Source organism: Nomascus leucogenys, chromosome 2, assembly GCF_006542625.1.
Source record: "Nomascus leucogenys isolate Asia chromosome 2, Asia_NLE_v1, whole genome shotgun sequence".
Taxonomy (NCBI): Eukaryota; Metazoa; Chordata; class Mammalia; order Primates; family Hylobatidae; genus Nomascus; species Nomascus leucogenys.
Genome location: NC_044382.1, coordinates 72,418,927 through 72,491,015, shown reverse-complemented (window position 1 = coordinate 72,491,015; position 72,089 = coordinate 72,418,927). Strand labels below are relative to the sequence as shown.

General features: G+C 42.7%; 1 long non-coding RNA gene across 1 annotated transcript; it reads right to left on the bottom strand.

The window, feature by feature from the left end:
* Positions 1-22,731: 22,731 nt before the first annotated feature.
* On the bottom strand, positions 22,732-62,527 carry LOC101178383. Its single transcript, XR_177887.2, has 2 exons — positions 61,837-62,527; positions 22,732-23,369 (listed from the first exon to the last, which is right to left on the bottom strand). It is a non-coding gene; the product is annotated as an uncharacterized LOC101178383 (long non-coding RNA).
* Positions 62,528-72,089: the final 9,562 nt, after the last annotated feature.

Below are 72,089 nucleotides of genomic sequence, written 5' to 3'. Positions count from 1 at the left end.
AAAGCAGAGAACCTCTCCTCCTCCAAAGGAACGCAGTTTGTCACCAGCAACAGAACAAAGCTGGATGGAGAATGACTTTGACGAGTTGAGAGAAGAAGGCTTCAGATGATCAAACTACCCCGAGCTACAGGAGGAAATTCAAACCAATGGCAAAGAAGTTGAAAACTTTGAAAAAAAATTAGATGAATGGATAACTAGAATAACCAATGCAGAGAAGTCCTTAAAGGAGCTGATGGAGTTGAAAGCCAAGGCTCGAGAACTACATGAAGAATGCAGAAGCCTCAGGAGCTGATGTGAGCAACTGGAAGAAAGGGTATCAGTGATGGAAGATGAAATGAATGAAATGAAGTGAGAAGGGAAGTTTAGAGAAAAAAGAATAAAAAGAAATGAACAAAGCCTCCAAGAAATATGGGACTATGTGAAAAGACAAAATCTATGTCTGGGGAGAATGGAACCAAGTTGGAAAACACTCTGCAGGATATTATCCAGGAGAACTTCCCCAATCTAGCAAAGCAGGCCAACATTCAGATTCAGGAAATACAGCGAATGCCACAAAGATACTCCTCGAGAAGAGCAACTCCAAGACACATAATTGTCAGATTCACCAAAGTTGAAATGAAGGAAAAAAATGTTAAGGGCAGCCAGAGAGAAAGGTGGGGTTACTCACAAAAGGAAGCCTGTCAGACTAACAGTGGATCTCTTGGCAGAAACTCTACAAGCCAGAAGAGAGTGGGGGCCAATATTCAACATTCTTAAAAAAAAGAATTTTCAACCCAGAATTTCATATCCATCCAAACTAAGCTTCATAAGTGAAGGAGAAATAAGATACTTTACAGACAAGCAAATGCTGAGAGATTTTGTCACCACCAGGCCTGCCCTACAAGAGCTCCTGAAGGAAGCACTAAACATGGAAAGGAAAAACCAGTACCAGCCACTGCAAAAACATGCCAAAATGTAAACACCATCAATGCTAGGAAGAAACTGCATCAACTAATGAGCAAAATAACCAGCTAACATCATAATGACAGGATCAAATTCACACATAACAATACTAACTTTAAATGTAAATGGGCTAAATGCTCCAATTAAAAGACACAGACTGGCAAATTGGATAAAGAGTCAATATCTATCAGTGTGCTGTATTCAGGAAACCCATCTCACATGCAGAGACACACATAGGCTCAAAATAAAGGGATGGAGGAAGATCTACCAAGCAAATGGAAAACAAAAAAGGCAGAGATTGCAATCCTAGTCTAGGATAAAACAGACTTTAAACCAACAAAGATCAAAAGAGACAAAGAAGGCCATTACATAATGGTAAAGGGATCAATTCAACAAGAAGAGCTAACTAACCTAAATATATATGCACCCAATACAGGAGCACCCAGATTCATAAAACAAGTCCTTAGGGACCTACAGAGACTTAGACTCCCACACAATAATAATGGGAGACTTTAACACCTCACTGTCAACATTAGACAGATCAACGAGACAGAAAATTAAAAAGGATACCCAGGAATTGAACTCAGCTCTGCACCAAGTGGACCTAATGGACATCTACAGAACTCTCCACTCCAAATCAACAGAATATACATTTTTTTCAGCACCACACCACACCTCTTCAAAACTTGACCACATAGTTGGAAGTAAAGCACTCCTCAGCAAATGTAAAAGGACAGAAATATAGCAAACTGTCTCTCAGACCACAGTGCAATCAAACTAGAACTCAGGATTAAGAAACTCACTCAAAACTGCTCAACTACATGGAAACTGAACAACCTGCTCCTGAGTGACTACTGGGCACATAACAAAATGAAGGCAGAAATAAAGATGTTCTTTGAAACCAACGAGAACAAAGACACAACATACCAGAATCGCTGGGACAAATTCAAAGCAGTGTGTAGAGGGAAATTTATAGCACTAAATGCCCACAAGGGAAAACAGGAAAGATCCAAAATTGACACTCTAACATCACAATTAAAATAACTAGAAAAGCAAAAGCAAACACATTCAAAAGCTAGCAGAAGGCAAGAAATAACTCAAATCAGAGAAGAACTGAAGGAAATAGAGACACAAAAAACCCTTCAAAAATTAATGAATCCAGGAGCTGGTTTTTTGAAAAGATCAACAAAATTGATAGAACACTAGCAAGACTAATAAGGAAGAAAAGAGAGAAGAATCAAATAGATGCAACAAAAAATGATAAAGGGGATATCACCACCGATCCCACAGAAATAAAAACTACCATCAGAGAATACTGCAAACACCTCTACACAAATGAACTAGAAAATCTAGAAGAAACAGATAAATTCCTTGACACATACACCCTCCTAAGACTAAACCAGGAAGAAGTTGAATCTCTGAATAAGACAATAACAGGCTCTGAAATTCTGGCAATAATCAATAGTTTACCAACCATAAAAAGTCCAGGACCAGATGGATTCAGAGCCGAATTCTACCAGAGGTACAAGGAGGAGCTGGTGCCATTCATTCTGAAAGTATTCCAGTCGATAGAAAAAGAGGGAATCCTCCCTAACTCATTTTATGAGGCCAGCATCATCCTGATGCCAAAGCCTGGCAGAGACAAAACAAAAAAAGAGAATTTTAAACCAATAACCTTGATGAACATTGATGCAAAAATCCTCAATAAAATACTGGCAAACTGAATCCAGCAGCACATCAGAAAGCTTATACACCATGATCAAGTGGGCTTCATCCCTGGGATGCAAGGCTGGTTCAACATATGCAAATCAGTAAACGCAATCCAGCATATAAACACAACCAAAGACAGAAACCACATGATTATCTCAATAGATACAGAAAAGGCCTTTGACAAAATTCAGCAACCATTTATGTTAAAAACTCTCAATAAATTAGGTATTGATGGGACGTATCTCAAAATAATAAGAGCTATCTGTGACAAACCCACAGCCAATATCATACTGAATGGGCAAAAACTGGAAGCATTCCCTTTGAAAACTGGCACAAGGCATGGATGCCATCTCTCACCACTTCTATTCAACATAGTGTTGGAAGTTCTGGCCAGGGCAATCAGGCAGGAGAAAGAAATAAAGGGCATTCAATTAGGAAAAGAGGAAGTCAAATTATCCCTGTTTGCAGATGACATGATTGTATATCTAGAAAACATTGTCTCAGCCCAAAATATCCTTAAGCTGATAAGCAACTTCAGCAAAGTCTCAGGATACAAAATCAATGTACAAAAATCACAAGCATTCTTATACACCAATGACAGACAAACAGAGAGCCAAATCATGAGTGAACTCCCATTCACAATTGCTTCGAGGAGAATAAAATACCTAGGAATCCAACTTACAAGGGATGTGAAGGACCTCTTCAAGGAGAACTACAAATCACTGCTCAACAAAATAAAAGAGGATACAAACAAACAGAAGAATATTCCATGCTCATGGATAGGAAGAATCAATATTGTGAAAATGGCCATAGTGCCCAAGGTAATTTATAGATTCAATGCCATCCCCATCAAGTTACCAACGACTTTCTTCACAAATTGGAAAAAACTACTTTAAAGTTCATACGGAACCAAAAAAGAGCCCACATCGCCAAGTCAATCCTAAGCCAAAAGGACAAAGCCGAAGGCATCATGCTACCTGACTTCGAACTATACTACAGTGCTACAGTAACCAAAACAAACCTGATTAAAACAAGCAATGGGGAAAGGATTCCCTATTTAATAAATGGTGCTGGGAAAACTGGCTAGCCATATGTAGAAAGCTGAAACTGGATCTCTCCCTTACACCTTATACAAAAATTAATTCAAGATGGATTAAAGACTTAAATGTTAGACCTAAAACCATAAAAACCCTAGAAGAAAACCTAGGCAATACCATTCAGGACATAGGCATGGGCGAGTACTTCATGTCTAAAACACCAAAAGCAATGGCAACAAAAGCCAAAATGGACAAATGGGATCTAATTAAACTAAAGAGCTTCTGCACAGCAAAAGAAACTACCATCAGAGTGAACAGGCAACCTACAAATGGGAGAAAATTTTCGTAACCTACTCATCTGACAAAGGGCTAATATCCAGAATCTACAATGAACTCAAACAAATTTACAAGAAAAAAACAAACAACCCCATCAAAAAGTGGGTGAAGGATATGAACAGACACTTCTCAAAAGAAGACATTTGTGCAGCCATAGAACACATGAAAAAATGCTCATCATCACTGGCCATCAGACAAATGCAAATCAAAACCACAATTAGGGAGGGTGGAGCCAAGATGGCCAAATAGGAACAGCTCCAGTCTACAGCTCCCAGCCTGAGCGTCACAGAAGACGGGTGATTTCTGCATTTTCGTTTGAGGTACCGGGTTAATCTCACTAGGGAGTGCCAAACAGTGGGTGCAGGACAGTTGGTGCAGCACACTGTGTGCGAGCCGAAGCAGGGCGAGGCATTGCCTCACTCAGGAAGCGCAAGGGGTCAGGGAGTTCCCTTTCCTAGTCAAAGAAAGGGGTAACAGATGGCACCTGGAAAATCGGGTCAGTCCCTCCCTAATACTGCACTTTTCCAACGGGCCTGGAAAATGGCACACCAGGAGATTGTGTCCCGCACCTGGCTCGGAGGGTCCTATGCCCACAGAGTCTCCTTGATTGCTAGCACAGCAGTCTGAGATCAATCTGCAAGGTGGCAGCCTGGCTGGGGGAGGGGTGCCTGCCATTGCCCAGGCTTGCTTAGGTAAACAAAGCAGCCAGGAACTCGAACTGGGTGGAGCCCACCACAGCTCAAGGAGGCCTGCCTGCCTCTGTAGGCTCCAACTCTGAGGGCAGGGCACAGACAAACAAAAATTCAGCAGGAACCTCTGCAGACTTAAATGTCCCTGTCTGACTGACAGCTTTGAAGAGAGTAGTGGTTCTCCCAGCACGCAGCTGGAGATCTGAGAACGGACAGACTGCCTCCTAAAGTGGGTCCCTGACCCCTGAGCAGCCTAACTGGGTGGGACCCCCCAGTAGGGACAGACTGACACCTCACTCGGCCGGGTATGCCTCTGAGACAAAACTTCCAGAAGAACTATCAGATAGCTGAATTTGTGGTCTCATGAAAATCTGCTGTTCTGCAGCCACCGCTGCTGACACCCAGCCAAACAGGGTCTGGAGTGGACCTCTAGCAAACTCCAACAGACCTGCAGCTGAGGGTCCTGTCTGGTAGAAGAAAAACTAACGAACAGAAAGGACATCCACACCAAAAACCCATCTGTACATCACCATCATCAAAGACCAAAAGTAGATAAAACCACAAAGATGGGGAAAAAACAGAGCAGAAAAACTGGAAACTATAAAAATCAGAGCACCTGTCCTCCTCCAAAGGAAGGCAGTTCCTCACCAGCAACAGAACAAAGCTGGATGGAGAATGACCTTGACGAGTTGAGAGAAGAAGGCTTCAGACGGTCAAACTACTCCGAGCTACGGGAGGAAATTCAAAACAATAGCGAAGTTAAAAACTTTGAAAAAATATTAGATGAATGGATAACTAGAATAACCAATGGAGAGAAGGCCTTAAAGGAACTGATGGAGCTGGAAGCCAAGTATCGAGAACTATGCGAAGATTGCAGAAGCCTCAGGAGCTGACGCGATCAACTGGAAGAAAGGGTATCAGTGATGGAAGATGAAATGAATGAAATGAAGCTAGAAGGGAAGTTTAGGGAAAAAAGAATAAAAAGAAATGAACAAAGCCTCCAAGAAATTTGGGACTATGTGAAAAGACCAAACCTACATCTGATTGGTGTACCTGAAAATGACGGGGAGAATGGAACCAAGTTGGAAAACACTCTGCAAGATAATATCCAGAAGAACTTCCCCAATCTAGCAAGGCAGGCCAACATTCAAATTCAGGAAATACAGTGAATGCCACAAAGATACTCCTCGAGAAGAGCAACTCCAAGACACATAATTGTCAGATTCACCAAAGTTGAAATGAAGGAAAAAATGTTAAGGGCAGCCAGAGAGAAAGGTCAGGTTACCCACAAAGGGAAGCCCATCAGACTAACAGCTGATCTCTCAGCAGAAACTCTACAAGCCAGAAGAGAGTGGGGACCGATATTCAACATTCTTAAAGAAAAGAATTTTCAACCCAGAATTTCATATCCTGCCAAACTAAGCTTCATAAGTGAAGGAGAAATAAGATACTTTACAGAGAGGCAAATGCTGAGAGATTTTGTCACCACCAGGCCAGCCCTAAAAGAGTTCCTGAAGGAAACACTAAACATGGAAAGGAACAACCGGTACCAGCCCCTGCAAAAACATGCCAAATTGTAAAGACCATCAATGCTAGGAAGAAACTGCATCAACTAATGAGCAAAATAACCAGCTAACATCATAATGACAGGATCACATTCACACATAACAATATTAACTTTAAATGTAAATGGGCTAAATGCTCCAATTAAAAGACACAGACTGGCAAACTGGATAAGGAGTCAAGACCCATCAGTGTGCTGTATTCAGGAAACCCATCTCACATGCAGAGACACAAATAGACTCAAAATAAAGGGATGGAGGATGATCTATCAAGCAAATGGAAAACAAAAAAAGGCAGGGCTTGCAATCCTAGTCTCTGATAAAATAGACTTTAAACCAACAAAGATTAAAAGAGACAAAGAAGGCCATTACATAATGGTAAAGGGATCAATTCAACGAGAAGAGCTAACAATCCTATATATATATGCACCCAACATGGGAGCACCCAGATTCATAAAGCAAGTCCTGAGTGACCTACAAAGGGACTTAAACTCCCACACAATAATAATGGGAGACTTTAACACCCCACTCTCAACATGAGACAGATCAACGAGACAGAAAGTTAACAAGGATATCCAGGAATTGAACTCAGCTCTGCACAAAGTGGACTTAATAGACATCTACAGAACTCTTCACTGCAAATCAAGAGAATATACATTTTTTACAGCACAACACCACACCTATTCCAAAATTGACCACATAGTTGGAAGTAAAGCTCTCCTCAGCAAATGTAAAAGAACAGAAATTATAACAAACTGTCTCTCAGACCACAGTGCAATCAAACTAGAACTCAGGATTAAGAAACTCACTCAAAAGAGCTCCACTACATGGAAACTGAACAACCTGCTCCTGAACGACTATTGGGTAAATAATGAAATGAAGGCAGAAATAAAGACGTTCTTTGAGACCAATGGGAAAAAAACACAACATACCAGAATCTCTGGGACACATTCAAAGCAGTGTGTGGAGGGAAATTTATAGCACTAAATGCCCACAAGAGAAAGCAGGAAAGATCCAAAATTGACACCCTAACATCACAATGAAAAGAACTAGAAAAGCAAGAGCAAACACATTCAAAAGCTAGCAGAAGGCTAGAAGTAACTAAAATCAGAGCAGAACTGAAGGAAATAGAGACACAAAAAACCCTTCAAAAAATTAATGAATCCAGGAGCTGGTTTTTTTAAAAGATCAACAAAATTGACTGCTAGCAAGACTAATAAGGAAGAAAAGAGAGAAGAATCAAATAGATGCAATAAAAAATGAAAAAGGGGATATCACCACCAATCCCACAGAAATCCAATCTACCATCAGAGAATACTACAAACACCTCTGTGCAAATAAACTAGAAAATCTAGAAGAAATGGATAAATTCCTCGACACATACACCCTCCCAAGACTAAACCAGGAAGAAGTTGAATCTCTGAATAGACCAACAACAGGCTCTGAAATTGTGGCAATAATCAATAGCTTACCAACCAAAAAGAGTCCAGGACCTGACGGATTCACAGCCGAATTCTACTAGAGGTACAAGGAGGAACTGGTACCATTCCTTCTGAAACTATTCCAATCGATAGAAAAAGAGGAAATCCTCCCTAACTCATTTTATGAGGCCAGCATCGTCCTGATACCAAAGCCTGGCAGAGACATAACCAAAAAAGAGAATTTCAGACCAATATCCTTGATGAACATTGATACAAAAATCCTCAATAAAATACTGGCAAACCGAATCCAGCAGCACATCAGAAAGCTTATCCACCATGATCAAGTGGGCTTCATCCCTGGGATGCAAGGCTGGTTCAACATATGCAAATCAATAAATGTAATCAAGCCTATAAACAGAACCAAAGACAAAAACCACATGATTATCTCTATAGATGCAGAGAAGGCCTTTGAAAAATTCAACAACCATTCATGCTAAAAACTCTCATTAAATTAGGTATTGATGGGACATATCTCAAAATAATAAGAGCTATCTATGACAAACCCACAGCCAATATCATACTGAATGGGCAAAAACTGGAAGCATTCCCTTTGAAAAGTGGCACAAGACAGGGATGCCCTCTCTCACCACTCCTATTCAACATAGTGTTGGAAATTCTGGCCAGGGCAATCAGGCAGGAGAAGGAAATAAAGGGTATACAATTAGGAAAAGAGGAAGTCAAATTGTCCCTGTTTGCAGATGACATGATTGTATACCTAGAAAAGCCCATTGTCTGAGCCCAAAATCTCCTTAAGCTGATTAGCAACTTCAGCAAAGTCTCAGGATACAAAATCAATGTACAAAAATCACAAGCATTCTTGTACACCAATCACAGACAAACAGAGAGCCAAATCATGAGTGAACTCCCATTCACAATTGCTTCAAAGAGAATAAAATATCTAGGAATCCAACTCACAAGGGATGTGAAGGACCTCTTCAAGGAGAACTACAAACCACTGCTCAATGAAATAAAAGAGGATACAAACAAATGGAAGAACATTCCATGCTCATGGATAGGAAGAATCAATATCGTGAAAATGGCCATACTGCCCAAGGTAATTTATAGATTCAATACCATCCCCATCAAGCTACCAATGACTTTTTTCACAGAAGTGGAAAAAACTACTGTAAAATTCATATGGAACCAAAAAAGAGCCCGCATCGCCAAGTCAATCCTAAGCCAAAAGAACAAAGCTGGAGGCATCACGCTACCTGACTTCAAACTATACTACAAGGCTACAGTAACCAAAACAGCATGATACTGGTACCACAAGAGAGACATAGATCAATGTAACAGAACAGAGCCCTCAGAAATAATGCCACATATCTACAACTATCTGATCTTTGACAAACCTGACAAAAACAAGAAATGGGGAATGGATTCCCTATTTAATAAATGGTGCTGGGAAAACTGGCTAGCCATATGTAGAAAGCTGAAACTGGATCCCTTCCTTACACCTTATACAAAAATTAATTCAAGATGTATTAAAGACTTAAATGTTAGACCTAAAACCATTAAAATCCTACAAGAAAACCTAGGCAATACCATGCAGGGCATAGGTATGGGCAAGGACTTCATGTCTAAAACACCAAAAGCAATGGCAACAAAAGCCAAAATGGACAAATGGGATCTAATTAAACTAAAGAGCTTCTGCACAGCAAAAGAAACTACCATTAGAGTGAACAGGCAACCTACAGAATGGGAGAAAATTTTTGCAACCTACTCATCTGACAAAGGGCTAATATCCAGAATCCACAATGAACTCAAGCAAATTCACAAGAAAAAAACAAACAATCCCATCAAAAAGTGGGCAAAGGATATGAACAGTCACTTCTCAAAAGAAGACATTTATGCAGCCAAAAAACACATGAAAAAATGCTCATCATCACTGGCCATCAGAGAAATGCAAATCAAAACCACAGTGAGATACCATCTCACACCAGTTAGAATGGCCATCAATAAAAAGTCAGGAAACAACAGGTGCTGGAGAGGATGTGGAGAAATAGGAACACTTTTACGCTGTTGATGGGACTGTAAACTAGTTCAACCATTGTGGAAGTCAGTGTGGTGATTCCTCAGGGATCTAGAACTAGAAATACCATTCGACCCAGCCATCCCATTACTGGGTATATACCCAAAGGAGTATAAATCATGCTGCTATAAAGACACATGCACACGTATGTTTATTGCGGCACTATTCACAATAGCAAAGAGTTGGAACCAACCCAAATGTCCAACAACAATAGACTGGATTAAGAAAATGTGGCATATATACACCATGGAATACTATGCAGCCATAAAAAATGATGAGTTCATGTCCTTTGGAGGGACATGGATGAAACTGGAAAACATCATTCTCAGTAAACTATTACAAGGACAAAAAACCAAACACCGCATGTTCTCACTCATAGGTGGGAATTGAACGATGAGAACTCATGGACACATGAAGGGGAACGTGACACTCCAGGAAGTGTTGTGGGGTGGGGGAAGGGGAGAGGGACAGCATTAGGAGATATACCTAATGCTAAATGACGAGTTAATGGGTGCAGCAAAACAACATGGCACATGGATACATATGTAACAAACCTGCACATTGTGCACATGTACCCTAAAACCTAACGTATAATAATAATAAAAAAAAAGCCACAATGACATACGATCTCACACCAGTTAGAATGGCGATCATTAAAAAGTCAGGAAACAACAGGTGCTGGAGAGGATGCAGAGAAATAGGAAAAATTTACACTGTTAGTGGGACCGTAAACTAGTTCAACCATTGTGGTAGTCAGTGTGGCGATTCCTCAGGGATCTAGAACTAGAAATACCATTTGACCCAGCCATCCCATTACTGGGTATATACCCAAGGGATTATAAATCATGCTGCTATAAAGACACATGCACACGTATGTTTATTGTGGCACTATTCACAAGAGCAAAGACTGGGAACCAACCCAAATGTCCAACAATGATAGACTGGATTAAGAAAATGTGGCACATATACATCATGGAATACTATGCAGCCATAAAAACGGATGAGTTCATGTCCTTTGTAGGGAGTTGGATGAAACTGGAAACCATCATTCTCAGCAAACTATCGCAAAGACAAAAAACCAAACATCACATGTTCTCACTCATAGGTGGGAAATGAACAATGAGAACACTTGGACACAGGAAGGGGAACATCACACTCCGGGGACTGTTGTGGGGTGGGGGGAGGGGGGAGGGATAGCAATAGAGATATACCTAATGCCAAATGACAAGTTAATGGGTGCAGCACACCAACATGGCACATGTATACATATGTTAATAACCCACACATTGTGCACATGAACCCTAAAACTTAAAGTATAATAATAATAAAATTAAATTTAAAAAATGGTTAAAAGAAATGGAAGAAGACATAAATAAAGGGAAATATATCATATGCTCAAGGATTGGAAGACAATATTTTTAAGATGTTACTCTACTCCAGATAATCTACAGATTCAATGAAATCCCTATCAAAATCTCAATGACTTTTTTTCAGAAATAGAAAGGTATATTCTAAAATTTTCATGAAATTTCAAGGGATTCTGGACAGCCATAACAATCCTAAGAAAAAGAATACATCTAGAGGATTCATATTTCCTAGCTTCAAAACTTACTAAAAAATTATAGTAATTGGCCAGATGTGGTGCCTCATGCCTATAATCCCAGCAGGGAGGCTGAGGTGTGAAGATCACTTGAGCTCAAGAGTTCCAGATTAGCCTGGGCAACATGGCAAAACCCTGTCTCTACAAAAAAAAAGAAAAAAGAAAAAAATACAAGAATTAGCTGGGCATGGTGGTGTGTCCCTGTGTCCCTGCTACTCAGGAGGCTGAGGTAGGAGTATCACCTGAGCCCAGGGATGTAGAGGATGCAGTGAGCCATGATTGTACCACCTCACTCTAGCCTAGGTGATGAAGTTAGACTGTTTTAGAAAAACAATAATGATCAAAACAGTGTGGTACTGGCATAATGACAGACATATAAAGCAATATAATAAAACAGAAAGCCCAGAAATAAACTGGCCAGATGATGATCAGGGTGCTAAGACAATTCAATGGGGAATAATCTTTTCAACAAATTGTGCTGAGAAAACTGGATATCTACACACAAAAGAATTGAGTTGGACCTTTACCTAACACCATACACAAACATTAACTCAAAATTGATGAAAGATCTAAATATAAGACCTAGAACTATAAGACTCTTAGAAGAAAACATAGGGCAAAATCTTTACTACATTTGATCTGGTCATGATTTCTTGGAAATGACTGCAAAGGCACAGGTAATGAAAGAAAAAAATAGACAAATTAGGCTTCATGAAAGTTTTTAAAAATTGTGCATCAAAATACAATATAAACTGAGTAAAAAATCAACCAATAGAATGGGAGAAAATATTTGCAAATCATACACCTGATTGTCAGGCCTCTGAGCCCAAGCTAAGCCATCATATCCCCTGTGAGCTGCATGTACACATCCAGATGGCTGGTTCCTGCCTTAACTGATGACATTCCACCACAAAAGAAGTGAAAGTAGCCCATCCCTGCCTTAACTGATGACATTATCTTGTGAAATTCCTTCTCCTGGCTCATCCTAGCTCAAAAGCTCCCCTACTGAACACCTGGTGACCCCCACTCCTGCCAGGCAGAAAACAACCCCCTTTGACTGTAATTTTCCTTTACCTACCCAAATCTTATAAAATGGCCCCACCCCTATCTGCCTTCACTGACTCTCTTTTCAGACTCAGCCTGCCTGCATCCAGGTGAAATAAACAGCCTTGTTGCTCACACAAAGCCTGTTTGGTGGTCTTTTCACATGGATGCAAGTGAAATCAGGTGAGATTTGGGCCATGACTCAGATTGGGGGACCTCCTTTGGGAGATCAATCCCCTGTCCTCCTACTCTTTACTCCATGAGAAAGATTCACCTACATCCTCAGGTCCTCAGTCCAACCAGCCCAATGAACATCTCACCAATTTTAAATCCGGTAAGTGGCCTCTCTTTACTCTCTTCTCCAACCTCTCTCACTATCCCTCAACCACTTTCTCCTTTCAATCTTGGCACCACACTTCAATCTCTCCCTTCTCTTAATTTCAGTTCCTTTCCTTTTCTGGTAGAGACAAAGGAGATGCATTTTAATGGTGGACCCAAAACTCTGGTGCCAGTCATGGACTCAGGAAGACAGTTTTCCTTTGGTGTTTAATTGCACGGGGATGCCTGCCTGATTATTCACCCAAGTTTCAGAGGTGTCTGACCATGTGTGGATGCCTGCCTTGGTTCTTCACACTTAGTGGCAAGTACTGCTTTTCTGGGGGGCAAGAACCCCCGATCCCTTCTCTCCATGTCTCTACCCCTTCTCCACTTTCCTGGGGGGCAAGCACTCCCTGACCCCTTCTCTCCATATCTCCACTCTCTCTTTTCTCTGGGCTTGCCTCCTTCACTATGGGCAACCTTCCACCCTCCATTCCTCCTTCTTCTCCCTTAGCTTGTGTTCTCAAGAACTTAAAACCTCTTCAACTCTTGCCTGACCTAAAATCTAAGCATCTTATTTTCTTCTGCAACGCTGCTTGACCCCAGTACAAACTTGACAGTGGTTCCAAATAGCCAGAAAATGGCACTTTGGATTTTTCCATCCTACAAGATCTAAATAATTCTTGTTTTAAAATGGGCAAATGGTGTGAGGGGCCTGATGTCCAGGCATTCTTTTACACATTGGTCCCTCCCTAGTCTCTGTTCCCAATGCAACTCATCCCAAATCTTCCTTCTTTCTCTCCTGCCTGCCCCCTCAGTCCCAACCCCAAGCATCACTGAGTCTTTCCTCTTTTGAATCTTCCTTTTCTATGGAACCATCCGACCTCTCCCCTCCTCCCCAGGCTGCTTATAGCCAGGCCAAGGTAGCTCCCAATTTTTCCTCAGCCTCTGCTCCCCCACCCTATAATCCTTTTATCACCCCATCTCCTCACACCCAGTCTGGGCACAGTTTCGTTCCGTGACTAACCCTCCCCCACCTGCCCAGCAATTTCCTCTTAAAAAGGTGGCTGGAGCTAAAGGCAGAGTCAAGGTTAACACTCCTTTTTCTTTATCCGACCTCTCCCAAATCAGTTAGTGTTTAGGCTCTTTTTCATCAAATATAAAATCCCAGCCCAGTTCCTGGCTCATTGGGCAGCAACCCTGAGATGCTTTAGAGCCCTAGACCCTAAAAGGTCAAAAGGCCGTCTTATTCTCAATATACATTTTATTACCCAATCTGCTCCTGACATTAAATGAAACTCCAAAAATTAAATTCCAGCCCTCAACCCCCACAACAGGACTTAAGTAACCTCACCTTCAAGGTGTATAATAATAGAGTAAAGGCAGCCAAGTAGCAACGTATTTCTGAGTTGCAATTCCTTGCCTCCACTGTGAGACAAACCCCAGCCACATCTCCAGCACACAAGAACTTCCAAACGCCTGAACCACAGTGGCCAGGTGTTCCTCCAGGAGCTTGCCACAAGTGCTGGAAATCTGGCCACTGGGCCAAGGAATGCCCACAGCCTGGGATTCCTCCTAAGCTGTGTCCCATCTGTGTGGGACCCCACTGGAAATTGGACTGTCCAACTCACCCAGCAGCGACTCCTAGAGCCCTTGGAACTCTGGCCCAAGGCTCTCTGACTGACTCCTTTCCAGATCTTCTTGGCTTAGCGGCTGAAGACTGACACTGCCTGATCACCTCAGAAGCCTACAGGACCATCACGGACACGAGCTTCGGGTAACTCTCACAGTGGAGGGTAAGTCCATCCCCTTCTTAATCAATATGGAGGCTACCCACTCCACAGTACCTTCTTTTCAAGGGCCTGTTTCCCTTGCCTCCATAACTGTTGTGGGTATTGATGGCCAGACTTCTAAACCCCTTAAAACTCCCCAAATCTGGTGCCAACTTGGACAATATTCTTTTATGCAGTCCTTTTTAGTTATCCCCACCTGTCCAGTTCCCTTATTAGGTCTAGGCATTTTAACTAAATTATCTGCTTCCCTGACTATTCCAAGGCTACATCCACACCTCATTACCACCCTTTTCCCCAGTTCAAAGCCTCCTTCACATCCTCCCCTTGTATCTCCCCACCTTAATCCACAAGTATAGTACAACTCTACTCTCTCCTTGGTGACTGATCATACACCCCTTACCATCCCATTAAAACCAAATCACCCTTACCCTGCTCAATGCCAATATTCCATCCCATAGCATGCTTTAAAAGGATTAAAGCCTGTTATCCCTCGCCTGTTACAGCATGGCCTTTTAAAGCCTATAAACTCTCCTTACAATTCCCCTATTTTACCTGTTCTAAAACCAGACAAGCCTTACAGGTTAGTTCGGGATCTGTGCCTTATCAACCAAATTGTTTTGCCTATCCACCCTGTATTGCCAAACTCATACACTCTCCTATTCTCAATACCTCCCTCCACAACCCATGATTCTGTTCTGGATCTCAAACATGCTTTCTTTACTATTCCTTTGCACCCTTCATCCCAGCCTCTCTTCACTTTCACTTGGACTGACCCTGACACCCATCAGGCTCAGCAAATTACCTGGGCTGTACTGCCTCAAGGCTTCACAGACAGCCCCCATTACTTCAGTCAAGTCCAAATTTCTTCCTCATCTGTTACCTATCTTGGCATAATTCTCATGAAAACACAAGTGCTCTCCCTGCTGATCATGTCCAGCTAATCTCCCAAACCCCAATCCCTTCTACAAAACAACTCCTTTCCTCCCTAGGCATGGTTAGGTACTTCTGCCTTTGGATACCTAGTTTTACCATCCTGACTAAACCATTATATAAACTCACAAAAGCAAACCTAGCTGACCCCACAGATCCTAAATCCTTTCTCCACTCTTCTTTCTGTTCCTTAAAAACAGCCCTAAAAGCTGCTCCCACACTAGATCTCCCTAGCTCATCCCAACCTTTTTCATTACACAGAGCTGAAGTGCAGGGCTGTGTGGTTGCAATTCTTACACAAGGACCAGGACCACCCTCTATAGCCTTTCTGTCCAAAAAACTTGACTTTACTCTTTTAGCATAGCCCTCATGTCTGTGTGCAGCAGCTGCCACTATTTTAATACTTTTAGAGGCCCTCAAAATCACAAACTATGCTCAACTCACTCTGTACAGTCCTCATAACTTCCAAAATCTATTTTCTTCCTCCCACCTGATGCATATACTTTCTGCTCCCTGGCTCCTTCAGCTATACTCACTCTTTGTTAAATCTCCCACAATTACCATTGTTCCTGGCCTGGACTTCAATCCAGCCTCCCATATTATTCCTGATATCACACCTGACCCCCATGACTGTATCTTTCTGATCCACCTGATATTCACTCCATTTCCCCATATTTCCTTCTTTCCTGTTCCTCACCCTGAACACACTTGGTTTACTGATGGCAGTTCCACTAGGCCTAATCACCACTCACCAGCAAAGGCAGGCTATGCTATAATATCTTCCACACCTATCATTGAGGCTACCACTCTGCCCCCTCCACTACCTCTCAGCAAGCTGAACTCATTGCCTTAACTCAGGCCCTCACTCTTGCAAAGGGACTACACGTCAATATTTATACTGACTCTAAATGTGCCTTCCATATCCTCCACCACCATGCTGTTATATGGGCTGAAAGAGGTTTCCTCACTACGCAAAGGTCCTCCATCATTAATGCCTCTTTAATAAAAATGCTTCTCAAAACCGCTTTACTTCCAAAGGAAGCTGGAGTCATTCATTGGAAAGGCCATCAAAAGGCATCAGATCCCATGGCTCAGAACAGTGCTTATCCTGATAAGTTAGCTAAAAAAGCAGCTAGCATTCCAACTTCTATCCCTCATGGCAGTTTTTCTCCTTCTCATCTGGCCACTCCCACCTACTCCCCCACTAAAACTTCCACCCATCAATCTCTTCCCACACAAGGCAAATGGTTCTTAGACCAAGGAAAATATCTCCTTCCAACCTCACAGGCCCATTCTATCCTGTCATCATTTCATAACCTCTTCCACGTAGGTTACAAGCTGCTAGCCCACCTCTTAGAACCTCTCATTTCCTTTCCATCATGGAAATCTATCCTTAAGGAAATCACTTCTCAGTGTTCCATCTGCTATTCTACTACTCCTCAGAGATTGTTCAGGCCCCCCCCCACCTTCCCTACACATCAACCTCAGGGATTTGCCCCTGCCCAGGACTGGCAAATTGACTTTACTCACATGCCTCGAGTCAGGAAACTAAAATACCTCTTGGTCTGGGTAGACATTTTCACTGGATGGGTAGAGGCCTTTCCCACAGGGCCTGAGAAGGCCACCACAGTCATTTCTTCCCTTCTGTCAGATATAATTCCTCAGTTTGGCCTTACCACCTCTATACAGTCTGATAACAGACCAGCCTTTATTAGTCAACTCACCCAAGCAGTTTCTCAGGCTCTTGGTATTCAGTGAACTAATGGTCTTTTAAAAACACACCTCACCAAGCTCAGCCACCAACTTAAAAAGGACTGGACAATACTCTTAACACTTTCCTTTCTCAGAATTCAGGCCTGTCCTTGGAATGCTACAGGGTACAGCCCATTTGAGCTCCTGTGTAGACCCTCCTTTTTATTAGGTCCCAGTCTCATTCCAGACATCAGACCAATTTGGACTGTGCCCCAAAAAACTTGTCATCTCTACTATCTTCTGTCTAGTCATACTCTTATTCACCATTCTCAACTATTCATAAATGCCCTGCTCTTGTTTACACTGCTGGTTTACACTGTTTCTCCAAGCCATCACAGCTGATATCTCCTGGTGCTATCCCCAAACCGCCACTCTTAACTCTTAAATAAATAATCTTTGCTGGCAGGGCTATGCTGAACTTCCTTAGGCACTCTCTAATTGGATGTCCTAGGTCCTCCCAATTCTTAGTCCTTTAATACCTGCTTTTCTCCTTCTCTTATTCCATTTAGTTTTTCAATTCATATGAAACCATATCCAGGCCATCACCAATAATTCTATATGACAAATGCTCCTTCTATCAACCCCACAATATCACCCCTTACCACAAAATCTTCCTTCAGCTGAATCTCTCCCACTCTACTTTCCCATGCCGCCCCTAATCCTGCTGGAAGCAGCTCTGAGAAACATCACCCATTATTTCTCCACACCACCCCCCAAAATTTTTGCTGCCCCAACACTTTACCACTGTTTAGCTTTATTTTTCTTATTAATATAAGAAGACACTGATAATGGATTAATATCCATAATATATAGTAAACTCCTAAAACTCAACAACAAAAAGGAAACAACACAATTCAGCAATGTTCAAAGGACTTGAATATACATTGAATCTCCAAAGATTTACAGATGGCTAATAAGCACATGAAAAGATGCCCAATATCACTGAATTACTGATCAATAGGGAAACGCAAAGAAAAACTACCATGTGATACCACCTCACACTGATTAGAATGGCTGCTATCAAAAAAAAAAAAAACCACAGAAAACAACAAGTTTTAGTGAGGATGTGGAGAAATAGGAACGCTTGTGCACTGCTGCTGGGAATGTAAAATGGCACAGCTGCTACAGAAAACAGTATGAAACTTCCTCAAGAAAATTAAAAATAGAATTACCATATGATTCAGCAATTCCACTTCTGGATATATATCCGAAAGAATTGAAAGCAGGGTGTTGAAGAGATCTTTGCACACCCATGTTCATAGCAGCATGATTTGCAATAGCCCCAAAGTGGAAGCAACCCCAATGTCCATTGACAGATGAATGGATACACAAAATGTCATATATACATATTTATTAATTTGTTAGTGCCACCATAACCAAATATCACAAACTGGGTGGCTTAAACAACAGAAATTTATTCTCTTACAGCTGCGGATGCTACAAGTCCAAGATCAATGTGTGGCAGGGTTGGGTTATCTGAAGCCTCTCTCCGTGGCTGGCAGGGGACTGCCTTCCTGCCATGTCCTCCCATTCATCCCTTCTCTGTGTAAGTGCCTCCCTGGTGTCTCTTCCTCTTCCTATAGAGACAGTAGTCCTATTAGATTAGGGCTCTACACTTATGACTTCATGTAACCCTAATTACCTCTTTAAAGGCCCTATCTCCAAATGTAGTTATATAGGTGGTTAATTAAGGCTTCTACACTTGGGTGAGGGCACAATTCAATCTATAACAACTTGTAATAGAATATCACTCAGCCTTAAGAAGGAAGTCTGTTACATGCAACAATATGGATTAACCTTGAGGACATTATCACCAAGTCCACACCAAAGGCCCCCATAATTTGATTTTTAAAAAATTGTCCCCTCTCCTGCCAGCCAGAGCACCCACCCCTTCTGCCTGCATCTTCCTGTCACATGCCTCTGAGCCTTTGTACCCTGCTGTTTTCTCTCCTGGAACGTCTTCTCTTCGCTCCCCTCATTGGAGTGAATCTTGCTCACCCTTCTAAGCCCAGCCAAAGTGCTGTCTTTGAAGTTCCTATTACTGAAGTAGAGCTCATGTCTCTTCTGTGCTCCTCCAGTTCTTTGTACAACATGCTAGATCACAGCTCTCTCTCTTTCAGCCTCCTCCACCAAACTGTAAGCTCTCAAAGGCACAGAGTTTCTCCTCTCTCCTCATTCATGCCTTGTACAATGCCCATGCATAGTAGTTACCAATGTTTGTTGAATGAATGCAGGCACAGGTAGGCAAACAATGGTAAGGGAATTAAGACTAGCATGGCCTAATCATATTTGGTTACCTTGTCCATTCAAAGTGTGGTGGCAAAGTGTGGTATGTGTATCAACAGTGGCCCACAGAATGACTTTAGGTAGCACCTGGATGAACCCATTTTTAAATAGTTATGTAACCGCCCAATGTATTAATTTTGCCTGCTGGTCAGGTAGAGCTGACTTATCAAGATGGGAGAATTGCATTAGAGTAAGAGCCAGCTGAATGGGAGACTGGAATTTTATTACTCAAATCAGCCTCCCTGAAAATGTAGAGACTAGGGTTTTTCAAGGATAGTTTGGCAGGCCAGGGAATGGGTGCTGTTGACTGGTTGGGGATGCCATCATAGGGGCGTGGAAAGTGATCCTCCTGCATGCTCAGTCTGCTTCTGGGTGGGACCACCAGACCCCTTGGTAGGTCCAGGTGGAGCCATCTGTCATCAGAAATGAAAAAACCTGAAAAGACATCTTAAGAGGCCAATCTTAGGTTCTATAAGAGTGATGTTATCTGCAGGAATAATTGGGGAAGTTGCAAATCTTGTGAACCCCAGCATAATGACTGGTAATCCTTTATGTGTTAGCAGAATTCAGGCTCCTGTCATCCTCCTGACCTGGTGGTCTTTCATTAGCTTTACAAAAGCGGTAGAGTTTCAGGGAAGGGCTATTACCATTTGAAGTATAAACTAAATGTCTCCCAAAGTTAACTTGGACCAGGCCCAGGAATAATTAGGGCAGTTTGGAGGTTAAAGGCAAGATGGAAGTGAGTTAGATCAGATCTCATTCACTGTCATAATTTTCTCACCGTTACAATTTTTCCAAAGGTGGTTTCAGTTATAAGCTCACATTAACGTGTTCTAGAAAAGATATAACTACATCTTAAACCTGCGATTTCATGGATCTCATTGCTTCTTGAAGGAAATAAAGATATTTTACTCCAAAATCTATTTCTTTGACATATTTTGAAATGGCTGCCACAGAGCCAACAGACAGAAGTGGCTTGCAAAGCTGTCTTTTGTGGTGGAAATTTGCATCTGTAGAGAATCTCCATGGATGCAGCCAGGCCTTCCCTTTCTAGGCCTTTCCTGGATCTAGGGGAGATTGAGAGTCTGACCCTTTAAATGTCAGAAAAGGGACATTTACCACATATTATCTTTAGGGCTGCCACCCGAGAGGCTTACTATACATAACGAGACCCCCTTTGGTAGCCAGCCCCTTCCTCTCCCCCTCTCATAACCTGCCTTGGCACTAAACTTGATCTACCAACCTAACCTGTTTTGGGCCATGCTCTGAGCGTGCATTCTTTCTATAACCTCGAGAGGGTATGCAAGCTTTGGAACCTCACGAGGGAATTGCATCATCATTCTCAAGGCTCCTGTGTATACACATTACACACATTTGTCTGCCTTTTGTGAGTTGATTTTTCAGCAGACCTTCAGAGGGTCAAGGGGAAAGCTCTTCCTTGGCCGTCAGTTCTCGTGAGGCTAAGTAAGAAGGAGTCAATTTAACTAAAACCGAGTAAGTAATGCTACAGGTGGCTCACAGGCATGGCGAAAATCTGAAATGTTGGAAGAAGGAGAAACATGGGGCTAATCTTTAGTCTCACTTTTAGGCAAAAGTATAGACTGATGTTCCCAATGACATTTGGAGAATGGTATTTTCCATGATTCATTCTACTTTTCAATCTTCACTAGCAGGAAGCGGTGGCGTGAGCTGGGGAAGGGAAGTAAAGGCATCCTTAATCGTGTCTCCACCTGCTTTCCAAGATGCTGCCTTCGATTTTGTTTTGAGTAAGGGATGATGAGCCATCTTCTCAGAGAGCATCAGCTCATTCCTTTCATAGCCAAGCTCATCAGCATTTCTGGTGATTGTGTATTGTGGTATCTGCAAACAAGTGATGTATATTCTGCAGGCTTTTCAACCAGGATATTTGTAAGATACATGTTAAAAAGATGGGTCTTTGGTTTGCTTCCAAGTCACAAAAATGTGAATCCTCTTTAAAAATGGTATTTGCACCTAAAGCTGACCTATGGAATGGAGTGGAAGTGGGCAGCTGGCAACCACGAGGTGGCAAGGGGAGGAAGAGCCAGATGGGGGGAGGTGGTAGTAGTATTTTTTATATTACAGGAAGATGTTTTGCCTTACAAAAGGATTAATCACAGGGTTCCTTTTAAACAGAAAGTTTCATGCATTTTAAAAGAGGATTTGATTTACAAGAAACTTTTCAGGAACACAGCTGCTGGGCAAAGCAAGCTATTTACACTGACTTGAAATCCATTTTATGAGCCAGGAGTCTGGGGTGTCAGGGGGAGTGATAAAACTCCTTTAGGTTTTAATTGACAAGTGATATTGACTAGCACAGTTAGGAGCCCAGGTATTGGGCCTGGTCCAGCGTGTTCCTGTAGTAAATATGTGTGAATGTGCTGAGTGCTTGAGTATTGATTCATTTATATACCTGTTTGGCTGTTGCTGTGAAAGGCTTTGTATTTTGCAGCTTTGGAGCCAAGCTGCCTTTCACAGAAGGCTGTGTTAGAATGTACTAGATTGTTCAGCATGAATCATCTGGCTCGATGGCCTATGGGGAGGGGGCTTGGCCTCATACATCACTGCAAGACAGAGACTCAAAGACATCTGTGGAGGGGAGGCATACAGGGGGTTAGGGAGCCACAGGAATGAGGAGATGAGATCTTTGTCTTGAAAACAAGCCTTAGGGTTTCTTTAAAGCCTGCTTTTCCCTTTTATTCAGACTGCTAATAGCTACGTCCCTCCCAATTGTCCCACTCCATTGAGTCTTTATTATCACCTCTCTCTTGCAGAAATTCCACAGGAGCCCCAAGGTCCTTAAGTGATTCCCTATTTCCCTGCTCCCTGCTGCAGAGACACAATAACAAAGCATCAGGTTGAGAGCCTCCAGAAAGAGAGACCCTCCTACTGCTGAGCCTCAAATCTCCACCAGGCAAAGAAAACAACAACAGGCTTTTGTGCCACAGGTTCTAAGACCCACTCTGAACACCATCCTTGAGCCAGCAAAGTAAGGGTATCATACATAGAAAAGAGCTGCTTTTCCTCATAGGGTAAAGATGTTAGAAGCTCAATCATTGCCAATGGCAGATGTTTACTGAGTGTCAGAAAGAGAGGTGGGCATTTTTGGGGCATTGTAGTAGTGGAGTAGCACCCCCGCTGAGTCCAAGCCCAGGGAGGGCACCGTGTCTGAGAGGCTGAAGAAAAGACCCAGAGACAGTGAGCAAGACATAAGTTTTATTGGGGAACTTAAACATACAGGGAGTCCAGCAGTGGCTGGATGAATGGGGTAACCGCTATGGTTTGTAAAAAGCACCCAGTTAATATAGCAATCTTTGCTTAGCAACCTCCGCCTGGCCACCTCTACCTGGCGACCTCTACCTGGCCACCTCCACCTAGCTCAAAACAAAGGGCCTTGGTTCCCCGCACATCCTGTTCCAAGAAATGGGCCAGGGGTTCAGCTATGCTCCATAGATAAGGAGTAAACCTCTGGGTTGGCAGCTCCCAGATTCCTTAGTTTGGAGCTCAGAACCAACATTCTTGGACTATAGGGTCATTCTCAGGTATACCTGAGTTATTATCCGGCACACCTGTCATATGGTGGCTTGCATATAAGGAAAAAAACCCATGGAGACTGACTTCGGGTAGCTTACAATCTAAAAGGAGAGAAGGACAGAAGAGCATGCCTGTTACTGTGCCTAGAGGACTGTGGAACTGCTCTGATGACACCTGCTTCCCCTCCTTGGCCCGTGTGACTTCCTTTCACCCAATGACACGTGAAAAGCCTGATACATTGTATGCTTTGCTGGGCTCTCTCCTTTCCTTCCGGCAATGTCCAGGGGCTCTCTGTTCACTGGGCCCTGGAAGAGAACAACAAAGAGGACAGTGTCAATGGCGATGCAGGCACAAAGCCCCCAGCTCATCTGTGGTTCCTATATTGTGTAAGCAAGAGATAAACCTCTGTAGTTTTAAGCCCCAAGATTTTAGTGATGTTTGCTACCACAGCATACACTAGCCCCTGACTGATAAACTTCGGATCAGTTCTGAGTTGCTGCAGAGATTAACCTTAAATTGATCTTAACTGACCAATGTTAAATTATCTTCATTTTAGAGTATCTGAAAAATACTTAGAAAATCAATATAAAAACATAGAATTTGGGGGAATAAAAGGAACTTTGAAATTTGTCCAACCTAGGCATTCTACTATTGACATTCTGCTGTATTTTCTTGTTCACATACATCTCCACCTGTCATCCCTCTGTCCTTCCATTAATCTGCCTTGGATTGTGCATTTCAAATATGTTTCCGCTGTAGCATTTAAAAATGATTACAATTCATATTACTGATTTTGGCCTGGGTTAGACAGTTGTTACTTACTGTTGATTTCATGTAGTTGTAAAGCTCAAATGAGATGAGTATTTGAAAAGTTAAAAGCAGCTCTCAAATATGATTATCTGATCAGTGTTTATTGAGAATGTTAGTGACTGGCAGTTTTTTGTAAGAGCTTGAGTCTGGACACAAAGATCAGTCACTGTCCTTGGGTTGGACGTATATGGGCACTTCACTTTAGTGGCAAAGTTTAGGTTTCATTTTACCGATAACAGTAATTTTAATATAGCTGTCAAGATCACCAGTGACAATCATTATAATAAACATATTCACAGACACAAGGGTTCATGGACCTGGACACAGTTGCTCGTGCCTGTGGGAAAATCACTTGAGCTCAGGAGTTGGAGGCTGCAGGGAGACCCTGTTCCCCTGCCCCCCTCCCACAAAAAAAACACACACAAAACTCTTTAATTTGCCTCTTAGTTCTCTCTCTTCAGACCTCCAAGGTATTTAATCATAAGTCATAGGGCAGATACGTACTTTCTAGAACAGCTGTACTCACACACACAAGCTCCCATTAACATGAATACAGCTAACATGACGTGCAACAGAGACGGAAAAATGTAGTTTTGAAAAAGATGACATGGGATGGAATGAGCTCTCCCCTGCTCTGAGTCCTCAAATGCCTTTTGTGCTTTTAGAACCAGTTTTGGGGAAGTGAGGAGAAAAACTCTCTCTGCCAGGGCTGGAGAGCACAGGCAGCCTCAGAACCAAGGGGCAGAAGAGGTGTCATGCTGGTCGGTAGTATCCATGGCAACTCGAGTGTCTGGTGGAGTTAATCACCCTGTTTTTCAGATCTCCTCTGCTCTCCTTTGATAGGGGAAAAGGGCTGGGCTTGGCTCCTTTTTCATTTTTATGAATGCCCCAGTTGATGCATCGTGTCAGAGGCACCAGACCCTTCTGACTCAATGGGACGAGTCAGGCCTGAATGGGACTGGGCATCTGTGAGGGCTTTGGGCAGCCTGTGCGGTTTCCCACGAGACACAGAGCAGTGTTTGCTGCAGACAGCATCCTCCTAACAGAAAGAAAACTATCTCCTCTTGCTACACCTCAAATCAAGTTTGCCTTGGTGTTGCCGCACCTCCTCACCCCATCTTCCTTTCTTGGCATCTAAGTTGATGGCCATGAAATGCTCTGAGAGGTTTAGGCTCTGGGGTTGGACGATCTATATTCAAATTCCAGCTCGGCTGCTCAAAACTTATTTATTCTTCTTGTGCTCAGTTTCCTCACCTCTGAAAATATTTTTTTCATTAAAAACTTTTTTTGGAGAGGTAGGGTCTTGCTATGTTGCCCAGGCTGGTCTCAAACTCCTGGCCTCAAGTGATCCTCCCTCCTGGACATCCCCAAATGCTAGGATTATAGGTGTGAACCACCATGCCCTGCCCAGTTTCCTCATCTCTAAAAATCAGAGGAGTGCCAACCGGATAAGACAAGGCGGTATTTAGAATGGCACCTGGGGTGTGTTTTAATGGTGCTGCATGTGCTGCTGCTAAGGGGCTCACTGAGGGCTGAGGCATGCCTGTGGTGAGGGGTGGGGGGAGGCAGGGCTATGATCACTGCTGAGTGGTGGGTGAGGTTGACATAGGAAGATGAACCGATGATTCTGTGACTGGAAATAGCTCAAGCTTATCAATTCCTCCCTAATTCTGCCCCAGCCTGCAAACCCCGCTCATTTTCCAGGCTTCCCCGTCTCAGCAAATGACATAAATTGGGCTTCTACTGTGATTATAGTTCTAGGCACTTGGATCAGTTAACAGAACAGTCAAAACATCCTTACCTCCATGAAGCTAGAAGGGGAAGACAAGAAGAAAAACATAGCAAACAAGTAACGTACATAGGATCATCAATGTTCTCCAGGCAAGGGCCACCAGGAGCACAGGTGCCACTGCACGCTCCAATGACTGCAATCAGGGAGGCACCCTCAGATCCCCTGGTATGTGATCTCCTTCACTGCAACAGTGAGACCCTGTCCTCTCCACCCCACCCCACCCCCCCAAAAAAAAAAAAAAACAACCCAGCTGCGTACGTGTTCCTGGTGGGTTTTGGCCAGAGGGCATGGACAATATGTTAGGAGATAAGGGTTACAGAAAAAGCAAAGCAAGATACAAAAAAAGGGGGGGGATTAGGAGTACCGTGGGGAGCAATTTTGAGTAAAAAGTAGGTGGTCATTGTAAGTCTCCCTGCGAAGGTAAAATCTGAGCAAAGATGTAAAGGTGATTAGGGAAGAAGAGAGAGCATTCCTTCTAGAGGCTCAGCCAGGGTGGAGCTGAATGGAGTCTTCCTACCTGGTGCAGTAAAGCCAAACGTCCACACCGAGGGTTTGCAGTGAGAGAAAGAGGGGCATTCATTTGCAGGACGCCAAGCAAGAAGAATCAGGCAGCTCACACTTAAGACCTGAACTCCCTGATGACTTGCATGCAAGGGTTTTTTCAGGCAGGGAAAAATTTCAGGAAAGCAGAAGTTACAGGTAAAATCATAAACCAGCACATGGGGGTTACACATTGATGTGGCCTAAAAAGGTGGGATATCTGAAGTCATGGGGCTAAAAGGTCATAGGTGGGTTCAGACTCTGATTTGTGATTGGTTAAGAAAGCGAAGTTTTTTCTAAAATCTTGGGGTCGGCAGAAAGGAATGGTAAGATCTGACCTGTGGGCGTGACTTCCTCCAGGCCCCTCAGGAAGAAATTGAGAACAAAGAACAGGTGGTCAGAGCTCTGTCTTGGTTTCCCCCGGTCTGAGGTCTGTGTGCCAGTGGATCCATTTGGTGGGGATCTGTCTGCATTTCTCCTCACTTCTCAGGTGGCTCCTTTACTTCTCAGGGCTAGCTGGGTCCCTGGACTCTCCCGTGAAGGAACTAAATATTTTTCCTTTATTTTCATACTTGGGCAGTGGGGGTGGGGGTGAGGGGTGCAGCAGGCCCTAAGAGGGGGTCCCTATTCCATCTCAGCCCTAAGCGGGAAGCCTGTCATTCCAGGAACAGCCAGGCCACTGTGGCTGGGGTCATCTCATTTAGCGGGATGGTGAGTGGGGTTGCCTGAAATGAGCAGGGAGGTAATGGCCGGGTCACTCAGGGCCTTGTGAGGACTTCGGCTTTTCCGCAGAGGTAAACAGGGAGCCATTGAAGGGTGCTGAGCAGAGGCGCAGTGTGATCCAATGGACGTTTTAACAGGATTGCTTTGCCTACAGAGTTGAGATAACTGTGGCGGGCGAAAGGACCAGCTGGGAGGTTACTGCATGGAACCCCCCCCCACCCCCGCCCCGTCTCTCTTCATTTCCTCCTCCGCACAGCTGCCCAGGGCCCTCGGAATGAAAACCAACCCCCTTCACGCGGTGGGTGTGGTCAGGCCCCATCTAAGCCCACGCTCTTCTTTGTCCTCCTTTCTCTCCTGTCCCCAAGGCATGTTGTTGGTGCAGCCACACTGAATTTCTTTGTTTTGTAAACACATGGAGATGGCACATCCTCCCGGAACTCCCAAATCCAGTGTTATCCCTGGGACTTGCTGCCATCCTTCCGAAAACACCACGGCGTCCACCTTTCCATTGTGTGGTATGTGGTCACTTATTCTCTTCACTTCCCCAACCCACACACACACACAACCCCAACACACACACCTCCAACCACACACACAATCCCAACACACACACCTCCAACGCAATACACAACCCAACACACACACCCCAAAACACACACCCCAACACGCACACCCCAACACACACCCCAACACACACACACCTCCAACACACACACACCTCCAACGTGCACACACACAACCCCAACACACACACCTCCAATGCACACACACAACCCCAACACACACACACAACCCAATACATGCACCTCCAACACACACAAACCCCAACACAACACCTCCAATGCACACATGCACAACCCCAACACACACACACACAATCCCAACACATGCACCTCCAATGCACACACACAACCCCAACAGACACACCTCCAATGCACACACACAACCCCAGCACACACACTCCTCCAATGCACACACACACACACAACCCCAAAACACATGCACCCCCAACACACACACAGAATCCCAACACACACACACAGCACACACACACCACCTTAATGTACACATGCCTCCAGTGCACACACATGCACAGCCCCAACACACACACAACTCCAACACACACACACATCCAACACACGCAATCTCGACACACACACCCCCAAAACACACAACCTCAACACAAACCCAACACACACACACCACACACATACCCAACACACACACACACAACCATAACACACATACACATCCCAACACACACCACATACACCACACAGAATCCCAACATACACACAAACAAGCCCAGCACAATCTCAACACACACACCCAGCACACACACACAACACACATGCACACCCCAACAAAGAGAATTCCAACACACACACACCCAGCACACACATACCCAGCATACACACATCCAACACACACACACAACCCCAACATACACACACACACAATTTCAACACAGACACACACACACACACACACCCCTGACTGTAACCCTCTACAGTCTGCCTTGTTGAGTATTGTAACTTAATGCCAAACACTGTGCCTGGGGTATAATAGATGCTCACTAATTATTTTTAACTAATGAATGCATACAAGGCAGCAGGCCAGCACTTTACACACTATTTCTAAATTTCACAAAAAACTGGGGAGACTTGTACATGATCCTTATTCTACAAAGGATGAGATGGATGCTGAGAGGCCTTGTCCGCAGTCAGTCATCAACCTCTGTGAGCTTCAGGCTCTTCCTTGGAGAGTCAGGATAAGGATGTCAACCTTCAAAGCGGGGCTGGAGGAAGCACCAGATGTGCTGGGCACATGGTTGTTTTTTTTTTTTTTTTTTTTTTTTTTTTTTTTTTTTTTTTTTTTTTTTTTTATACTTTAGGTTTTAGGTACATGTGCACAATGTGCAGGTTTGTTACATATGTATCCATGTGCCATGTTGATTTCCTGCACCATTAACTCGTCATTTAGCATTAGGTGTATCTCCTAATGCTGTCCTCCCCCTCCCCCACCCACAACAGTCCCGGAGTGTGATGTTCCCTTCCTGTGTCCATGAGTTCTCATTGTTCAATTCCCACCTATGAGTGAGAACATGCGGTGTTTGGTTTTTTGTCCTTGCGATAGTTTACTGAGAATGATGTTTTCCAGTTTCATCCATGTCCTACAAAGGACACGAACTCATCATTTTTTATGGCTGCATAGTATTCCATGGTGTATATGTGCCACATTTTCTTAATCCAGTCTATCGTTGTTGGACATTTGGGTTGGTTCCAACTATTTGCTATTGTGAATAGTGCCGCAATAAACATACGTGTGCATGTGTCTTTATAGCAGCATGATTTATAGTCCTTTGGGTATATACCCAGTAATGGGATGGCTGGGTCAAATGGTATTTCTAGTTCGAGATCCCTGAGGAATCGCCACACTGACTTCCACAATGGTTGAACTAGTTTACAGTCCCACCAACAGTGTAAAAGTGTTCCTATTTCTCCACATCCTCTCCAGCACCTGTTGTTTCCTGATTTTTTAATGATGGCCATTCTAACTGGTGTGAGATGGTATCTCACTGTGGTTTTGATTTGCATTTCTCTGATGGCCAGTGATGATGAGCATTTCTTCATGTGTTTTCTGGCTGCATAAATGTCTTCTTTTGAGAAGTGTCTGTTCATGTCCTCTGCCCACTTTTTGATGGGGTTGTTTGTTTTTTTCTTGTAAATTTGTTTGAGTTCATTATAGATTCTGGATATTAGCCCTTTGTCAGATGAGTAGGTTGCAAAAATTTTCTCCCATTCTGTAGGTTGCCTGTTAATTCTGATGATAGTTTCTTTTGCTGTGCAGAAGCTCTTTAGTTTAATGAGATCCCATTTGTCGATTTTGGCTTTTGTTGCCATTGCTTTTGGTGTTTTAGACATGAAGTCCTTGCCCACGCCTATGTCCTGAATGGTATTGCCTAGGTTTTCTTGTAGGATTTTAATGGTTTTAGGTCTAACATATAAGTCTTTAATCCATCTTGAATTAATTTTTGTATAAGGTGTAAGGAAGGGATCCAGTTGCAGCTTTCTACATATGGCTAGCCAGTTTTCCCAGCACCATTTATTAAATAGGGAATCCTTTCCCCATTTCTTGTTTTTGTCAGGTTTGTCAAAGATCAGATAGTTGTAGCTATGCGGCATCATTTCTGAGGGCTCTGTTCTGTTCCATTGATCTATGTCTCTGTTGTGGTACCAGTACCATGCTGTTTTGGTTACTGTAGCCTTGTAGTATAGTTTAAAGTCAGGTAGCGTGATGCCTCCAGCTTTGTTCTTTTGGCTTAGGATTGACTTGGCGATGCGGGCTCTTTTTTGGTTCCATATGAACTTTAAAGTAGTTTTTTCCAATTCTGTGAAGAAAGTCATTGGTAGCTTGATGGGGATGGCATTGAATCTATAAATTACCTTGGGCAGTATGGCCATTTTCACGATATTGATTCTTCCAACCCATGAGCATGGAATGTTCTTCCATTTGTTTGTATCCTCTTTTATTTCATTGAGCAGTGGTTTGTAGTTCTCCTTGAAGAGGTCCTTCACATCCCTTGTAAGTTGGATTCCTAGGTATTTTATTCTCTTTGAAGCAATTGTGAATGGGAGTTCACTCATGATTTGGCTCTCTGTTTGTCTGTGATTGGTGTACAAGAATGCTTGTGATTTTTGTACATTAATTTTGTATCCTGAGACTTTGCTGAAGTTGCTAATCAGCGTAAGGAGATTTTGGGCTGAGACAATGGGGTTTTCTAGATATACAATCATGTCATCTGCAAACAGGGACAATTTGACTTCCTCTTTTCCTAATTGAATACCTTTTATTTCCTTCTCCTGCCTGATTGCTCTGGCCAGAACTTCCAGCACTATGTTGAACAGGAGCGGTGAGAGAGGGCATCCCTGTCTTGTGCCAGTTTTCAGAGGGAATGCTTCCAGTTTTTGCCCATTCAGTATGATATTGGCTGTGGGTTTGTCATAGATAGCTCTTATTATTTTGAGATACGTCCCATCAATACCTAATTTATTGAGAGTTTTTAGCATGAAGGGTTGTTGAATTTTGTCAAAGGCCTTTTCTGCATCTATTGAGATAATCATGTGGTTTTTGTCTTTGGTTCTGTTTATATGTTGGATTACATTTATTGATTTGCGTATGTTGAAGCAGCCTTGCATCCCAGGGATGAAGCCCACTTGATCATGGTGGATAAGCTTTTTGATGTGCTGCTGGATTCGGTTTGCCAGTATTTTATTGAGGATTTTTGCATCAATGTTCATCAAGGATATTGGTCTGAAATTCTCTTTTTTGGTTATGTCTCTGCCAGGTTTTGGTATCAGGACGATGCTGGCTTCATAAAATGTGTTAGGGAGGATTCCCTCTTTTTCTATCGATTGGAATAGTTTCAGAAGGAATGGTACCAGTTCCTCCTTGTACCTCTGGTAGAATTCGGCTGTGAATCCATCAGGTCCTGGACTCTTTTTGGTTGGTAAGCTATTGATTATTGCCACAATTTCAGAACCTGTTATTGGTCTATTCAGAGATTCAACTTCTTCCTGGTTTAGTCTTGGGAGGGTGTATCTGTCGAGGAATTTATCCATTTCTTCTAGATTTTCTAGTTTATTTGCATAGAGGTGTTTGTAGTATTCTCTGATGGTAGATTGTATTTCTGTGGGATCGGTGGTGATATCCCCTTTTTCGTTTTTTATTGCATCTATTTGATTCTTCTCTCTTTTCTTCTTTATTAGTCTTGCTAGCGGTCCATCAATTTTGTTGATCTTTTCAAAAAACCAGCTCCTGGATTCATTAATTTTTTGAAGGGTTTTTTGTGTCTCTATTTCCTTCAGTTCTGCTCTGATTTTAGTTATTTCTAGCCTTCTGCTAGCTTTTGAATGTGTTTGTTCTTGCTTTTCTAGTTCTTTTAATTGTGATGTTAGGGTGTCAATTTTGGATCTTTCCTGCTTTCTCTTGTGGGCATTTAGTGCTATAAATTTCCCTCTACACACTGCTTTGAATGTGTCCCAGAGATTCTGGTATGTTGTGTCTTTGTTCTCGTTGGTTTCAAAGAACATCTTTATTTCTGCCTTCATTTCATTATGTACCCAATAGTCATTCAGGAGCAGGTTGTTCAGTTTCCAGCACATGGTTGTTTCTTCCCTGCCCTCCCTTCATGCACCTCACTGGCCCCAGCCCAAGGAGGGCAACACAGAACCCTGGGACCCAGAATCAGCTGGGGACACACCCCTGTTCTGAGAGGAGGCTGGCTTAGGAGCAGCCAGGGTGGCAGGTGTTAAAGACGCTGGGAGGAGAAGCGAGAGGCCCTGACCCCTGCAGGATGGGTCAAGATGCCCACCAGGCTGGTGGAGGATACAATCACATTTATGGGGAGCACGAGGTATGCCTGAGGCTGGAGCACAGCTTCCCAGCCTCAGGCCCACTTGGAGGTCCCTAGGGCCCAGTGGGCACTAGTGCACCTCTGGACCCATGAGCTCCTGTGTGTGTTGGGGTTGTGAGTGTGTGTGTGTGTGCGCGTGTTCGGAGGCCCCGGTGGGCTGGTGAGGCCGCTGCAGAATCCAGTCCAGCTGGTCTTTTATCTTGCCTGTTCTCCAATACATGACTTCCTGACATACTGCCTCTGCGGTCAGAGCTCCCCAAACACCAGGTGGACGTTCTGCCTGTAGCTTTCCCCATGCTCATCGCTCACCTTGGAAAATCCCTTCCCCACAGTGCTCCACTCTACCAATAATAATCCACCCTACATATGAAGAAACTTTGATATTTAAAACCCTACTCCTCCTTTAAGGCTAGGGCCTCTTTCTCATTTCCCCTTCTCCACCCAGGGGAACTCATTGCTCCTCTCTCTGCATGCTCATCGCCTCTTCTTTGTGCTGTTTCACACTTCATTTGTGCTGCTCACTCAGCAGGTAAAGTCAATGAGTAAGGCAGCCTTGGTGTAAGGCAATAAGGAATGAAAGGGACCAGGGCAAACTGGAGAGCACACGCCCCACCCCAAAGCAGCAGCCAGTCCTCTTGTCAGTTCCCACTGACCTTTGCCGTGTAAGAATCTGGCCTCAGTACTGCCACATTTGATATATTTAGAAGAAACCGGAAACATGGCTTTGAATGTGAAATAAAAGTCCTATCTTTTCAGTATTGGCAACAAATCCAATTCAGAAAACAATACTATAGGGACCAAGCAAACTTGGTCTGTGACCCCCTTTTTATTTTTATCTTACCTAGATGGCAGACTTTTTGAGAGTGAGTCAAACAGGTCGGACAGAAGTTGCAAATGGTGACTTATTCCTCTTTGGAAAGGTTCTACTACCCAGAATTACCAGATGAGCCATGTGTCTCTCAAGAGACCAGGGTCGTACTATTACCAGGTGAGTTTCCAGAAAGGGTCCATATGGGGCTTGAGGAAGCTAGTGCCTGGAGTGCTGAAATGCCCCAGGAATCTTCCAGTCATAACCTGTGACTGCACAGAGCAGTGCCTAATTAATGTCTATGGAATGAATGCACATTTTTTTTTTTTTTTTTTGAGACGGAGTCTTGCTTTGTTGCCCAGGCTGGAGTGCAGTGGCACAATCTCGGCGCACTGCAAACTCTGCCTCCCGGGGTTCACGCCATTCTCCTGCCTCAGCCTTGAATGCACATTTTATGAGACAGCTCACTTATTCTGCAGCTGTAGGGAGATGGGCCATTTTGGCACTCTGATAGGGAGTCCTGGAGAACTGAGCCAAAATTTTAATTTCTCCATTTGGGGGATGTGAACTTGCGCAAGTTATTTAACATCTTTAATCCTGTTCCATCACTTGAAAAATGGGGATAGTAAATAGATATCTTTCATTTTGTTGTGAGATGAGCGATGATATAGTGAAAGACTTGGCACATAGTAGTCAATAACAGCTATTAACATGGGGATCGTGTAAGGGTATTATTATATACCCTTAAACACAGAGGTTGGGTCCTGGATAGGCATGAGACGCAGATAGGGCCACTCAGAGACATGACCATCCTTTGCTAAGATTTTTGCTGGAAATATTGGCAAAGCAAACCTCACTCTCCTGGGGAGGCTAAACTGGTAAGATGTAGGTAAGGTGTAAGATGTAGGTAATAAAATGGTTATATATACACATATATATATGTCCAGCTATATATGTATTATATATATATATATCCAGCTATATATATATTTTATATATATATATATCCAGCTATATATATATATATATATATATATATATATATTGCTGGACAATGTGAGCTCAACAAAGTGAGATGGGGTCTCCCTTTGTTTCCCAGACTCCCTTTGTTTCGCACTACAGTGGTGCGATCATAGCTTACTGCAACCTGGAATGCCTGGGCTCAAGGCATTCTCCCACCTGCACCTCCTGAGTAGCTGGCACTACAGACACACATTGCCCATGAATGGCTAATTTATTTTTAGTTTTTGTAGAGACAGGGTCTGGCCATCTTGCCCAGGCTGGTCTCAAACTCATGGCTCAAGCCATCCTTCCACCTTGGCCTCCCAAAGTGCTAGGATTATAGGCATGAGCCCCCGCAGCTGGCTGGAAATATTTTTTTGACATTTGGATCCTGCTGTGCCCGAAGCTGAACTACCCCCAAGTGTCTCTATCATGGGAATAGTATGTCTTCTTTTGTGCTTAGGTCAATTTCAGGTGGGTTTCTGTCATCTGTACCCAAGAGTCTTGACCACTATAAACGTCTCTAAAGGGAAACAGGGGACCAGTGAAGTACAATGAGTTGTTTCTAAATGCCTATACGTGGTGGGGATTTGGAGGAGTGATTTCTGTCAGCCAGAGGTCTGCATCTGTGCAGCTGATAATTTATGGATGGAATACAGTGGCTTTCAAAAGAGTACTATTTATCTCATGTGGAGGGTTAACTGTAAGATAGTACTGCCTTCCTGGTCACAACAGGGAAGCAGAGGCAGGGGAAATGGTGTGTTTGTAGAAGCTTGAAGTGAAATTGTTTTTTACAAATTCCTGACTCCAAGACCTTAGGAAGCAGGAGCGTTTCTGTTTTACAAGATTCATATCAAAACCAGAAACGACAAAGGAGCTATGACAATTTGGCAATAAGGTTTGGCAGCCACCTGCTGCCCCTGGCCTCTCAGATCACTCTGAAGGACCTGATTCAAGGTAGATGGGTGTCCTTGTCTGTCCTTAGTTGCTCTGATTCCTGATCAGCATGCAGAGTTTCATAAGCCATGACTCAAAGTCAACCACGAGGGCACAGCAGCCATAACCCTAGTGTCTAGCACCTGGTACAAACTGATGGCATCTCCCAGGCATTTCTGAACCATTTTCACTTGCCTCTACTCTCAGGCCGTCTCCACACCACCCTGTGTTCTGCCAAAGGGAGCTAAAATGAGCCCTGTTTTACCAAACCACTCAAGCACGGCTGACACAGTGTGTTGCTGCAGAAGGATTGGGGTGGGTGGGAGTAGGGACAGTGCAGAGAGAAAGGAAGGAGTGCATACTACATCTCTCCCTCTCCAAGAGGACTTGGCAGAAAGCCCATGCATGTTTCAGGCTTGTTTTGACAGTTCCATGACAGGAGTCATAGGGCTGTAGCTGTAGAAAGCCCAAGAAACACATTTTTTTAATCCCATCAAAATCTTCCCAGGGAGCTACATTGTTGGGGCAAGTTATGTGTCATCATTGGCATCAAAAGAGAAAAAGAAATAAATGATCTGGCTCAGGTGCCAAAGCTCTCGTCATGAGGAGGGAAATGACATTTATTAAGCCCCTGCAATAGCAACTTATTATTGGGCACTTTACATGTGCCAGGCACTGGGGTAAAACACAGGCATGAACTCAGCAATCCCCATGACTGTCCTCGGATGCAGGCTATGCTAATTATCCCCCTTTTAAAGACCAGGCAATGGAGGCGCAGAGGAGCCAGGTGATGTGCCCGAGGCTGCACAGCACTAAGTGGCGAAGGTGGGATTTGAACTGGTTTGCCTGTCCCAGAGTCCAAATCCTTCCTTGCAACGCAGAGCTGCTCTGACTGTAAGGAGTGGGGGGCTTCTCCTCAGAGTCCCAGATACTCAGGATCTCATTTAATCTTCACAACAACCCTGAGGCATAGGGGTTTTTAGATCTGCTTTACAGATGAAGAAACTAAGGTCCAGGGAGGCTTAGTGATGCCCAAAGCCACACGTCCAGAAGCAGCAGGATCTGCAGGCACAGCTGGGAGTCCTGGCCCTGGGTCAATCGACTTTTCTACTGACTTCTACCCACAAGGGCTGCATGATGGTTAATACTGAGTATCAATTTGATCAGATTGAAGGATGCAAAGTATTGTTCCTGGGTGTGTCTGCGAGGGTGTTGCCAAAAGAGATTAATATTTGAGTCAGTGGGCTAGGGAAGGCAGACCCACCCTTAATCTGGTGGGCACAATCTAATCAGCTGCCAACGAATATAAAGCAGGCAGAAAAACATGAAAAGGTGAGACTGGCTTAGCCTCCAGCCCATATCTTTCCCCCGTGCTGGATGCTTCCTGCCCTTGAACATCAGACTCCAAGTTCTTCAGTTTTGGGACTCTAACTGGCTCTCCTTGCTCTTCAAGCCTGCAGATGGCCTATTGTGGGACCTTGTGATCATGTAAGTTAATACTTGATAAACTCCCTTATAAATACGGATATATATCCATATATATATATGGATATATATATTTCCAATTAGTTCTGTCCCTCTAGGGAGCCCTGACTAACACAGGTGGCCAAAAGGACCAGCCGAGTTTATATATAGACAATCAGGAAGTCTGTATTTTTTCTTTTTCTGTCTGATTTTGATCCTTTTCTTGGTGCAGAAAGGTATAGCAGGCTATTTTGGAGTCATGGTGTGCTGAGAAGGGCACTCTCAGTTGGGGGCTTTGCTTTCAAGCAATGGTAGCACACTTGAGCTAAACTGAGTAAGAGGGATTCATTGGAAGGATATGGGCTTTATTATTTTTTCATGTAACAATAATTTACTGAGTACCTAATATGTGCCAGGCACAATTCCAGATGCTGAGATACTTCAGAGAACAAAACAAAGATCCTTGTGCATGTAGAACTTGGTTTCTTGTTCAGCAAGGGGGAGGGGAAGGGGAAGTGTGGCTGGACAGACAGTAAACAATAAAGAAAAAGCAAGTACAGCCAGGTCCTTAAATAATGTAGTTTCATTATAACATTGATAAGAAAAAAAAATCAATTCCAGGCCAGGGCCCCTGTCTTTGTGGAGTCTTCCACATTCTTTCCATTTCTGCATGGGTTTTCTCCGGGCACTCTGTTTCCTACTACATTCATAAGCTGTGCACATGGGATTCAATGGCAGGTCTAAATGGCCCCAGTTGAAATGAGTGTGTGTGGGGGTGATGTGCCCTGCGATGGGATGGTGTCCTGTCCACAGTGGGTGCCTGCCTTGTGCCCTGAGCTGCTGGGATGAGCTCGGGCCACCTGCGACTATGAACTGGAATAAGTGAGTTGGGAAATGAATAAATGAATGAATGAATACAAATTATTGTAAAATAAAAATTGTGTAAGGTCAATGATAATTCCACAAATGCATGACACTAAATGATGTGGCATGAACGTGTTCGGTAAGCCTGCCATATTTGTGATTATTTGTGAACTTTGTGGTGGCTGGAGGTGCTCCTGAGACATTTGCTTTGCAAACATTTATTCCCTGGTTTAACCCACTATGACTATGACCACTGGGACTCACTGATTCACCAAAAACTGGGTAAATAGAATGAATAGGATCTAGTATTTGGTAGTACAAAAGGGCAACTATAGTTAATAATAATTTATGATATATTTAAAAATAACTAAAAGAGTGGGCTTGGGATGTTCCTAACACCAAGAAATGGTAAATATCTGAGGTAATGGATACCCCAGTTACTCAGATCCGATCAGTATGCATTGCATGCCTGCATCAAAACGTTATGTGCCCCGTAAATATGTACAACTCATATGCAGCTGTAATCAAAAAATTAAAAATTGGGTAAATAATGGTCTTATTTGTTTTTCTTAATCATTCTTAAATGGATGTATAGATCACATTTATTTCAATGTTTAATATCAGAAGCGTTTTGGGTCCTTATTTAGGAGATTGGTGATGTTTTTGTGACCAGAAATATGCTGTAGGAACATCACTCTTGTTTATATCAATTAGCCTATGGTAAAAATGGTTTCATTATACGTCGTTTCGCCTAAAAGTTGCAGTTTCCAAGAACCTATGGATAGTGTTAAGTGGGGAATTACTGTAAGCTATGGGATATGTGAGAAAAACAAAAGCTGAGCAAAGGCAAAGGTATTAGGAGTGCCCGAGTGGTTGGACAGCCACCCAGGGAAGGGGAGACCTGAGTTGGTGAGGGGTTAGCCATGGGGTCTCTGGGTGAAGAGCTGTCAGCCAGAGCTCCCGAAGGCAGACACGTGCTGGTGTGTTCTAGAAGCAGTAAGAAGGCCAATGTGCTGGTGCACATTGAACTGGGAGAGTGGCAACAGACCAGGTCAGAGAGGCAGAAAGGGGCCTGATATCACGTGGGCCCCTGAGGGCTGTGGCAGGCACTTTCAGTCTTACTCTGAATCAAATGAGGTGCCTGCAGGGTCTGAATGGAGGACTGACATGCTCTCATTTTCTTTTTTGAGACCGAGTCTCACTCTGTCACCCAGGCTGGATTGCAGTGGCGTGATCTTGGCTCGCTGGAGTGCAGTGGCACGATCTCAGCTCACTGCAGCTTCTGCCTCCCAGGCTCAAGTGATTCTCCTGCCTCAGCCTCCCGAGTAGCTGGCATTACAGGTGCGCACCACCACACCTGGCTAATTTTTGTATTTTTAGTAGAGTTGGGGTTTCACCATATTGCCCATGCTGGTCCCTAACTCCTGACCTCAAGTGACCCACCTGCCCTGGCCCCCCAAAGTACTGCGATTACAGGCGTGAGCCACCATGTCCAGCAGGTATGCTCTCATTTTTGTTTTGGAAGACACACTCTGGTTTCTGGGGGGGAGCAGACAGTAGGAAGTGTTGGAGGAACCAGGAGGTAAATCCTGCAGGAGGTGATGGTGGCTGGGAGGTGAGAGAAGTTGGGTCCTGAATCAATTTTGAAGGGAGAGTCCACAGAATTTCATGGCAGGTTGCATGCAGAATGTGAAAGCCCAAGTCAGGTGATTCCAAGGTTTCTGTCTGAGTAACTGCAAGAACAGAGTTGCCATCTGCTGATGAGGATGGCTGTGGCTAGAACAAGTTTGCAAGAGAGACCAGGGGTTAGATTAGGAGTTTGGGTGCCTGCTAAATATTTAAGTGGAGATATCAAACAGGTCTTTGGATATATGAGTTGAGGTGGAGACAGAAGCCTGGGTGGGAGCTATGATTAGTTCACAGAATCAAAGGTAATTAGGAGGAAATAACCCCGATGATTTTGGAAAGGACAGGAACCACAGCAATTTCTCAGTAGGAAGAACATCAGGGATTTTCCCCAAAGGAAAATCAGAATGTTCTGAGCAAAATAAGGGGGAAATGAGACAGGGCACAAGAAATAACCAGAGGCGTCCACTGCAGGGTCCTGTCCTGGGCGCTTCTGACACTTCTTTCCAGGTCTTCCTGCTGTTGCCAAAATGAGGGTAAGTGATGTTCCTGACAGCCTGTGTTCCCATCTGCCTAGAAAAATCTCTATGGCTAGGTGAAGAGTGATGACACGTTTAGCCTATCTTATTAAACACTGCTTATCTACTAAAAGCAGTCAGCAGCATGTTTAATCAAAGTCAGGGCAGATGTGGTTTGCAACATCCAAAAGTCATTTTTCATCCTGTTCTCTCTCCCTTAGAGAAGAACAACCTCCTACTCTTGCCCTGAATCCTGAGGAAGGTGATGCACTCACAACAAGGGCATCCCAGTCCTGGGGAAGGGCAGGAAGGACCCACCATCATCAGTCCCTGATGACTCCCACCCTTGTCCTTGGTCTCCAGGTACTTTGGAAATGAAAAGGTAGGTGGAGAGACTAGAATAGAAGTCCGAGAAAGTCTGTGGTGATCTCATTTCTACACAGATGGGGAGGGGGTCATTTAAGCCAAAGAAGAATCAAGTCACTGCTTTTCCCATCTTGGCACTTCCCACTAGAGGTCATCCCGTGTTGAACGGACAGGTTTCATTTTTCTTGGGTTTTCAAGAGATGATAGCTTTTTACTCTGGAAAAAAGTTGTCCATGAGTTTGTGATCCTGTGTCTTCCATTCCTGCCCAGAAATGTCTGAGGAAATAAACTGCACCCTGCTGTTATGGGCTGTCCCCCCAAATTCATCTGTTGAAGTCCTAACCCCAGGTATCTCAGAATGTGACTGTATTTAAAGATAGGGTCTTTACAGAGGTAGTTAAGCTAAAATAAAGTCATTAGAGTGGCTCCTAATCCAGGAAATTTGGACACAGACATGTATGAGACAGGACTATGTGAAAACCCAGGGAGAAGGTGGCTATCTACAGAGCCAAGGAAAGAAGTGTCAGAAGCCAACACTGTCCACACCTTGATCTCAGGCTTCCAGCCTCCAGAACTGTGAAAAAATAAATTTCTGTTGTTGAAGCCACTCAGTCTGTGGTAGTTTATTATGGCAGCCTCTGACTTGAGTGAAAGATTCTTTTAACCAAACTCTAAAGTTTAACTGTTTTGCCTTTCCTTATCAGAGATGAAAAGGAAGGGCAAAGATTTCAAATGGAGTCGTGAAATGAAGGGCACCCTTCATATCCAATTGGATTGGAAAGGAGAGGAAGGAAGGGCAACGAATTATTAGCAAACACTTGTGACTTAATGTTTAGAAAGTGTTTTCAAGATAATTTCGTCTTAATAGGCTAACTGCAGAAAATATTTATAGATATTCCCTGAGTGGGCAAGCCTGTGGGACATCTTTGGCAGTATTTAGACACCTCTGCAGCTTCACAGCAATGCTTCATTTTCTTCTGACAGTTGCCTCATCCACTTTTCTTTAGGAAATGTTTGCCAAGGGAAAAAAATTCTTCCTCCTGAAACTAAATGATTTAGTGTTCAGGAAGCCAGCCAATTAAATGTGGCTCCAAGAATATATTTAACCTTGAAAATGTTTTCATTTCAAACAGAAATGCAGCCCTAGGGCAAGAGGGTAACTTAACGCCCCTGAGAATGCTGTGCTGGTCTATATACCTTGCTCATTCATTCATTCAATGAATATTTATTGAGTTCTTGCCATGTATTATACCAGGCACTGTGTCAGGTGAGCAGTATTCAATGCCAGCTGACATGAAGTCTACTGGGAAAAGATAGACCACTGAACGGACATCTGCTGTGATAGGTGCTGCGCTAGAGACAGACACAGGGGCTGGGAGATTAGGGTCCTTGGAGGAAGTGGCATTTCAGCTGACTGTGAAGACTCACAGAAGCTAGCAAGTTAATGGGGAATGGGAGATCATGGCAAACAAGGATGGGCAAACAAGGATGTGCAAACAAGGAGCACTGCTCAGGGGACTCAATATGGAGCAGTAGGACCAAGCATGGCATTGCTTGGTAAGTCCGGTCCCGTTCAGGAAGCCTATTGGTGAGTATTTCAAGTCCAAGGCCAAGTCTGAATTTCCAGTAAGCAGCCTCATGTACCTAAGGGAATAGCTGAGGCACTTATTTCCCTTTCTTCTAATTTTGTGAAGTCTTCCTTCCCTCTAGTCATTTTCTGTTTAGACCCAAGGTTCTTTGTTGTTTTCACTGTGCTGCTTTAACAAACGTTGCAAGTCACCATCCATGCAGGATCAGTAATTGAGTCTATCTCAGAAAGATATACCTTCTCAAGATGGATTTGAGTTTCACTTCATTGTCTTCTGTTCATCCTTCACTTTGCAAGATTCTTAAATAAGGATGTTCCTTGCCAAGGGACAGCCTGTTGTTAAGAATTCTCATCGTTTTCCTTCTTCCTTTCTCTGCCCGAGGCAGCTTCCTCTGAAAGTGTGAGCACAAAGGAAAATGGGCATTTTTCTGCCTGATTCAGAGGCTGTGGGTTTTATTCCTAACATTCAAAAGAACCATGCACAGCGGGGCTCCTGAGAGTCAGCCATGGCTTTCCAAAAGCATCCAAGGGTAGAGGTACTGTGTGTTAATATTAATAGGCTATAGTTGGCTCTCTAGAGGAATTTGCAAAGGGCTCATTTTCCTGCCTCCTTTCTTCTCCCTAGACCGCATTGATTTTTTTAAAGTTTGGATTGCTTAAAGCAAATATAGAAAAAGCAAATTTGTTTCTGGGAGGATAGTTTGCCTTTCTCGAATCTTTCAAGTCCTCCTGGATGGATGTTGCCACCAAGGCAAGCTTCAGCATTTCTTTTCTCTACTCATTCTCTGTAGGAAGAGTCTGAGTGTGCAAGGGCTGGTAGAGCCAAGAAGTCAGTCTGTGCTTTTAAAGAGGAAGACAGGGCATTTTCCCTGAATGTCCTTTTGCAAAGTGGAAGGACAGTGCCTCTCCCACTCTTGAAGCATAGATTTGATGTGGAAGACCTTTCAGAAATATGAAAGTATCTGCTGCTGAGGCCCTAATATTTGTGAGAATGCTGTGTGTGAATTGTTTATGTTCTTATTCTTCTAAATTACTTAAGGCTAGAATATAGCTAATATGATGTGGTAAAATAAATCACAAAGGTACAAAGATTTCATTGAAAAAATTTAGTGTTAAGAGATTTCTGTAGGGCAAGGCTCTTAGAGGACATCTAAATTGTACAAGATTGTCTCCACTTCCTGGAAGATAAGCACAGACATTCAACAAATATTTATTGAACACCTATTTTGTGTAATAGTTTGCAGGTGATTTGATTGCCTACCTAGAAAATCCAAGAGAATAAACCAAATAACTATTAATTCTGGTGAGTTTAATAATGTAGTAAAATATGAAAGTCACAAGTACAAATTGTTAGTTATCCTATATATCATTAATAACCAATTAGAAGACATAAAGGGGAAAGGCTCCATTCACAATAACAAGAACAAACTTAATAAAATGCAAAAGACCTATGTAAAAGCAATACTAAAGTTTGCTGATGGACATAAAAGAAGATCTAAACAAGTAGAGATATATACTATATTCTTAGGAAATCTCACTAATTCTTTCCAATTAAACTATAAACTCTCAATTATAAAATCTCAATTAAAACCACAGTAGGAAACTTAAACTATTTTGTCTATTGTATGAGTTGAGCATCCCTAATCAAAAAATCTGAAATCCAAAATGCCCCAAAATCTAAAAATTTTTTAGCACTCACATGATACCAGAAGTGGAAAATCCCACACCTGACCTCATGTGATGAGTCACAGTCAAAACTTTGTTTCATGCACAAAATTATTAAAAATATTATATAAAGTTACCTTCAGGCTATGTGTGTAAGGTGTATGGAACATAAATGAATTTTATGTTGAGACTTGGGTCCCATTCCCAAGATATCCCATTATGTATATGCAAATATTCCAAAATTTGAAAAAATAAAAAATTCGCAACATTCTGGTCCCAAGCATTTTGGATAAGGGATACTCAGCCTGTATATGTGGAAGACATAAATGTCCAGATGGAGCCAAAAAACAATTTGAAGTGGCTTGCCATATAAGATAGCTAAATTGATGTTACAAGCCATTTCAAATAAATGCCATAGAGGCACCACAAATCAAAACCAATGGGAGGTGGCCAAAGTGGTACTCAGAGGAAAATATATAGCTTTAAGTGCATACAATGGAAAGCAAGACATATTGAAAATTAATGAGCTCATCTTCAACACAGGAAACTAGAAAAGGTAACAAAATAAACCGAAGAAAGTAAAAAGGCTAAATAAAGTTAATAAAAATGTATGTTAATAAAATAGAAAATAAACTAATTAAATTTGATTGATAAAATCAAATTGACTAGAGTTTAGGAAAATACTTGAGAAGACCAATAATCATGCAAGCAATTGAAGAGGCAATCAAAGAGATAACCCTAGAAATTATTCATTCCTTAATGGTTTTATAGAACTCACTTATTAAATTAACCCTAGATCCAGTAATTTAATAAGTGAGTTCTATAAAGCCATTAAGGAATGGATAATTTCCATATTGTAAACATTATCTACCTACCTACTTAAACATACACATACAATTTCTGGATTGTAGAAAATGATTAAAAGGCTCTAACCTATTGTATGAGTTTTTAATAATATTACTAAAAAATGTCATGTAATATTACATAATATTACAAAGAAAGAGATATGTCAATATCCCTCATGAACATAAATGCAGAAAGTCTGAGTTGGAGATGTTGACTGGGAGAAATCAACACAAGAATGATAACATAACCCATTCCTCTACAAAATTAAGGATTGAATTAAAGGAATATTACATCATCACCAAGTATGGTTTATGATGGCTCAGGATATCTCATTAACTCATTAAAAAATAAGCACTATGTGATTATTTCAATCAATTCAGGAAAATAATGATTTACAAAATTAACACCTATTCCTTATCTAAAAAATGTCTTAGCTATGAAGAGAAGGGAAATTCTCAGCTTGATAAATGTATACATTAGAAGTCACTAACATGCATCCTACTATTGGTGATATCAGAGGATTTCCAATAAAATTAGGAACAAGGTCAAGATGTCCACTAACACTGTGGCTATTCACAGTGGAAAGAGGGATAGAAAGTCAGGAGCAGGTGTTGGAGGTAAGGAGGTAAACTAGACAGAACCTATTGGATGTAGAGCTAAGAGGGGAACTAAGTAACTCCAGGGGGTGGCCAAGCTTCCTGGCCTTGGCACTGGCAAGGGTGGGGGCAGGAGTTGTTACCGAGATCAGGAGCACAGTAAGAACATGTGTAAGGGGTCTAAGAAGGTCAACATTGGACTTGCTGAGATGTTGACTTTGAAAGCCCCATTGACTTTGAGAGCCCCATTGAGATGGCATCCTGGAGCTTGAGAGAAGTCTGAGTTGGAGCTATAAAATCAGGAGGTCAGCACAAAGATGATAAAGACAGCCATAGGAGGTGCTGAGATGGCCCAGAGAAGCAGAGGAACAAGGTACTGCACTCCACGCTCCAGCTAGAGTGAACAGTGAGTCTATTCCAAGCCTACTGGCTCCTCTCTCATCTCAGTGCATTTACTTCTTCCATTGGAACTCCCCACAATCCTCTGCCCCCATCCCACTCTCTCTTGGCCAACTCTTACTCATCCTTCATGACTCAGCTTAGTTATCAACACCTCCTTCTCATATCAACCCCTGTAAGGCTAGATCCGACTCTCTGTGCTCTCAGAGGGTCAGCAGTCCCACACAAAAAGTCAGGGTTCTGCTATAATGCTAATATAACAGACAACTAACAAATCTCAGTGTCTCACAACAACAAATATTTCATTTTTTTGCCCATTATGGGGCACGAGCTGGGGCAGCTCTGCTGCAGGCTGCAGCTGATGAGATCTGTTCCTCATGTCTCTCATTCTAGGACGTGCTCTCATTCTAGGACATGCTCTTATTTTTGCAGGTGGTGGAAGTGCAAGAGGCCAAGCCTAGCTGTAAGCACATAGAAAGCCTCTGCTTTGTCACATCTGCTCACATTCTGTCGGTCAAAGCAAGGAACCTGGCCAAGCTCAAAGTCAGAGGGGCAGGAAAGCAGACTCCATAGTACAGATTCACAAGGCAGAGGTCATGGGCATGCAATTTCATCATAAGAAGGAAGTGAAGAATTGGAGACAACAATCCAACCCACTCCACTGCTGAGTACCACCTCTGAGTGCCAGGCTTTATGGCCTTGGCCTAGTTGCTTATCTTCCCACTAGGTTCTCAGTGCCTTCAGGACAGGACCCTGGCCATCTTACTTATTATGGTATCTCCAGTTATGACCACAGTGCCTGCTCTAGTGAGTCATGGTGATCCATATACATCTACTGAATGAAAAATTGGATGTGAGGGGTCTCAGAGCCAAGGTGGAAGAGTGTTTCAGAAAAACAGGGAGTGATCAACACCCGAAGGACCTCAAGACTGGAGAGTGCTGTTTAGATTGAATAACTTGATATTCATTGTTAACCTTGGAAAATATGGCTTCAGGGAAGTGCCAGAGCTGGGGAGTCAGAAGTCAGACTGCAGTGGGATGGGCAGTAAATGAGTGGTGAGGAAGTACAGGTGGTGAGTGAAGACCACTTTTCCAACTCTTAGGGAATAGGTTATAAGTAATGTATGGTAAAGGAGGGATTTTAAAGATAAGAGAGGTTCAAAAGTGTTTACACGCTCAAGGGAACAGACAAGTAAAGAGGGTACATTAGTCTGTTTTGTGTTGCTATGAAGGAATACCTGAGACTGGGTAATTTATAAAGAGGTTTATGTGGCTCACAGCTCTGCAGCCTGTACAAGCATAAAACCGTCATCTGCTCAGCTTCCGGTGATGCTTCAGGAAGCTTTTACTCATGGTGGAAGGCTTGGGGGAGTAGGCATGTCACATGGCGAGAGAGGGAGCAAGAGAGAGGCCAGGCTCTTTTAAACAACCAACTTTCACACGAACTAATAGAGCAAGAACTCACTCATTACCACAAGGGCAGCACCAAATCGTTCATAAGCAATCCACCCCTATGACCCCAACACCTCCTGCCAGTGCCAGGCCCCACCTCCAACACTGGGAGTCACATTTCAACATGAAATTTGGAGAGGACAAACATTCAAACTATATCAGAGGGAGACATTGAATATACCTGCAAGAGAGAGAGGATAACTGAGAGGGAGGTACGTGCAGCAGGGATGAAACGCAGCATAGGCAGGTGTGTGTGCGTGTGTGTGTGTTTGTGAACATTTGTCATGTTTGGGCTGTTAAGCATCCACCCAACCCTCCTCATTAGAGGAAATCCCCACTGAGTGTGGTCTTGTGAGGAGGCAGTGCCTGGCTACTAGCTGTGGGAGCTGAGGGGCCGTGCTTTCCTCTTCTGTCCCCTGGTAGCAACATACCAGCTTGTGACTTGGGCTCAGCCAGTCAAACACTCTCAACAGACTTTGAACACACCAATGGATAGTCAGTCAGGGCTCTTTCACGGTAGTGGTGGGTGTGTCCCAGAGAAAACTTCTATGCTCCCTCTTTTTGGTCTTCAGAGGTCGCTGTGTTGCCCATTCACACTTCCTCTTGGTTCTATGAGTCTTCAGTCCCCTTCCAGTGTGTTTTGTTTCTCTGTTTTGTTGTTGTTGCTGCTATTTGGTGTTTTTGCTTATTGCTTGTTTTTTGTTATTCTATGGATGACATAGTCTAGCCGATGGAGGAAGGGGTCAACAAGCCAGGACAAGATGATGCCAGGCTCTCACTCTTGGCATCCCAGTCAATCTGTGCCATGTGGAGATGAACAGATTAACTGTACCCACAGAAAAGCTGCCATGTTTTCTGAATGTTAGTCATTGCTATAGCACCTTCCCAATGTTTTCCATGTCCACACAACAGCACCTTACATGGAGCTGCATTATGTGTTACTGCCTAATATTTTCTTCCAGTTGACCAGATTTTTATTTAAAGACATTGATTTAAAAATCACCATTTCAAATGAAAAACCAGAATAATTTGCTTTAATTAAAAAAATATATATCTAAAAAACAAAATAATGTTAAGTTCTGGACGAATACTATTACATGATGAGTGTTCTCATCCAAAACTCTTTGTTAAAAGGGGAGATTAGCAAATGTTGTGGTTGTTAAAGACATGTTACTCCCAAGCTGAGACTTTCTTCTTGATTTAATCAGACACACCGAAGCAGAAGCAGAAGGGAGTGACTTTCTCACTTTGCAATTTAATGTTATTTAACACTGAGTCAGCTCACCCTTAAATCATCTCACACGTCAATGGGGCGCATCTCCTGCCATCTCTAGGCAGGGTGCAGTGATAAGGGGCAGAGCATGGAAATTGCCAAAGGGTGGCGCCAGAACATTTATGCCATTGGAGTTTCAGGGAAGGTTTTATGGAGGTGGGACTTGAATTCTGAAATATACACAGGAAAGCAGAGGCCATTTCAGTCATGGGAAACATAACAATAAGGAGGCGAAAGTAAACAGCGGAGATATAGGATGGTATAGACCAGCTAGGCTAGAGGGCAGAGGTTGGACACAAGCTCAGAAAGGGTCCTATCCCTTCCCCCGCACCATGGATCTTCCCCAACTCTACCCTTTGTGGGCAGTGGCTTTGCTTTGCCACCACCTCTTATATCTTGTGTCTTTAGCCTGTCCTTGCCCCTGGGATGGGATCCATGCATGGCCAGTTGTGAATTATTGTGCAGTAGCTATTGTTTCCCATTGACTTGCTATGAGACTGGGTGGGTCTAGGTGTCCTGCTGGGTACTCCACTGGCTTCTATGCCAGTGCTTAGCTGACTCCACCAGTTGGGTTGGCACAGCAGGTCCCAAACTGTTGTGAATCAGATGCCATGCTTTTTGCCATTGCCATGTTTGATATATACTACTCCTTAATAATTACTCAATAATGAAAGCAACTCATGTTTAAAGGTGTAAATAAATTGACTTTAAAAAGACATTTCATATTACTATCATAAATGCAAATCCAGCATCAGTTGCCGTAAACATGAGACAATACTTTAAAAAAAATGCATAACTGTCAAAATAATGCTTTCCAAGTACCATATAAAACACCTGCTGATATTTTACCTCACTGCAAGAAAACACTAGGCTAGAGAAATGAAGCAGGCCCATTTTTGGGAGAAAGGGGAAAATCTTAGAGCCTCAGAGCTGGCTGGAGCCCCAGTAAATATCTAGGTCATGGATTGCAAGCTGTTATTCCCCACCAATAATGCCCTTTGTCATCCTCTCTCTTTCTCTCTGTCTCTTTTTTTTCCCCTGGGAACGATGCATAAAGTAGCAAAACGTAGGGCTGAACCTTTTCATGGGCTCTCTGTTTCTCTGGAGAAACCCAAAGAAACCCATTCTGCAAACCTCGACCTTCATCCCTTCCTCCCTCTTGGGCCATGCTTGCCCCTGTACACAGAGAAGTAGCATCAGTGCCCTCCACCACCCACATGAGCAGCTAGGCAGAGACAGAAGCAAGTCAATGGCTGAGGAGTGGAGGGTGGGCTGGGAGAGTTCACTTAGCTTTGTGACACCAGTGCACACCCACATTGGATAGCACCCAAGGCCCTCATCAAACGTTGAGTGCCATGCTTGTTGAAGGCTGCAAATAATACCCCACGAGCCGCCAACTTCCTTTCTGAGGCACATCTGCCTGGACCTCTGTTCTGTTTGGTGCCAAGGCACTAGGGAGGCTTTAAAGAGCAGACCGTTGCCTTTCTCTACATGTGCCTTCAGGCCTGTCTTACCCTCCCCATGGTCTCCCTCATACTCCTTTCCTGAATATCATTTCTTTCCCTTTCTCCTGCACACAAAAGCTCAACACGGAGTTCATTCTGTGAGCGTAACCTTTTGCTTCCCGCACTTGGCTGGCTCAAATGCCACTTGCAAAAATGGTAATCTCAGCGGGGCTGAGATCAGTTCCTGCTGCCCCTTTCCAAATTTTTGTTTCGTTGCAGAGCTCTAAACCAGTGTCTCCCTCTGTGCTTGGGAGTAAGAACAGCATCAGACCATTGAAAATCTACTGGATCGGCTGATACTCATTGACTGGGTGGAGATTTCAGAGGCAAACCTAGGCTTCTCCAGAAGAAAGTAAGACTTCAATCCCAGTCCTGCCACTTCCTATGAAACTACTTGTAATCTTGGGTTTCTCTTCATTATAAAGATAAGAAACGATCTGAATTTCCAAGCTCGTAGTATTGTGGTGAGGACCAATCAGGGAACGCGCATGAGAGTGCCTTGTAAACCTGCCCTGCTGCAGCAATGAGGGCATGGCTTCTGCCAGGCACCTGTAAGCCCTTCCTAAGGGAGTTGAGCAGTTCCCTTAGGGAAAATGTCTTAAATGTTGACTGAATTCTCCACTCTCCCCAGATCTCCAAACGCCAGTAACTGATTTTGTGGAGGTGGTAGGTAAAGAAATGTTTATGCAAATTGGGCCCTGATTAGATGCAAAAAAAAAATGTTGACTGCTTTTCGAGGGTGTTCATTGTTATCTGAGAGTTTTGTTTGCACATGAGATGCATACAATGTGATTCACATCATTGGCCTCACCCTGTCTTATTTGCCTTAACGTAATTGTCTGTTCAGATCCACTGATGGTGAAAATTACATTTGTCCTTATCAGTGGAGATATTCTAAAAATGAGAAGTTCAAAGAAGGCAGAAGCTTTAATGCAGAGAAAATGTTTATTTTCTTAGCTCCTTTGAAATAGTTTTATCCCCTGGAATGGGGTAATTTCTTTGCAGAACAAGAAAATGGATGGCTCATGGTAACCCCTCATCAGGGAAGGTGCTAAAAAGAAAGTGGCCTGATTCAGAACATCTCCGTCAGTTCAACAGTGTGCGCTTGGGTAACCTTGGAAGATTTGGAGATTTTCTGAGAAATCCACAATGTGTGCTTGAATGCAAAGATCATTCCAAGCTCTTCCTATACTGAAATGCTCATGCTAGGAATTGTCCCTCAGCTGGGGAGAATATATAGGAAGACAGAGTTTAGATGTGGAGGAAAAGAGTGAAGTTTTCACCTAGTGGAACAGATTCTTTTTTTTGGTCAAAGTTTATTATTGAAACTCCCTATCTATAGGATTTTTTCAGGTTGGAGTGCAGTGGCACCATCATGGCTCACTGTAGCCTCAATCTCCTGGGCTCAAGTGATCCTCCCACCTCAGCCTCCCAAGTAGCTGGACTACAGGGATGTGCCACCATACCCAGCTCATTAAACAATTTTTTTTGGAGATACAGGATCTCACTATGTTGACCAGGCTTGTCTCGAACTCCTGGGCTCAAGTGATCCTCCTGCCTTAGCTTCCCAATGTGCTGGGATGACAGGCATGAGCCACCATACCCAGCCTCGGATTTATAAGGTTTTTGTATTTTTTTTCTGTCCAGTACAAAACGTTTGGTTACATGCTCCCTTTCAACCTTATTTACCTTCTTGAGGCTGTAGCTTTATGTGGAGTCTTCAGCTATCAGATAAGTATAGGTTTCCCAGACTACAAAAAATAAAAATAATAGCTAGCATTCTTTGGGTGTCCGTACGCCAGACACTGTGTTAAACGCCCAACACATATCATGCCGTTTAATCCTCAAAACATCCCTCTGAGCTGGGCTCTATTGCTATTATCCCCCGTGTTTTGAAGAGGGTAAATAACTTTACCCCAGGTGACACAGCTGGTGATTGGGGACCTGGGACTTGAGCCCAGGTGTGTCCCCACCTCTATGGCAGTGATCTAATTAACAATGAGGCCAGAACTTCCTGAGCATATGGTGTGGATCAGGCTCACCCAGGAAAGGTTTTGGAAATGCAGCAGGTCCTTAAATAGTGTCATTTTGTTCAATGCCATTTTGTTATAATGTTGATGAGGAAAATAAATTGATTCCCATCAGGGGCCACTGTTTGTGTGGGGTCTGCAAGTTCTTCCAATACCTGTGTGATTTTTTCTGGATACTCTGGTTTCCTTCCACATCCCAGTTGTGCATGGGAGGCTCACTGGTGCATCTCCTTGTCCCATTTGGAGTGAGTGCGGGTGTGTGTGCTTTGCCATGGGATGGCATCTTAGCCAGGTCAGTTCCTTCCTTGTGCTCTGAGCTGCTGGGATGGGCTCCTGAAATCTTTAACTGGAATAATTGGGTAAATAATTATCTTACTTGTTTTCAGTTAATCTTTCTTAATGTATGGATAGTTCACATTTATTTCAGTGTTTAATGTCAGAAGTGCTTTGGTTTTTTTCTAGAGGTTTGGTGATGTTTCTGTGACCAGAAACATAAGAGCTTAACTCTTATTTCTATCAATTAGCCTATGGTAAAATTGGTTTCGTTATACATTGTTTTGCTTAAAGTTGCAGCATCCAAGAACATATTGGCAACGTGAAGTGAGGATTTGCTGTACGGTGAAATAATGATGAAGTGTTCCTGGAGGCGAAGCCCAGGAGTGTGTGCTCTGAGATGGTCCTGCCCAGCTTTGGTTAAGACCATGCCCCGAGCCATGCAGGCTGGCATTCCATAAACTTGCCTGGCTCCCAGAATAACCCAGAGGCATTTGCCCTAATACATAATACGTAGGTTCCTGGGCTCCACTTCAGAGCTCCTGAGTCAGAAAAACCCCAAAAGCAACCGGTACATTTATTTGAATAAAGCACTTGTTTAAGGCACTTACCCAAGGACCATTCATCCAAAGGTGCTCAGCACAAATGTGCTGAATAAACTAGACCATTCATATGGAAGGTCACTTTTGAATTTGTTGTGGAAAATGCTTTGGACTAAGACCTGGCTTCCCCTTCTGTTCTGCCCTAATCCGCTGAGCAGCCTCTGGCAAGTCACTTCCTCTCTTTGGACCTCAATTTTCCCACTGGTAAAATGAGAATGGCTGAGGTGACCCTTTCTGGCTCTCATGCCTTTGAATAGCATGAATATTTATTGAGTGCACCTTTATAAGAAACATCCAAACACAGGGCTGCAGGCTTTGATTTGGATATCCCAGCACTAATGTTTAAGGCAAAATACCTTAATTTGCTGTGAAACAGTGAATCTTTGTGGACAGGAGTCCTTTTTGTGTAACGATTGATAAAGCAGACATCTCCTCCTTCTGGGTAAACACTGAAGACATTACCTAACCACTTCATCCTGTGTGATCCCAAGACGCAATTGTTCCCCTCCACATGGGAGAGGCCAAAAAGACAGACAAGGCATGTAATAAACATGCCTTAACTTGAAGAGTCCTTCAGTTTCCCAACTCCTTCCATACCTGTGGCCTCATCTGACTTCAACACACATCTGTAAGGTAGGCAGGTCAGGAGCGTTACCCTCATCTGGTCAAGGAGGTGCCCCAGCTCTTTCAAGTCAAGCTGGAGCTGCATTCTCAACTTCTCCAATGTGGGTGCCTGTTCCCCTGAAGAAGGTGTTTGTGAATGAGAGAAGGGAACTTGTTGGTTCACCCTCAACACCTAGAACCATGCCCGGCATTCAGCACTAGTAATTACCTGCTGAATGAATGAATGAGTCTGGTCCTCATTCCCTGATTATGACCTCTCAGGAAATTTAAAGAGGTGCAAGGTGGTCTGTGGGTGTTTAGAGAATCACTTTTATTGCCACAGTCATTTTTATTGTTCTCATGTCTACCATTAAACTCCACATTTTAGGATGCTGTTGAAAGGCTGTTGAGAACAGAATTTCCTAGTGTGAAAGTTATTAGAGAAATAGGATCAAATGGCTGCTATTCACCCTTGAGAAATTTCTATCTCTGTATGGTAGGTGGGAAAAGAGGGGGAAAACATTGTCTCTCTAGAAGCCCTGATCTAAGGAGCCACCTCTGATAAGGCTCACCTGAAAGAGATGGCACCATCATAAAACTATCAGGTGGATCATTAGAAAGATGACAGCTGGGAGACCCTAGTATCACAAACTAGCTGTGATGCCTTCAGCAAAGTTCTTCACCTTGAATTCTACCTCTCGGGTGGGACAACTCTGAGATGTGTTCTATGCAGTAACCTCACTCAGAAAATGAGTTATTCCCTGGGATGTGATGAAGGGCTTGTGAGGTGGCAGCTGGAAGGCCCTTTCAAGAAAGGAACAAGTGCATTACCAACACTGAGCAATGGCATCAGGATCTCTTATATCAGAAGCTACAAACTGGGACCAGCACATGAGCTTGTGTAGCCTGCAGTGTTTTAAAAATTTTCAATTTGCTACCAAGACATTTGAAAATCTAGAGATTTCTAATACAATTTAGATTTGTAGTTTCTCTTGAATTATGGGTCCACATTCTTGCATGGCCAACAATTGGTCGAAGCCAAGTAGCTTCTTCAGCTTTTCACTGACACAGAGGCTATCACCTTTCTCCCAGTAAAGAAACAGTTTTCTGCACCTGTGGCAGGCACTGTTGGTGCCTAGCCCTCCTCCCCTGGCACCTCCAATCCCCATGCACACCAGCCAGGTGGCTTCTCACTGCAATTCCCTCTACTGCTTTCCCCGGGGGTTTCTTTGGCCACCTGAGTATTCTCAGCCTACCCACAGGATGGACCAGAAATGTCAGGGAGCTGCCCCTGGGAGCAAGTCTCAAGAAATGATGGATGGGAGGTGGTGAAGAAGTACCTGGACTCTGAGGCACACTCTACATTGTCCCCTGGAGGTCCTGAGCAGGGTTGAACCCTAAATGCCTCCAGCAAGAGCCTACTCACGAACATGCTGTGTTGGCTTCCCTTTCTTCCTGGTTTCCTGGAATCACCTACCAAATAAGCAACTTGCACTTAAATAGTTGCCTCAGGGTTTGCTTCTGGGGGCCCCAACCTAAGACAGTATGCTGGACTCCTTTCAAAAAGGAAAATCAAAGAAAGACCTTGCAGCTGACCTTGCCCTGCCTAGCATTTTCTATTCCAGTGCCCTATGAGATGACATTTCAGCTGATACCTGAGACGACAGGTGACAAACCACTCTTTCCAGTGCAGAACTGGCCTTGGGCATCACTGAACAGCATGTGGCTTGTCTTCAGGGTTCTTGTACCTTAAAATGATCTCTCTTAATTCCCGGGTTCTCGAAGGCAGTCACATCTGGACAGCATTCCTTGACTACCCGTCAATCTCCCATCATGTCGTTGCCGGCTGTGAGGAGGAAAGTGACCTCCTAAACAAATCCATGCACGTGTGAATGACAGCTGCTGGTTTGAATCTGTTTCTTCTCCCACCACTTCCTCTTCTGATCAAAGAGCCCACCTTTTCATCTGGAGGAACCATTTCTCAACTGGCCTCATTCTGTGAGGTTTAGATTTAGGAATTGAACTTAGCTCTGTCTAGAGCCAAAGCTACTCCAAAAGTGTTCTTAACCACTACTGTGGGGTGGCTGACAGTACAGGCTCTGGAGTGAGATCTGCCACAGTTCAAATCTCAGCCATACCTCATACTAGCTATGAGGCTGGGGTAAATGCCATTCACCTTTCTAGCCTTAATTCCTTTATCTCTCTCATGAGCTTATTGTCAGAATTTAAAAGATATAATAACCAGAAAGCACTTAGTATAGTTCTTGGCTCATTAAAGTGCTCAACAAATAATAACTATTAATGTTTAAATTATGAAGACCCTAGTTGGCTGAAGAAAAGTGATAGGAAAGCTGGAGCCTCTGGTCTTTACTCTGGGAGCTTCTAGAGAACTCAGACTTTGGTTATTTCTCTCCTGTCCCTGAGTCCTACCCACATTGTAAGAGTGAGTGAGTGAGTGACGATGGTGTGTTTGTAGAATTCACAAACCCATTGAATATGCTTCCTGAAGTTTAGCTAAGTGAGCTCCCTGCCGGGAACTTATGTGTGGCCAGCCAGGAATCATGGCATCAAATAATATTTAATTTCACTTCTTCCTAAATATTACTGAATTCCATTCCCAGTAACTTTTCCTTTTGAAGTTCTCTTTTTGAGGCAGTTCAAGTGGAAAAAGAAATAACCTAGAAGCAAGTAAAACAACCTTATTCAACAACAACAAAAATCCTTCAGGTAAGTGCAAGGAACTGGGCCCTTTTGTGTTTTTTTTTTGTGTAAATTATTTAATATGCTGATTATCCAACATGTCCTTTATTATTTTAGAGACTGCTTCCATCCCCTAGGGAGAGTGTTTTTAGCTCCATGGAGCATGAATTTTTTCACTTATCTAGTGATTATTAGGTATAGAAATCCTTTTTGGTAAGAGGTTCCACTTTCAATGGTCTCTTCAGTGAGCAGTTTTCTGTAAATATTGTATAAGTCTATTCAGGGAAAAAGAATGCCCTTGCCTCTGGATTCTTTATAACTCCACTCTGATGGGGGCATCTGCTGAGTCCCAGCTTGTGGATCTGCCAGGCTGATGTGGACTCTAGTTCTGGAATCCTCTTCTGTTTGTACTTCCTTTTTCCTTTTTCTTTTTTTGCTTTGATGGCATTTGCATTTCTACATGGCCCTGGAGCCAGACTGTGAGTGACACTTGGTAGCTGTGTGACCTTAAACAAGCTGTTTAACTTATCTCATGCTCATTTTCCTTACCTATAATCTGAAGATAATATCAGCATCTACTTTTTAAGGCTTCAGTACATATTAAATAAATATCACAGCACTTACTGTGTGCTGGGCACTGCCCTGTACTGCCCAGCACATGGCTAGTACTTCATATATCAGCTAATCATCATCATTGTCATCATCGCGGTCATCATTGTCATTGTCATCATCATCAATGTCATCATCATCACCACTGTCATCATCACCATCATTGTTGTTGTCAGCATAATCATCAAGGTCATCATCATCATGCAAGTGGTTTCTTTACTTTCAACATACACAGGCTGCCAAGGGGACAGCCCTAAATATAATTGCCCTCATATAGAATCTCTCTCTGACAACCCAAGGCCCAGCAGGCTGACTTCATTAGTCTGCTCACCTATAGAAGGGGTAATAACAGTATTTACTTCACAGTGTTGTGAGGATTAGATGAGTTAATAAATGTAAGGTGATTAACACAGTGCCTCACACGTAATGGGTATTCAATAAACAATAACTATAAGTCTTGTTGGAGTTCTTGCTTTCAGCTTAGCTCTTTGAGGGCTAAATATGCAAAGCAAAAACCCAATAAATTTATTTTCTCATTCTTAAAGAAATATTGAGTGTCTTCTGTGTGCCTGGCACTGTTGTAGCCTCAGGCAAAGATAAAGTAGTCATAGTGAGTATGACTAACAAGTGACAAGGTTCTCACCCCATTTACTCTCATGGGAGATGACTGACAACTACTTATGTTGTATAATAATAAATGCTAATGGAAAAAATAAAGCATGGCAAGGGAATAGAGAATAAAGAGAGTCAGAATAGGAGATGGGGTTGTTAAAATAGACAGAATGGGCATGGTGGCTTATGCTTATAATCCCAACACTCTGAGAGGCCAAGATGGGAGGATTGCTTGAGTCTAGGAGTTCGAGACCAGCCTGGGAAATATAGTGAGACCCCCATCTCTACAAAATTTTTTTAAAAAATAGCCAGGGATGGTGACATGTGCCTGTGTAGTCCCAACTACTCAGGAGATAGAGGTAGGAGAATTTCTTGAGCCCAGGAGGTGGAGGTTGCAAGTGAGCCATGATTGCGCCATTGCACTCCACCCTAGGAAACATAGCAGGACCTTGTCTCAAAAAACAGAAAAGAAAACTCATTAGCAAACTCCCTAAGCCACTTGTTGGCCAGGACATTCACCTTTAGAGGCTATAACACTTCCCAATCGAGCTTCCCATGTAGTTCAGAGAGTAGACAACTGCAGTCTCTAAACTACTGATATGGCACATCAGCTAATTAAATTACTGCACATTGCTAGTTGCAAGGCTAAAGCCAGTGGAGAGATTTGTTATTATCCTCTTGAAGAACAATCGATGGGCAAAATATTATTAGATTTGATTTTTCCAAAAAGCTGGGATTAAAGTTATTTAATTAAGATTGTGTCAAAGCTTGGCTCTGGTTTCCCCTTTGGCCCTTTTCTTTTCATTTCAACTATGAAAGGGTTCCTTTTAGAAAAATGTGAAGAAACTAGCTTATCTCCATTATTGCCAAAGTACAAGTTGTATTTCGTCAACTTACTCCCAATCCATATTTTAAGTTGCTATCAGGGCTCTTTGTGCAGGAAAAATCTAATCCAATACAACCCATACTAAAGTGTGGTTGAGCTTCATTTCATGCCGAGAATCCCAAGGAGGGACTATAGTCTGGGTAGAGACTTTGGCTATAGCTCTCCATTTATTCATTCAACCCACTCATTCATTATGAATTAATACAGCTCCTCACTTGTGCAAGATACTGTGTTAGCAGCAGAGCATACAATTGAAGAAAAGACAAAATTTTGATGTTTCTTCCTCAAAGCCCTTGAACAAACAATGGGAGACTATCTGTAAGACAGAAATGACTTGATGCCACCAAATTTTATTTGTTTCTCCCTAGGAATGGCCCCTCTTTCCCACTTGTTCAAAAGTAATCTGTCCTTTAAACTCTTGCTTGGTTGAGGTCTCTTCCATGAGGCCTTTCCTGAATACTCCATTTCTTACTTGGAATTCCCCACCCCCATATTTTTCCAACTGAGTTTCCTTTAACAATCCATACCATATAATTTTTAACCAAATGTGTATTGTTATTTCTATTTTGTCTTATTTCCAAATTAGATTGCAACTTTTTTGAGGGCATGGACAACATCTTCCCCTTCTTTGCCTCATAACATCTACCTCGTTTAAAAGAATCCATTATATGAGAAAGATACTTGCACATACATGTTTATAGCAGCAAAACTTGCAATTGCAAAAATGTGGAACTAACCCAAATGCCCATCAATTAATGAGAAAGAAACTGTGATATATATATGTATATATGAATATATATGTATATATGAATATATATGTATATGTATATATGAATATATATACATATATATATATGAATGATGGAATACTACTCAGCCATAAAAAGGAATGAATTAATGGCATTCACAGTGACCTGGATGAGACTGGAGACTATTATTCTAAGTGAAGTAACTCAGGAATGGAAAACCAAACTCATATATTCTCACTAATAAGTGGAAGCTAAGCCATGAGGATGCAAAGGCATAAGAATGACATGGTGGACTTTGGGGACTCAGGGAGAAAGGGTGGGAAGAGGATGAGGGATAAAAGACTACAAATAGGGTACAGTATATACTACTCGGGGGATTGGTGCACCAAAATCTCATAAATCCCCACTAAAGAACTTACTCATGTAACCAAACACCACCTGCTCCCCAATAACCTATGGAAATAAAAAAAATATAAAAAACAAAAAACAAAACAAAAATCCATCTACTTCCTTGATCTCTTGCATAGAACAGGCGCCCATTTAATTGGAAACGAGCACATTTGTTGCTGATGTTCCTCAATGATTTGGTTTGACTCCAAGAGACTATTCACATCCACTGTTCATTCATCCATCTATCCACCATTCATCTTATCCATTTCTTCATTCACCCACCATTCATCTCTCTGTTCACCATCCAGCCAGCCATCTATCACCCATTCATCTATCCCTCTACTATCCATTCATTCCTTCATTCACCCAGTAAAAGTTCAATTGTGGGAAAACCTATAGTTTTTAAATTCTTTTATTTTATGACTGATATTAATTGCTATATCCAAAATGTCAAGACAGAATCAGCACAGAAAGTGAGTGTTAGAAATGGAATCAGATGGAGATGACTGGCCTTGGTATCTGCCATTTCCTCCCACCCAGATGCCCTTTTGTTCTTAGAAGCCAAAGACAGTCATCTTAGATGCTTTCAGGCAACAGAATTCGTGCAGCCTTTGGAACTAAGAATTACTAGTCTCTACTTTCTAATGGTTTAGTAGTCAATGGACATATATAATTTAAGCCATTTAATTTGCTTTCACGTGTGATGTTTTAGAAGCAAACAATTTGTGCTAATACAATTGTTATATTAAAAAATAATACTAATTTAAGCTTTCTAAGAATACAAATGTACAGCTCATAACTGTTCTGTTACCATTAGTCACACACAAGAGAACATGACACAAGGTAGGTATTTTGTCTCTCAGAAAGAAAAACAGCTTGAAAGAACAAAAGCTTTCATATCAATTCCCTGCCAGCCAAATGGAGTGAGTCCTGTAAAGCATCCAAGATAAAAGGAAGATGGGAGAGAAGGAGACAGAGACAGAGGAGGTGGGAAGGTGAGAGAAAGGGGAAGGAGTGAAGGAGAAGGCTTTCTGAATGGTGAGGGAAACAGAAGGGAAGAGAAAGAGAAAGAAACCTCTGAGGAGGAGAGAGAGTGCTGTGATCTCATGAGGGAGACCTGATCTGCTGGCTGGGAGGAAGAAACCCATTGAGCTGAGCCAGCTCCTTTTGGCCACCTTGCCTTCTCTGCATCATCATTCAATTCACACCTGGGCCTCTTGGCTGGTGGGCTCTCTTTCACTGCCTTCCCCATAAAACCATCTAATCCTCTTTCTCCCTCTCTGAGACTCTTTCCCCGGAATCAAGCTTGCAATCCTCTGCTGCCTCACAAAACACAAGTCCTGCCGCATCCAAACACAATTAATTGACTTAATGCTTTTATCCACGGCCAAGTAGGTCTGGATAATAAAAGAGCCATAAATAAGCAACGTGGCTATCAAATGCACAGAAAATAGGACCATTGGCATTTACTGGTAGAAGCTGTTGGCTTGAATTGCATCAAAAATGACTCCAGATCTTCCTTCTAAAATAAAATAAGAAAATGATCCATTTGTTATTTGGGAAGAGAATTCTATTCATATATTTATTTGGGAGGAAAAAGAAGATGTTGGTGGTTTAAGACCAGAAGCCAGAAAGAAAAAAAAACCCCGGTTTTATTCTTGAAAGATCTGATTACCAGCCTTTGCAATGTTTCAGGAAAATATTTCAGGACACACTGATAATTTGCATGAGTTTGAGAGGTGTTTTTGCAGCTTTTCCAAAACAGAAAAGAAATAAAAAGAGAGAATGGTTTGTTATTCCAAGAGGTAGAAATGCAAAAGAAGTCAGAATGTCTTGAAAAAGAAGAAAATGTTTTGGCTTTCTGGCTTATTGCTGTGTAATTATTTTAAAATATTTCAAAGACTACTCTGCTAAATTTTCTTTTCCTATAGCAGCTTGAGGTAAACACGTGAAAGTGATTGTTCTGACTCTTGTTCCCCAATTCATGTTTATTTATTTATTTTACTAAATATAACTGTATTTAGAGAAAACCCAGGATTCTCTTTGAAGTTCCAGCCAGAATCTTAAAGCCTCTGAAAAGGCATCAAGGGAAAAACAAAAACAAAAACAAAATTCAGCCTTGGTGATGGCCATACCCAAAATGATGCCTACCTTCTCTCTTCCCAGAAAAAACAGTTTATTTGGATAAAGCTCTCAAGCTATTTCTTTCTTGTTCTAGTGAGAACCTTTAGCTAGTCCTCCTTAAACTCCCTTTCTCCTAAGCCAAATGGATAGACACCTATAAAGAGTAGAGTCAAATAGCAACAACTCTGGAATTGAGACAGGAATCCTAGATCTGATTTGCTGTGTGATCTTGGATAAGATAGTTAACCTCTCTGTGCCACAATTTCCTCATCTACAAAATAAGGATTATAAATCTACATACTCCGTAGAGCTCACTGAGTGTTCACAAAAATCCCACCTACTTACAAAAAGTCACTTATTAGTTATGTACCTGGCACATAACTAATACTCGATAAATGCTAACAATTATTGGTTTCCTATATGCAGCCTCCTACCTCTAAATGTAATACCTCTTCTAGGATACAGATTTTGTAGTAACTCTGTAAATTTCCTATCTCCAAAGTTGTTTATATTTTTAAATTATTCACACTAGGAATATTTTCTTTATTTTCACATCACAATTTTTTTTTTGCAGCCATTGCTTAAGTGAGAACCAATTTATTCTTGATCATCTTTTTTGATGTGATGCTTATCAGTAGTCCCTGAAGAAATCTAATTTTAAAAAAAGCTTCAACATCTATAGCTGTCTATGTTGGATTTATTTGCATTAGCTATTTAGATGAGTCTTTCTAGCTTGGCATTTGTCACCTTTTGTTTAACTATTTTTCATCCCAGGAGATCAACATCTTTGCATCCTTCTATCGGTACTTTGAATCTTGTTTTTCACTTGAATGCCCACCCCCACCGTCAGCGATGAGATATTGAGATATTGATTTCTTCTTCTTGTCATTTAACATTCTTATGGAGACCCTGGCAGACCAATTTACAAATGATCGCTAAAGTGCTTTGGCAAATTGTGGTGTTTTTGACAGAGAAAGAAAAATACAGACTACGAAAATTTTGCACCTTTCAATGGGGTTCACTTAATGCCATGCAGCCTTTCTCCTCATGAGCAATTTCAGTCAGCACTAAAGATCCTGTTTGGCTTCTTTGATCCTGTGATGCACAGGGCTCCCTCCTTCAGGCAGGATGTCTCATCTCTGGACTTTGTGGACTGGGGTTGATTCTTTCATGCCCAGGGGGCCTCACCTCCGGGCCTGCTCCTTTCTTAGAGGTTAGTCTTTGCCTGAGCAGGCACACTTGTTCCGAAAACACCACCATGGGGTTAATTTGCAGATCCTCAACCCACCGGGCAGACTCCACTTTCTGACCCCATCTGTCAGGCTCTGAAATTCATGGTCCTTCCCAGGGCAGAAGCCACGAGCCACAGAGCAAAGCTGCCATCACTTTGTATATTTCAGGGTTATTTATTAGGCCTTGGCTTGGAAGTCTAGCCAGGAGGTTTTCACTCAGGGTCTGTTTGCCTTATGCAGTCTGTCTCTGAAGTGCAATTTGGAGATATAGAGACGTCAGGGTAATTTTCCGTCCTCTGGTGACAGTGTTATTATCGAGAAGGAAAGATGAGGGCCGCTTGCTGTGCTAATGACTGATTCTCATTTCATAGGCTCCAGGAGACCTAGGCTGTAAACGACTGCACATAGCCAGGTTCCCCCAGAGCCTCACCTGGAGTTCCTCGCCCTGGGGAAGTGATGTTAATGGTGTTCTTTGCAAATCCCTCTCCCACCCACTTTCCTGGCAGGATTATAGAATCCCTGTGTCTAGACACCCTGGGAGCTCTGAGGATTTCCTGAGCCTGTTTTCACTAGCTCATTGTGATATCTCCTATGGAGGCTGAGTCAACACCCAGTATTGTGAGTGTTGGAGGCATAAAGGAATGTCAAGATCATAACCTAAAAGTCCCTGCCTCCCACCCGCAGCCCCCTCCCTGACCCTGTGACCCATCAGGCTAGCCTTCTGCACCCTTTGATTCTGGGCTTTTCAGAGCCCCAAGAAAGCTCTGAACCTAGAATGCTGCTCCTTTCCCCCTCTTCATCTCCTCAATGTCCACCCATCCTCTGTCACCAGTCATCAGAGAAGCCTCTGTGCCTCCACCCCAGAAAAGGTCAGGCTGGAAAGCTCTTAGAACCTCTGGTTTGCTTCCTTCAGTGCCTTTCTTCTATTTCATATTTGCCTGAGAATGTGCCTGGCCTCTTTCACCCGAGAAACCTGAGAGGCTCCTGTGAGCCAGGGCAGGCTTGAGGCTCTGCTCACCGGCGCATTCAGCAGGGAGGAGAGGCTGGCACATGCAAGTTCCTTTCCTTAGTCATCTTTATTGCATGAATGGCTGTGTGGGAGTAGCCTTGGGGTATTCAGTGGGGAACTGTGAGTCAGTAGAGGGGTATATAATAGGTACTCACCTGAAAATGGTCTGTTGTCTGTTTATCCCTGGGAAACGGTGAAAAAAAGGAGCTGCTACATGGTGGGTTACTTGAGTGTAGGAAGGAGAACAGGCATAGGATCCATTCACGTTTACTTTTCTTGATATGATATATGCATGTGAATAGCCTTTAGGAGCAAACTCAACACTCAGCTAAATTGTAGTGCATGTCATTTCCAACAGACCCTTGGACTATTAGAAAGGGCAAGATGATTGTCTGTTTCAGCGTTGACGTGTGTGTGCACACAGAACTCTTTATGTAGAAGGGATAATGTATCAAGTGGGGTAAAAAATGGAATCACTGAAAAAAAATTATGTTTTTCCATGGAAGGGTATTGCCCAAAATAGAGCACAGATCAAAACATCTTAATTCTTTGCCATTCTCTTTTGGATTGTAAAAATCCCTGTACTCTCCATATTTGCCATGTCAAAGACCCAAATGCCCAGGCATTGCAGGAATGTGGTAGAGTTTGAGTTGAGTCTTATGTATTCATTTAGAAAATACTTACCAGGCAGTGGCCACGTGCTGGGTACTGTGACCATTTTTCAGGGTCATGCAAGACACACTTCCTGTCCTCAGATGGCATGGGGCGATGTGAAGAGCCTGGGGTTTGGAATCACACCACTCTAAATTGGAATTACAAATCTACCATTTACAAGCAGCATAAACTTGGACAAGATGTTTAATCTCCCTCATCCCCACTTCTTCACTGTGAAGTGAGGTTAATGCTGCTTATCTCATAAGATAGTTTTGAAGACTAAATAAGACACAACCATGTATAAAGACAGTCAGATCACCACATGCCCTCACTCAAAACCCTCCAAAGGGTTGTTATGAAATTGGGAATAGAGTTCGAAATTCTTTGTGCTGCTACACAATCTGACTTTTGTCTGCCTCTCTGTCCATCTCTCTGGTTTTTGCTGCCTTGCTCGGTGTGCTCCCAGTGTGCTGGCCTCCTCCCTGTGTCTCCAGCCTTCCAAGCATCTTCCTGCCTCAGGACCTTTGTGCTGGCTGCTTCCTCTGGCTGGAACACTTTTGCTTCCAATAATCACAGCCTTTTGCTCACATTAATCAAGTCTCTCCTCCAGGGGCAGATATCTCCATAAGAGTTCTTTCCTGCCTTCCAGACTGAAGTATCTCCCATCACTCCGAATTCTTTAACCTACTTTCTTTCTCCTCATAGCCATAATTCCTATCTGACATTATGTGATATGTCTATTTGCTTCCTGTCTGTCTGGAAACTCTGATGAAGGCTGGGCACAGTGGCTTGTACCTGTAATCCCAGCACTTTGAGAGGTCAAGGAGGGAGGATCACTTGAGAACAGGTGTTTTGAGACCAGTCTGGACACCATAAAGAAACCTCATCTCTATGAAAAAAAAAAGCGAGACATATGACTGTGCCTGTAGTCCCAGCTACTCGGGAGGCTGAGATGGGAGGATCATTTGAGCCTAGGAGTTTGAGGCTGCAGTGAGCCATGATTGCTCTACTGCATTCCAGTCTGGGTGACCCTGTCTTAAAAACAAACAAACAACAACAACAAAACTCCATGATAACAGGTGTTATTATTTTTCCATTGCTGTCTCCTCAGTTCCTAGAACAGTGCCTGGTACCCAAGTATTTCCTGAATGAATAAATGATGAAGATTTCCTTGGCCAGTGCTTGGAGTATAGTAGGAACTCAATAAATGTCTGTTCTCTTGCTTCACATTTCTCAGCAAGGAGCTTAAACTTTAGAGCTGAAGATAAGACAGTGTGAGATGGATTTTTTTTGTATTTAGTTAAGCCACTTGGATCTTTTTATATCCCAATAACGACACACTGCAGAGCCTAAGAAAAAGTGAATTCTCACTTTATGTTTTAATCAATTTGTTCCACATAAGGTATGTCTGGGGTGATAAGAGCAAGAGTTAGAAAAAGAATAAAGCACTAGAACAATTCATGGAATTTGCTTATTAGTTCTTGTCCTCTCTAGCAGGGCTTGCCTTGAAAGAAGGAGCTAACTAGAGAGAAAGAGCTACATCAACTCTGCAGGAGTAAACGTCACAATTAAAAGTTTCTTTTAATGAATCCTATGTGAACCTCCCTTTTGAAAGATGCATGAATGGAAGCTATTTCTGTCCCTTGCTTTATGAATGAATTGTATGGAGATGTTTCTTTGCTGTAGTGAAAGGCATCCCACATAGAGCACATGCTTCGTGTCTGCACCTTGCTAATTGACTCATGAGTTTATGGAGTGCTGATTATGTGCCCAGGGTGGTGGGTGGAGACTGGGGAATTGGGGAAGAAACACCTTGGCAGGTGCTCTGAGAGTGCATTAGGGGAACCTGAATCAGATATGAAGGGGATAGGTTAGGGAAGACTTGCCAGAAAGTATGTTTGAGCTGAGATTTCAAAATTAATAGACATTAACTCGGCAGAGGGTGGTATTCGGATGGTGGTTCAGAATTAAAGGCATTCTAGGCAGAGGAAAATTTGAGGAAGTGGATCCTGGGTTCATAACCTGTCTCTGCCACTATGGAGACCCATCTGTCTCTGTGCCTCAGTGTCTCCAAATGTAATAAGAAGAGTTGGATTAAATGGTTTTTGAAAAGTTCTATCCAGATGGGAATTCTGTTTGATCTTCATACAGGGCACTATTTTCCTTTTCCTCTACCTTCCTGTGCCCTTCCTTTCCTACTACGTGCATTTTCTCTTTCCTTCCTTCTTTGACCCTTCTCTGCCCCCTCCATTTTATTCTTAGTTATGTGGCCAACCACCAAGGGCAAAAGGGAATATTATTTAATGTATTTGAGAACACTTTGGGCAGAAGGAGTGGCAGATTGCTTCATTAACATTTATTCTCAAATTTGAATAGGGAGAATAAAAATTTTAGAGACAGAATAGTAAGTGGGCACACTAAATCTTAGGGTGGTAAAAAGGAAAATTGAGTTCCATAGTAGCAACGTTTGGGTAAAGAGGAGATTCTTTTATTGGGTGAATAATCACTCTGTACTTAATCACTCTGTTAGTATAATCATTAACACTGCAAAGGGGTTCAGAGTATGCAACCCCCAAATATCCCACTTGAGCAGGAAGATTATTTTGAGCTGAAGGCAATTCAAAAACAGCAGGTGCAAACAAAGCTCTCTATCCTCCTTTCTGCCTACATGCAGGGCATAAATTTCCATTTGTGAAGGTGTCCCTCTCATTTCTCCCATACCAAAAATAGAAGACTCTTATCACAGGAGATGGCACTGACTTGAATCTGCGCAAACAAACCTTACTGAAATAATCCTTTTCTTCCATTAGTTGTCCCTGTATAATGACCTTTCCAGAATTTACCACCCCTAAAAACCCAAACTCTTTTCCTTTGTCCAGTCACTTCTCCACACATTTATCACTCTTTGTTAAAATGGTATGTAAGCTCTCAGGCCTAACTACATCTTTGGATTTTTACTTCCTTGTCTATGAGAGGTACCTATGAACATAAAAATATTAATATGAATATAATCCACATACTTTTTCTCTTGCTAATCTGTCTTTTGTTAGTTCAGTGTGCATGGTCTCAGTTATTGAGCCTAACTATAACTAGTTGAACTATTCCTATATCACCCACAGAATTCTCACAACAGATATCTATTAATAACCCCAATTTGTAGGTGGGAAAACTGAGGCTCTAAGAGGATACTCAGCTAGCAAGTAGTAGAACCAGGCTGGGATTCCTGGTAGCCAGCCCTCAGAGTTCATGCATCTCCACCTCACACTGGCTGACCCTAGATCTGCTGCATGCTGACTATGTGACCTTGGCTCAGCTGTATTTTCTCTGGGCCTTGGTTTCCCCAAACCATCTCTGCATTGCTTTCATTAGCGCTTTCTGATTTGGTCACAAACCCCTGTTCTTTCCCTGCATCTGAAGTCACCATTAGACAAAGGAGGAAAAAACAGCAGGAGACTTGTGAGCTCTGTGGCAAATACTTTGAACTCATTCATTCAAGGACTGGAAATGTATTTAACTCAAGGGCAAAGTAAAGGACAGGATGAGTTTTGGTATACTAGGATAGATAGAGAAGAGAGTAAATCTGGAGTGCATGACAATTTCTAGAGTGGCAAAGAGAATAATAAAAATCAGATGTTGCAGTGGGGAAAAGAAACCTCCCATTCCATCTGGGCCAGATTTACACTTGGGGAGTAATTTTGGCAGGGGTAGAGCCTTGGTTTGTTAAATATTAAACACAAAATATTAATAATCTGGCTCCTTCTTCATGTCTGTCTCTGATGGTACAACTCCTAATTCGCTTTACCTCTTCATTCTCTCTTAGTTAGGCTGATATTTCATTCTAGCAGAATTTATTTTGTAGCCAGTGGTAAGCCTCCAAAAAGTTTGCCAAAAGCTAGACTTGTAAGTACTCTTCCTCCTTTCCCTGAGAATTCACGAGTGAGGGATGGGACAGAGAACAAGAGACTCTGAAATATTTCTTGGCCATAACAGCAGAAATACCATGTAGCCCTTTTCTCCCCTTTGCCTTGGTTTTCCCTCATGAAAAAGAACATGCTATCAAAAAGAGAAGACAGGCAGGTGGACCAGATTCGAGGGTATAATTGTGCATATAAAATCCAAATATTCTGGGGATGGCTTCTCAGAGGAAGGAGAAATATGCTGCATTACCCTGAAGTCCTACAAGATCAAAGTGAGGGAGTGAAGGAGGTAATGTGAAGTGTCTGAATTGCTTGAAGAAACAAAGGCATAAAAATATCGCTAGGAGAACAGATATGAAAGAGAATGAAGTTTAGCTTGAATTATGGTGTAGGAGTGTGGCTAAAAGTTTCTGAAAGCCTAAGATTAGGGCAGCATAAATAATCCATAAAGACATTAGTGCCTGTCTTACTTATTTCTCATCCATATTTAAAATACACCAACCTCCTCCATTGTTTCATCGAGCACCATTTATAAAATGGGGACAGCACAGCCAGACAGTTCACTGTCCTTCCGGATGTAATTTTACTGTATTTGCAGTCACATTTTGTTTTCCATTTCTTATAGAAATGCTTGAAAAAAAATCCCTAAACAAAGAAATTCTTAGCTGACATTTTAAAATACAAACTGTATGCCAAATGAAAGGGCAGGTTGTTAGAAGCTCTTTAGTAAATGATTACGCTTTAAAGGTCTAAATGTACACACTCATTTTCAAGTACATTTTATAAAATAATTTACTCCCAGTCTGTTCTGAATAATCGTACAAAAATAGGTCATAAGCATAACAAATCTTTCACATACCATCTTTTTGCATGCTGTTCTTGAAAGTCTCAATTTGAAGATTATACTTAATGGAATTGTCTGTCTATTTCAATCATTATCATCTGGGGCAGATGGTTCTTTGTGCATTTAATATGCAGGAAAATACTGTGCTGCTTCTGCTTTGGAGTTAGCCTTCCGACAATTAACATTGTGAAGGGTACCTTTTTGCTTAGAGAATTGTTTCTTTTAAACACCAGACTTTATGTATCATTACAAATAAATATATTCAGAGATGAATTTCTCATCGTTAATTTGTTCACCTCATGTATTCACATTTGAAATGGAGCTCATTTGGGATTTATTACATAAATGACGAATTTGAGAGGAATACGTGCCAAGCTGCCACAGAAGCTGGAAGCACCAAAGCAGCTGATGGCTCATGAGGACAAGTTTGTCTAAAGCGGGGCCAAATGCACAGGGCATAAGTTCAAGAAGTCGTATCATTCCTCGGGCCTTGCTCTTGGAATAATGGATTTTCTCTGAGAAGGTAGTGTCCCCAATGGGTTAACTTTTTGGCATAACCCCCCAGCTCTTGTGGAATGAGTTTTTCTCTCAAAATTCTGCCTATATCATTATTTCCATCTTAATCTACCATGTCTCCAGGATGAGTGGAAGAAAAGGAGCATAGAGAACATAGGTCATAAATGTCACTTGTGATGGGCACTAGGTCAGATAGAAGAATTCAATGAAGAAATTTTTCTACCATTTTAATATGCCCTGAGCATCAACTAACACAGCCACTACTGTATACATCAGTGCCCCCTTCTCCCTGGGGAATTCGTTCCAAGACCCTCAGTAGCAGATGCCTGAAACTGCAGCTAGAACTACCAAGGTAGCTGATGAATAATTGCACAGGCCGGGCATGGTGGCTCACGCCTGTAATCCCAGACCTCTGGGAGGCCAATGTGGGGTGGGTGGATCACCTGGGGTCAGGAGTTCTAGACCAGCCTGGCCAACATGATGAAACCCTGTCCCTACTAAAAAATACGAAAATTAGCGGGTCATAGAGGCACTTGCCTGTAATCCCAGCTACTCGGGAGGCTGAGGCTGGAGAATAGCTTGAAACTGGGAGGTGGAGGTTGCAGTGAGCTGAGATTGTGCCACTGCATTCCAGCCTGGGTGACAGAGTGAGACTCCATCTCAAATAATAATAATAATAATAATAATAATAATAATAATAATAATTGTACAAAAATAGTTCATAAGCACAATAAATCTTTAACATACTGTCTTCTTGCATGCTATTCCTGAAAACCTCAATTTGAAGATTACACTTAATGGAATAATCTGTCAATTTCAATCATTATCATCTGGGGCACAGGATAGTACTGAACCCTATGTATCCTGTGTTTTTCCCATACAATCACATTGTATAAGGTGGGTAGCTTATATGATGTGGATATGTTAGACAAAGGGATGGTACTTATCCCAGATGGGGCTCAGTGGCATGGTGCTAGATTTTATCAAGCTACTCAGAACAGTGAGCAATTTGAAACTGATGAATTGTTTATCTCTGAAATTTGCCATTTACTATTTTCGGACTGTGGCTGAGCATGGGTTACTGTGGAAAGCGTACATCACGGATAAATGGGCACTACTGTCTATCAGTATAAGCAGATAAAAGTGTATAATATCATTTGTGAAGCTTGTGTAACTCTATGACATAGTTGCAAAGCATAGGTTTTGGAATCATAGGACTCAGGTTTGGATTTTAATTCCTCCTCCTGGGAAGGAGCGTAGACTTAAGGCAAAGTGGGTGGCTGTGGTAGCTGTGTGACCCCAGGCAATTCATTTAGCCTCTTAGCCTTAGGTTTCCCAGTTATGAAAATGAAAATAATAATATGCCTATCTCATAGGACAGTTGTGATGACATACTACCAGCAGAGCAGGTAGCCTATTTGTGATTATTAATACATTTAGCAATTATTTACACACTACTAAAAACTTGTGCTTGCCCAGAGCTTGCGCTGCATGGCTCCAGCACAAGGAGCCCTCCCTTGTCCACCTATTTACCTATGGGCTGTCAGCCACCTGGCAGTGGGGAGGGGAGTATGGGGGATCTGTCTGCCGAGGCCCTGATCAACAGAAATTATGATCCTTTTACAATCGTGTGAGTCCAGAAGAAAGCAGCATTTGATTCACAAAACTTAAATTTGCATGCAATGTTTTCCTATTGCATGAAACCATCTGCACAGTGTTCATTTGAGTAGCAACGCCCTGTGTGTGAACCACACATTATGTTGCAGATGCATCTTCATTAGCGACCAGAGTGGTATTCGAAATGGGTAAATTAGATCATTTAATATCATTGCTCTTACCTCCAGAAAAAACAAAATTCAGGTATTTTTTTCCCCATTAGAGTTAATAAGACTTGAAAGGCTAGATTTTCATTAGGAAGGCAAAAGCATTCTTATAAATCCTGTGTCTCTGAAGAAGAGCTGAGTATGAAGAAGCCAGAAACCTGGGGCCACTGTCACCATCTTCCCACAGTGAGACCGTGACACTGTGGACTCAGCTTTTTTGCTCTTTAGGAATCACAGCCCAGAAAGACTTTTCTGAGTGGCCAATCACATACCTCTCCTCTGAAACGCAATTTAGAGCTCACTTCCACCAGGAAGCCTCTTGGTTTATCCACCCTGGTCACAGCTCTGTGACCCCACTTCCTTAGGCCACTTTGGAACTCAGCATCCAGTGTTTCCCCAGAAGCAGAGCCTAAGGCAAGACTTGGTGGGGGAAGGGCTTTATCTGGGAATTGATCCCAAGGAGCAGATGTGAGAGGCTGGGGAGAGGGAGACAGGGATGAGAAGAAACCTCTGTAAGGATGCAACACTGAGGCTACTGCTGTGGGCCCTAGGACCTGGATCCCACTGCTCCAGGGAAGCCTGCAGAAGGCCTCGAAGGGCAGTCTGCCTGAAGCATGAAGGGAAGAAGCAATGGCTTTTGCAACACCTCCATTGGTTGTAGGTCTCCTCTGGGAACATTAACCTCACATTCAAGGGCAACACGTGGGTTCAGAGGTAGTGGAATCCTAGGACATTAGAGAAGACCCTGGGGCAGAAAGAAAAGTCTATGAGTGCTTGAGGTGAGATCCAGCCAGCAAGAGGTGAATAACTGGGGCTGGGCAATAGGAAGAGGGGCACCTGAGCCACCTGCCACACAGTAATTGTCAACCCAAAAGAGGTGAAAGACCAGACTGCAATCCAATATAAGAAGGTGTTTACTGGAGTCTTAAGAACTGCAATTTGGAAGACACAGATATGGCTAGAAGCCAACTTGTGTTCTGAAGAGAGGGAAGGGAGTATGGTTTTCTTTTTGTTTTTTGTTTTTTGACAAAGTCTCACTGTGTTGCCCAGTTAGCACTTCTGCCTAACTGTATGTTTGTAACCATTGGCCAGTCTCTCTTCATATCCTCTGCCTCCTACATTTTTCCCAGCCTCTGGTATCTATTATTCTACTTTTCACCTCCATGATATCAACATTTTTGGCTCCCACATGTGAGTTAGAACATGAAAATTTGTCATTCTGTGTCTGGCTTATGTTACTTAATATAATGACCCCAAGTTCTA